Source organism: Sorex araneus, chromosome 9 (genome assembly GCF_027595985.1).
Source record: "Sorex araneus isolate mSorAra2 chromosome 9, mSorAra2.pri, whole genome shotgun sequence".
Classification (NCBI taxonomy): Eukaryota; Metazoa; Chordata; class Mammalia; order Eulipotyphla; family Soricidae; genus Sorex; species Sorex araneus.
In genome coordinates, this window is record NC_073310.1 from 58,041,462 (window position 1) to 58,113,016 (window position 71,555).

Genomic DNA, 71,555 nt, shown 5'->3' on the forward strand with positions numbered 1-71,555 from the left:
TCTCTGAGGCAATGAATTATTCTTTTTCAAAATATAACTAGAAAATCATTTCAGGGGCAAGTAGGCTGCTTACCTTGCATGCATCTGCCCTGGGTTTGACCCCCGGCAGCCCGGTAAGATCCCTGAACTCCACAGGAGTGATCCCTGAGTGCAGAGCCAGGAGTAAGCCCTGGGCACCACCAGTGTGGCCCAGAAACAAAACAAAGAAAAGTAAAAATCATTCCATACTGGTTGTTCCACCTATATATTTTAAATTAAATCTCAAGAACTTTAAATTTTTATGGCAATAATTTGGATAATGAATTAATTCATCCATCTGGGACTATGATATTTAATCAATTGTTTATTAGTTAACAGTGTTAAATACACGACAAGTCTCTCAATCTTTGAAATTTTCAGTGTCAATTTTAGAAATAAAATATTTTTCTCCCCGAGAGAGTATTTCAGCCCATATGTACTGAAAGGGAATTTCTGGGAGGAAGGAAAGAGAAGCAGACAGGAGCGCCATGTGCTCCTCCCCGCACGTGCTGGGTGCAGTCCTGGCGGCTGACGGAAAAGGAGCACCCCTGCAGCTCCTGAGCATGGGACTGTCGGCCCGCACCTTGCGCTGAGCAGTCCAGGGAAGTGGACTGTAAAAATTTTTTTAAAAAATTAAAGTTTTTAAAATGAGTGGAAGCTTATTTGGGATAAAATAAAATAGTGGATGACAAATAAAAATGCTAAAGGAATCAATTCCTTATTGTTGACAATATTTTTCATCATTTTAATATAAGTGACTCATTAATCAATACTTTGTATTGTGATAAAACATAAAAGTCTTTGGTCCCATAGATTGGGCCTCTTCTTACTATATATTTGGGAGTCTGGAATAAATTGTTCATTTATTTGTTCATTCACCATTAAGGAAATATATATTTAGATCATATAGTGATGTATCATGGTACATTTAGAGTTGGAAGCCTGAACTGTAAATCAAAAACTATTAACAAAGTATCTAAATAAATTAATTTCTTAAGAAGTATAGGGGCTGAAAAGATAGTAGAGCAGGGAGGACACGTGCCATAACACAGCTGACCCAGATTCAATCCCTGGCGCCCCATGTGGTCCTCCAGGCCCCACCAGGAGTGACCCCTGAGCCCAGAACCAGAAGTAATCCCTAGGTACTGCTGGGTTTGGCCCAAACCAAAAAATATAAAAGAATATATAGTGTTTAAAAACACAACAATTGTTCATTCATCACAGAACTTCTACAGATATGAGATAAGCAAATGTACTACATTATGTGTGCAACTCACAGAGAAGTAGTGGTACTCTACAAGCATCTAATAGAGCATCGAACCAGGCTTCAGGGACACAGGGACAATTATGTCTCAGGGAAGTGACATCTAAGTTCAGATTTGAACCAGGCAGATTTGCGTGCTAAAAGTGAAGTGGTTATTCCAACCAGACAAAACTATATAAGTGAAATCCTGAACCAAAATAGTTTTACAGGTTGAAAACTGAAAATGGAATACAAAGAGAGCAGAGTACTGGTGGGTGAGAGGAGGTTGGACGAGGGAAGGAAAGAGCTTGAGAGAAAAAAAGTCCTGAGGGGCCAAATAAATTATTGTTGTGTATTTTTAATTTAATATGAGCATTATATCATCACAGTGACAGGATCAAATTTGCACTTTGTGAAGGCAAAAGGGAAAGGAGAAAAGTGAAAACATCGCCAGGAGAGACTCCCAAGCACAGAGCCAGGAGTAACCCCCTCAGCACCGCTGGGTGTGGGTCCCTCCCCCCCCCACACACACACAATCCCTGGCAAAAAGCAATTACACACACACAGGGATTTTGTGATATTATTCTAGGAAAAAATGGAAAGGCATATTATAATATCTTCTGGTTAATTTTTTGTGAAATGTCTTATCTCCTCAATAACAAATATATCTAAAATAAAGGTGTTTTTAATATTTCTTCTCTAATTCTCAAATTATTTAGCACAGCTCTAAATATATAGTTAGATCTTATTTAAACACTTGTAATCTTGGTTTCTAGAAACCACCATTCACTTTGCTTTTTAAGCTATTCTACCTTCTCCCATCACAGAATAACAGCAACCACACATTTAATATATTTCTTAAGTGTTATATTTTTTGTTCTGGGGCCACACCTGACAGTGCTCAAGATTACTTCTAGCAGGCTTGGGGCATTCTGAGTGCCAGAGATTTTACCTGGGTCTGCCACATGTAAGGCAAGCACCTTCCTGCTATACTATCTCTCTGCCCCCAATTATAAACACAGTACTATATTTACATAACTGCTCTTACTGAAGCAAGTTTCTGGATACTGGTGAATTTTCCTTTATTGAAAATAAAGGGTTTATTTAAAAATAGTCCTCCACTATTTTTCCTTTTGGTTTTTGAGTCGTACCCAGGTGTTTTCAGGGCTTACTCCTGGCTCTGTATTCACAGATCACTTGTGGCAGGGCCTGTAGAACTTTCTGCAGATCCAGGGATCAAACCCAATTCAGTCACAGGCAAGGCAAGTGCCTTATACACTGTACTATCTCTCAGGCCGATATATAAATGTGTGTGTATGTATATATACATATATATGTATATCACTGTCACTGTCATCCCATTGCTCATCGATTTTGTTCGAGCAGGCACCAGTAACGTCTCTCATTGTGAGACTTGTTACTGTTTTTGGCATATCCAATACGCCATGGGTAGCTTGCCAGGCTCTCCAAGAGGGGCGGAGGAATCGAACATGGGTCGGCCACGTGAAAGGCGAACACCCTACTGCTGTGCTATTGCTCTCTCTCTCTCTCTCTCTCTATATATATATATATATATACACACACATGTATGTATGTGTATACACACACAGACACACACACATATATATAGCAAGCTATCTGTGGTGTATTTGATATGCCAAAAACAGTAATAACAAGTCTCACAATTACTGGTGCCTGCTTGAGCAAATCAATGAACAACGGGATAACGGGATGACAGTGCTACAGTGTATATATATATATATATATATATATATATATATATATATATATACACACACACACACATACACACACATATATAGTATTCTAAGGTATGTATATATATTTATATTCTATAATTTCAAACCCTGAGCTTTCTCTTACCCACTATATTTACCTCTGTATATTTTATCACTGCCATAATTGTAAAGTCAAATACTATGGGCATATATCCCTTATAATACATGAGGCCCTATCATTTATTTAAATGGTTAAAATTAATCACAAACTATCTCGTTATTTTATACACATTGTTATGGTAAGCACAGCAGGTAGGGTGTTTGCCTTGCAAGCAGCTGACCTGGGTTCAATTCCTCCGTCCCTCTCAGAGAGCCCAGCAAGCTACCATGAGTATCTTGCCGGCAAGGCAGAGCCTGACAAGCTACCCGTGGCATATTCGATATTCCAAAAACAGTAACAAGTCTCACAATGGAGACATTACTGGTGCCTGCTTGAGCAAATTGATGAACAACAGGATGACAGAGCTACAGTACTATAGTGTTATGGTAAAGAATATAAAAATATCATGATCAAGAATAACTTATTTTCTTTAAAGATATTCTTACTATCTGGGTTTGAGAAACAGTACAGGAATTAAGAGAATAGCCTTGCACACAGCTGACCCTGACTTAATGCCCAGCACTGCATATGCTCCCCCGACAACTACCACCAGTAGTGATTCCTGAGCACACAGCCCTGGAATAATCCTTGAGCATCATGAGTGTGACCCAAAAACAAAACACAGCAACAAAAACCATGGGGAAATGTTAAGTATACAATTGTACCTGTCAACCAATAACTATCAAGTGCTTCCCCATTAATTATGCAGTCATTCATTATACTTACTCAGGAGGCAGCTGATTGCCCTGAGCTATGAGGATGTCAAATGAGAACTCTGGATTCACATCTTCCAGTGGATTTTTCCCTTTTCTCTGGGTTCTTTGAGATTTTTGGATTTGAAAATGCCAGGGCAAGCTCAAAAATCATAGACCTCTACTACTTAAACCATTTAAGCCCTAATTGTAACTTCCATTCCTTCAAACCTCCTGGATATTTGTCAATTAAATTAATCTCTACATCTATCCTCTTCCTAAGAATCCATAATAGTCCTTGATACCCCAAAAGTCAACTACAGGACCAGAGATGATGCTTTGCATTAATAAATGATGCTTTGCATTAACAGGCCCAGGTTTGATCCCCAGTACCGCACCATCTCCTGCATACTGCTGACAGTGACACCTGAGTAGAGTTAGGTATAGCCCCAGAATATCAGCCAGGTGTGGCCTAAAAACAGAAGGAAAGGAAAAGTAACACATATAATTATAGGATAGTCATTGGTACACAGGGCCTAAAGAGATGACTTCATTTAACAGTTAACAGTGAAGCTTATTAGAAACTCATAGAACCATCAAGAAATAGTTTATTAATACCTAATTGATACAGAAAGTGCACATGGACAGAGAGAATTTAAGAAGTAGATTCTAGTCCCACTTTGGCCACTCACTCATTTTGTGATGTGGGAAGCTGCCCAGTATTCACACTGAAGAAGGTACTTTTCCACCTGCCTTAGCTGTTACAAGAAGCAAATTTTTTAAGAAATGTGAAAACACTCAAAAAACTCATTATTCCTTCCTTAATTCCATTTAAACACGCTGAATATCTGTACTATGGAATGAAGAGAAATGAAAACATTACAAAAAGTATTATGAAAGAGGAAAACCTAGGTGTGAAGAAAGCACTAATTAAGACACATAGACTATTGTGAAGACTCAAGGAAGATGTCTCTGAGGAATTAACACTTAAACAGAGCCGTAAAGGATAAGTATAAATTTATTATCAAAGGAAATGTAGAGGAAAAAAATATAGAAAAAATTCTAGCAGAGGGCCCAAAGCGAGAATACAGTGGGTACACCACTTGCCTTGAATGTGACTGACCCAAGTTCAATCCCTGGCATCCTTTATGGTCCCCTGAGCCCAGCCAGGATTAATTCCTGAGTGCAGAGTCAAGAAATAGACCCTTGAATATCACCAGGTGCGGTGCAAAGACAAAAACAAACCAAAATATTTTCTGACAGAGAGCAAAGTCATAAAAAACTAATATCCAAATATGAAATGAATTTCAAGGACATGTCATCTTAACATTAAGCTTTAATCTATGAATTCTCCCTTTTCTTAAAAAAAAAAAATAAACCCACTCACATAAGCTTTTCTAGAACTTGGGTTTTTTCTAATGTGTAGTTTTTCCTAAGGAAACAATGAAGACCCTAATCTAAAATATATATGTACACATATAATTATATATATATATGCATACTTAAATGTACTAATGTTCAGATAACATAATATAACACCTAATGTAGGAACTATGGTTTGAATACAATAGAATTATGAATGTTCATTATGTAGAACATTTTAAAATACAGTTTCAAAAATTTTGGTTTCAGGGACTATTTTGCACTTGAGCTATATAATACAACCTAATATATTTAATAAAAATTTTTAAAAGGCAGTGGTTTAAGCTTATTTTCTTGCATTCATAACTCTAGGATTCCTATCTTGATTAAAAACACATCAAATTTAAATAGTATAATTAATTTTTAATAACTATAAATTTTCTTTTTTGGTTGAAATATCCTCTGGAAAAGTTTTGGCAACTGGATTATGGTATATGTACTTAACACAGTATGTTTTAAATACATTCTTATAAAAGAGAACTAGAGGTTTTTTTCCTTGTCATAACAAAATGAGATGCTAGACAATTCATCTGAAGATTTTCCTGTTTCCCTAAAACACATGAGATTTAAAATCATTTTACGTCAACATACATCACTTATTTTCTTGAATTATGAACTCACTAAATTGCCTTAATTTGCACAGTACCTTTATATAGATGTGTCAAGTACTAAACAAACTTCATTATTCCTAGTCTGCTGAAAATTCCTCTGCTTTACTAATTTGCTGTTTACTGTTTTACTATAGGTTTCATATATATATATATTGCAAGACATTATTTCCATTTTTATCCCCACATTTCTATGTACATAATTTAATGTCTGCTACAAGTAGTTAAAAATAATTTTCTGGGAGCTTTTATTAGCTTACTTCAGAAGATTTCCTAAACAATCTAAGAGTGGCCTGGTAATCCATTGTGTCACAAAACCTGTTCTTATGTATTACAGTTAACAGCTAGCTAGTTCTAGTTACTGAAATTCTAAAATCAGTAGGAGTAATAATATATCTACCATTAGTCATATATTACTGATTGTTCAAAAAGGGTAATATCACAGTGCATTTTCAGATAGTTGCAAGATGCATTTTTAAATAGTTCATGATGGTTTAAGGATACATGAAGAGATCTTATAACAAACTAAACTTTTTCTCATCCCCAACCCTCCATGACAAACTAAACTTTTTAATATTTCTATTTATGTTCTTTTGATTTAGAAGACATAAAATATCTGAGGAAAAATAATTTTAAGTTATAAGCACATTTTTCAGTTCTTTATGAATTGATAATTATTTTAATAAGGAAAATTCTCTTAACACATCATAATTTTCAAATTCAAGAATAATATGTGAAAGTCAGGATCAACACACACTAGCATCTTATGCCACAAAATAAAGTCTCTTGGTTGGGGGGGAAAGTCTTAATCATAATATGTAATTAATACATATACATCATGACTCAATTGAAATCATTTTTAAATCTATGGGGCTTATTGAATATTGAGAAAAGTTTATGGCAAAACCAAAGGGTTATTTTAGTAAAAGAATATACTAGAATATTCTAAATTTGAAACTACTCAGAGTATTTCAATCTAGATAAACATGAAATATGTTCAAAGAAGTTTTTCAGGAAAGAAAAAAATATCTTAGTTCATGGGTAGAGATAATGCTCCTATTATACTAAAATATATTTTACCCTAAGTGCTATCTATATTTTAGTATCAAAATTTTAATGTCTTCTTTAGAAAAATTGGTTTAAATCTATCTGTATAATTATTATCCAGAAATTAAAGTTGTCAAAGCAAACATCCCGAGTAGGAGAAGCAAAGTACTCTTTTAAAAGTGTACTTCTCAAATATAGTATGTTTTGGTAAACTTAATCCATATACATGAAACAATGTTTCCAACATTATTCCTGTTATTGAGAGAATACATGTATGCACACAGACCCTTGCAGAAGAAAATTAAGCCACATGAAACAATTTTAGAACAAAATATAATCTTGAAAGTATTCTTAAAAGACAGTTTCCCAATGGAGATTAATAGTTTCCCAGGAATTACAAGAGTAAGGAGTATGTGGTTAGAAAAGGGCAACCAGCATGCTTGGGTTGAAAATGTTCTAGATCTTGACTATTGTGATGGATACACAAGAGATAAAACTGTACAGAAGTACACATAAAGTACAAACAAAAACTGCAGAAATCAAAGATTTTTGTCACTTTCAACATTCTAGTTGTAAGATCATACTATAGCATTAATGTACATGGGATTTCTATTACTTCTTGCAAGTACTATAACTATCTTACAAATGCTTCAATTATAGGATATACTTTCTCTATTCTCAATGCACCCCCTGCACCCTCAAAAAGATATCAAAGAAATTGCATTGTAGGTGCAGCGATAATTCCTTTAGACAGTAAATCACTGTTTAAATATTCTTGCCCTGTTAATGTCTTAAGTATTTTTTAAATGTCTTAATTTAAGTGAGATTTAAAAATCACATACTATAAATCAATTTCTCATGCCACCGTAGTGATAACTTTGACTCCAAATAATGGACCCATCCTTAATCAGTCTCCCTGTCCCTTCCCTCCCTCCCTCCCTCTCGGTCCTTCTTTTCCTAGATGAGGTGAGGAATGAGAGCACCCAGCGCCCCAAGTCTACCAAAGATATGTCTTCACCTACTCTCATTGGGGGGGAGGATCAAGCACGTCACTGCTCTTTTAGTGACACGCAAAGAAACCCTGATTTTTCTTTTTAATGAGTCAGATTAGGATTCCTGGGCAACAAATGACTTTCAGGTTCTTCCAGTGGCCTTGATCGTCAACCTGGCACTTGCCTGGTTGTAACAGAGATGGGAACAGAGACCGCGGGGCCCCTGGACGTCAGTCTGAAATCTCCGGACCTCCCCTCACCCGCAAAGACCGGTGGAGTTTGGGGGTGACCGCTGTCCTCCCTTCCCCGCTGGTCCCCACAAAGCTCGGCCCGATGGGTCGCGGGGCGCCTGGGCAGCGGGGATAAGGTAGGGGAGGCGGCGGGAAATCGGGGACCCGGAGAGAGGCAAAGCCAGGGACGCGGCACGACCAAAGAAGGGACACGAGGTGAGGGGCGAGGCAGGGCTGGAAAACGGGGACTCGCGACTCCAGGTGCAGCCGGAGGCAGGATAAGGGGGTGAGCTGAGTGGCACGGACTCGGGGTGAGGACTCACCTGCGGGCTGCAGCCACTCGACGTTGCTGTTCGGGGGTCTGGTCTCCAGCTCGGCAGGCTCCCCACGACCTGGATCCCGGCTCACGACGGAGGGGCCCGCGGCGGAGGCGGCCCATCGGGTCCCACGCGGCTCGGCCCCGCTCGCGCCCAGCGGGGTCCGTCGGGGCGCCCGTCCCGCCCGCCGCCGTCGCTTCTGCGTCCCCGACGGCGCCCGCATGCGCGAGGCCGTCGTCGAGGCGCCCAGGCTGGTCCGCGCGCAGCCGGCTAAGCCGCCGAGGGACGACCCAACGACGACTCGACCACCTAGTGCTAGTGGTCCTCTGCTGACCCGCGTCTTCCTTGGCAACCGGCCGGAACCGGAACTCGACCAACGCCAACCGCCAGGACCGCCTGTGACGTCACGGCTTCAGGGCCGACGCCCGGCTAAGCGGGTCGGTCCTGGGGGGACTCGGCGGGCAGGGCCTCCCCGGGACGTGCCCGAGCAGTTCCCCATCCCTGCCAGTAGTCCAGGACCACAGATTCATTATCAAACCTCCCAAACGGGGGTTCCTGACCATAAGGGATGGGGGAACCCAGGGGAGAAAAAGTGCGCACAGGGCCCGTCGAAGCGCGGACGGTTCGGTAGAACGCATCCACGACTGCTCTCGTGAGAGGCCAAGGGAACTCTCACGAGGGACGTGACGGTTGTTCCCAATCTCTCCCTCTTTGTTTAACACTTATTTACCTGGCATTTTGGTTTCAAGATTCCTGGAAGGTCAAGATAACCACTTTCATACACATAATTATACTGTACTGAAAGCAGTTAATAAGCACTCCTAGAGAGTCAAAAGTCAAAGAGAAAAAGCCGAGGAAACAATAAGACAAATGTTTTCCTTGGATTTCTCTTAATTACTGCTTACCTTGCTGTTTCCTCACTTGGGTGATTTTTAAAACACTCTGCCTTTGTCTTGTAAATTTAGGCTTCGTACTGTTACTGAATGGCTATTTCCAAAAGAGAGGGGGAGAGACGTTGAACTCAGCTGATCTTCACCAGGCTTCCCTAGCTTCCAAATGTACCTTCTCTACTCAGCCTCTCTAAAGATTACTCACCTAGTTTCTCCGTGGTTTCTATCTTGTCTGAAAACTATGCCAAATGTCTCAATGGCAGATGTCGAGCTTAAATGCTTCTCCATCAGAAACTACAATTTCACCAGGTGTCCACGGGGTACATAGCCACAGCTGCCGTGGAGTGGTGCTAAGACAGGAAACTTCTTGATATCTCTTCCGCAGTAGAAGGGAACATGCAAACTTAGCTGGGGCTCATATTTCGGGGTAGCCTTGTATTAAGAGCCTTTGAGGTATCCCTCTGACTTTAAACACTCTGCCTTTGTCTGACTTAACCCCTCTGATGGGGTCTGGTATTTTATGGATTCCCACCCACCGCAAGTAGCTAATGAACAAGCAGTGAGTAAATCTGGTATATTTGGTATATAATATATAATGTATATTTGCTCAGATTTATGCTACAGCCAAAGGAGTTGCCTGTCTTTTGCTCCAGAGTTTAGAAGCCAATGATAATAACCACAACCCCTAACACAATTTCCCACATTTCCCTAAAGAAACGGGTTCTTTAAAAATGACTCTATGTTCTCACTTAGAGATGTAAGGGAAAACAACCTCAAGAAGGTCATTAAAACTGCAAACAAACCATTTTAATTTTGTTTTCAGTTCCTCCTTGCATTATTTTAAGTCCCCTTAAAACTAAGAGGTTCCATATTTGGTTTCAGACCTTAAACAATTCAAACTCCTGCCGGTGCCATTTGGGTATTTGTTGAGATAAGAACTCAGTAGTTAGAAGGTGTCTAACTCTGTAAACTTAAGAGCACACTTAAGGAACAATACAAAGTGAAAACTTGAGTTCAAATTGTATGTAAATTATTTTAACCAGATTCTGAGAATCAGTCATTAATAGTGTCTACAGGTTACATTGTATCTTTCCTGCTAAAACACAAATTAGTGTTCCTACTTTGTATCTGAAATTGGACATACTAAAGAGCTAAATCATTACTCTTTAATCATAAAGCTTATTTATATACTAAATGTAACAATCATAACATACATTTATATGATTTAGTAATCCACATATAAAGATATTTTTATTGACAAAATTGCCACTTATTTTCTGACCCACTTTTCAACTTAAAATAAATTCAAATTAAAAAGTTTTACAAAGTTAATTGGATGCCCCATGGTCACACACATACCACTAGTATTTAAGCAGTAAGAAAGAAAACTTCAAAGGAATAGTTCAGTTTTTTAAAGGTGTGCTATTTAAGATTACTCTTCTTAAAATACCAGCTGACTTTAAATGCAATATACAATGGACTTGACACATTAAAATGTACATTGATCAGAATGAAACATTATCTAAATAGCTTAGAAAGCAATTCTATAAAAGACTTATTTGAAAGTCCTTAGCTCTTTTTGTGAAAAACTAATCACACAAAACTTCCAAATAACTTTTGCATTTAATTTCTCTCATGAAATGAGACCGGAAAAGACAATAGTATAAAGCCAGATTTAAAATGTTTTTGTATTACCTGTTTAAAATCTTTGGAAATTCAGAAAATCTCATTATCATGGAACTATAATCTGCACATACCTAAGGAAATTCTGCTAATTTCACACCTGTATTTTCCAACTCCCACCTGAATTTTAAAAGTCAAAGCTTTATATGTGCTTACTTTATATGTGCTTACTGTAGATGATTAACACCTACATTTTAAAAATTGCTTTTGAAGGAATCGCTTGTATATATGTATGTGTGTGTTTAAATATCAATGTGTACTATCCAATTTGCACATGACAGGATGTGCCTATATTCTAGGACATGAAGTTTAGAAGGAGATATGTATGTAAACAAAGTATTAATTCATTCCAGAAGCACATACTGCAGGCTGTAATCACTGTTTTAAGAGGTCTAATAACTCTAAGCACTTGTAAGTGTTTGGGGACAAAGATTAACTTAGATAAATCTAGATAAAGAGTTGACAATATCTAGAATATCACTTAAATAATAAAGAACTCCTTATTCTTTAAAAAAAGTTGTTTAGATAGGAAATCCCCTTCTTCTCCCCAAAGAATCAAAAACATAGTGATAGAATTTAGACACTCACTTAGTAATTGAATGTAATTATTCAAGTTGGGAAACTACAATAATCATTTGCCACTACCAACTCTAAAATTTCTGAAATACCCCCATGCTCACACAGTTGGATTAAAAATAGAGGTGTTACTCCATAACCAAGTTATGAACTCAAGATCCCTATAATGAGGGAGGAACCATAGGGTATCTGAAATGCTGTGCTGCCTCACTTTGGAAAATAACTCTAGGATTTCGGGTTAGGTGGGAGCAGGGCATCTGTGCCGTCAAGTCTGTCAAGGAGGAGAGAAGAAACTTCCACCCACAAGGGTAGACAGGTATTTCCTTGCTTGTGCTTGTCTTGCTTCCTAGCCTTTCATTCTCTGTTCAAGTCTTTACATTTTAAATGTTTTACTTGGTGTGTGGGTGTGGGTGTGGGGAGGGGCTGGATGATTGTGCTGGGCATCTAACCCAGCAAATGTTTCACACATACAAGTGTTCTACCTCTGAGCTACATCTCCAGCTCCTAAAGTTTTCCGTGTTTAAACTGTAAAGCCTTTACATTTCTTTTTGTTAAGATGAATAAAATATTAAGATGAGCGTGCTGTTTGCCCCCCATCTATATGCTTGTTTTTCCATTAATTCAGTGAATGCAGAGATTGGAGGCATCGTTTCCATTCCCAAAGAAAACTGGGATTAAGAGATTCCACACACGAATGTTTTAAGGAGCCATGATTAATATAATTAATACTTTCAGTGTAGAGGTTTGCGACACAGCACATTTTCTAAGTCAGAGGACATGCCTAAGAGCCAAATTATTGCTGCTTATTGTTTTACAACTATCTTATTTCTACAGACGTGACTTTTACTTCCAACTTGTCTCCAAACCCCACTGCACCAGGGCGATCCCTCTGGGTGCCTCGCCAAGCAACCTGTCCACCACACCCCTTCCACACCTGCGTGTGCCCAGCCCTCGGAAGCCCTGGCGCTGGCTATTAGACTTGTCCCGCACAAAGTAGGTTCTATTCCTTCCCCGTCCTTTTTCTTTTAGAGACTGAGCGACAAGGCGGGATAGTGCCCTACAGGGACGATTCTCAGTACCCAGCGAGCCCCCCCCCCCCGCCGCCCCCGGGCCAAGCTGCAGGACTGGGCCCGCAAAACTCTCTGGAGCCCGTCCCGACGGGGCGGGTGGAGCGCCGTCGCGAGGCGGGGGGCACCCGCGGGACCAGCTGTGGGTGGGCGCTGGCCGGGCAGGCCGGGCGTCGGCCCGGGTGTCGGGGCCCGCTGCGCCCTGAGGTCCTTCGCTCCCCCAGTCTCTCCACCGCCAGCCCACACCGCTGCGGTCGGTCTCGGCGGTTTCTGATCGGGCGGGGGAGGTGGCGGGAATCGGCTGGAACTTCGAATTTGAAAACCGCGAGGCCCCGGCCCCGAAATCGAAACTTGCCGGCGGGGCCCAAACGGGGCGCGCGAGGCGCGGCGGGGCGGAAGCGCGGGCTCGGGGCCTGCTCGCCGCCTCCCCGGGCCCGGGCCGGGGCCAGCGCCCGCCCGCCCCACTCGCCGCGTCCTCCCGGGCGCCGCAGGAGGCCTCGGTCCTCTAGCTCGGCCGCCCCGGGCCCGGCCTCCGGCACGCGCTCCCCCGGGGCCCCGGCGGAGCTCCCGGCGCGGGGGGCGGCCGCCCCGCCGCCACCGGCCACCCGCGGCCGGACCGACGTTCCGCAGGGCCCAGCGGCCGCCTCGCGCTCCGGGACGCTTCCCGAGAGCGCCCCGAAGGTGGGGGAGGGGCGGCAGGCCCCGGACTCCCCCGGCCCGGAAGACGACGTGGGAGCGTGCCCCGCGGCCCACCCGCCGCCGCCCCCGGCCCTTAGGGCGCGGGCCGGCCCCTAGAGGGGGGCTGAGGACTCGGGGCTTATTTGCAAAGAGAAAAAGAAACAGCTGCACCTCATTGCGCATGTGCAACCTCAATTTTTTTTTTTTACGTCATTTGGCTCTATCAAGTCCCTAGCCGAAAGTTCTCGCTCCTTGAGCACTCTGCAGAATAACTGAACGTACACTCCGACACCTAGCAAACGCTGCCAGAGCAGAGAGGCTGTCAAGGGTCTTTACAAAAGTGGCTGGTGTCCCGCATAATTTAAAAAAAAAAAAAAAAACCTCGGCACCAAAGCTGAACTCCGCTAAAACGTAGCGACGCAATGGCTCGCAATCTCAGTCTTTAAAAATTGCGCTGCAACTTTGCATCCTTTTTACCTTAGAAAGTTATAAACACAACTTCTTCTTATTCTTTAAAATTTCAAAGGAAATGTCTGGATTTAGCTAAACCTATATTTTAAAATATTGCTAAATTGCCTCCCAGTCCAACATTCCCCCATATTTATTTTCTCTAAAATAAGATTTTTTATATGAACCACGTTAAAAAAATAGGACTACCCATTCTAATATTCGCATTAGTTAGACAGATTTACTCAAAGGAATGAATTCTGAGAAATGCTTAGTCTAGCATTTTAGTCCATGAGTACTTTTTTTTCTAATAAAATATTGTCATTGTTTATCACTTTGTGAGACAAGAATAAAGGTCTTTGAAGTTTAGGAATAAACTTGGAAGTATACAAACATATTATGACAAAATCTCCCAAATAGATACAAACATGCCAACTTTTGGCTTAAAGGACAACAAATGGGGACAGTGAAGATAGAGACTTCTTGCAGCAAAACAGGACTAATTTTTTTTGTTTTTTAAAAATCTGGTGTTTATGTGTAATGTTTTAAGTGTGTGACAGGAATTAGAGTGACATCAAGTAACTGATATAAGTTGTCTTTCTGGAAAAGGTTATTTCCAGAACCCACTGCAGACTATGAGAATATATCACAGATTTCTCCTGCACTGAAGTCTTTGAGAGAGCCTATATGAATTGTGTATGTTAAGTATATTATGAAAATGCATTTCCTTAAGTATTTAAAGGTTGCCTATATTAGTACTGTAAATTTACTTATAGTAGTGAGTTTTCTTAGACGTTCTCCAAAGTGATAAGATTTTTAAGTGAATAAGTTAAGCATAGTGATTATTTGGGAAAAGTGAGTAGTGTTCCCTGTATCTCATAAACTCTCAGAAAATGATGGGATAGTGTGAAGAGAACCCAAGTGAAATACTTTAAGAAAATGGTCATGAAGCATATTTAGAAAGAAACAGCTGGTAAACACATTTTCCCAAGCTTATTCTGACTTGAGCTCTTCAGTTACACTAGGAAACAAACTGTAATGTGCCCTGTTCAAAGCAAAAACACTATCCCAACTTAATTACTGATAACACTAATTCTGTGATTCATGAATAGCTTAGATGCTTCCTAAACATCACTCTATCTTCCTAGAACAATTTATACTCAAGTATTTTAGAATTGACTCAGGAGCTCTGCACAAAAGGTTGGATAAGAGTCAAAAATATGTGGTAAGATTGTAAAGAAATGTAACTAATTCCAGTAAAGAGTCCTCTCTACGGAAATACATTATGGAAATGACGTGGCTGTCAGACCTAATTGCTTGGCTTTGAGTCCTCATAGAAGAAATTCTACAGCCTTAGGGTTGTAGACTCAAAAGCTGCAGCGTTTCTGGTTTCAGTTTAAATAAAACAATGAAATCCATCATTATTCAAGTCAATAGCGATAATTCACATGAATATGAATGCACTTTGATCTTATCCTTCAATTCATTGAAAGACACAGTCGTAATGAAAAAGGGAGATAATCTCTTTAACTTGGTCCAAAGCAAGTTGTTGGAGCTTTTCTTTTTTGAAAGACCATAGAAAGGAACTTTTTACTAAAGCCTTACTTTCCTATTTTTTAAGGTGGATGTGGGGGTGTTTGGGCAAGCTACAGGTCATTATGTTGCCTTCAAGAACCAAGTAGTGCTAACTTTCTTCTTTGAAGTAAACTCTCATTTCATGAACTTGACGTTTTGTGAAAATTAATAGTGAGCCTTTTTCTTAACATCATACCAAAGAGTCATTTTAGAAGGCATTGAGTTTACCTCGCAATACAATCAACCCTACTAACAACTTTCATTATACTCTAAAGCTTATTTAAATTACATAGGATGGTCCAAGATGCATTTAGACATGCAACATGCAGGACAATTATTAATTCCCATTTAACTGGGAAAAGTGTTAATACCTGTGCTATATGAAAGTATGCAGGTCACCCAATAATCTCATTTTACTCACAGATACTTAACCAATTTTAGATACTTTGTGAAGGAAAATAGCTAGGATATAACTTCTAGTCTATAGCTTGTCATTCTTATAATCCTGGAAACATCTACCATTTTTAAAGTACAATTTATAACTTCTGCAATATAGTTTAAAAACACATAAATGAGGATATTTGATTGTCATTAGCAAGTTTAACTTTTAAGTTTATTAAAGATATTACACCTTGTGGTAATGATTAGTATTATTTTAAATTTTAATTGGGATTGTTGAACTTCTACAATCCCGTTGAAATTTAAGAAACATTGCTATGGTGAGAGGACTCCGGGTATACAACGATGAACGAGAGTGATGCTGGTCCTCAAGGAGCTCTAAACTTTAAAGCTTATTCAGCACATCTGTGATTTCCATGAAATTCCAATCCAGGAAGAATACTCAGGTAACTAAATGTCTATTGAAGTCGGGATGCTTCTCTATAGGGAATTTCGCGGTTCATCCTACTTCTTAAATAAGACTTCCCTGAATAGTGTGAAGATGTATCTTCAATGAGACCTGTTTAAAGCGCTCGAGTCCTGGTTAAGGAAAAAAAAAATCAGAACCGCGTCCTAGAACTTGACAAGGCAGAATGATTGATTCCTAGTGTCAGTCATTTTCTTTATGCATCAGACCATCCGGTCCACACTGCCAAGGGCTGCTGAGACTCATCACAGGCTATGGAAGAAAGTGCTCTCTGCACTTTGAAGAATCCGTATCTTGATGTAATGTTTCAGCTAATGCGAATGATTGTACAATGAATTTCATGCAAAAATATTCGTGGGAGACAAAGAACGGGGAAGCTGGTCGCGTCTGCCCGTGGCGCTAACCCAGCGGGGAAACCACGCGTGCCAGGGATGAGACAACTCCATAAGCTCTTCTTTGTGTCCACGCCCTTAGAAAGGGAGTGGACGTCGTGACTGCTTGCTTCACCCCGGTCCTTATTTCTGTCACGGGAAGCTTTCCAAGGGACTGGCCTTTGACAAAGAATTTCAGCTCAAGTTGGGGACGCGGGCAGCCGGGCCGGGAATGAGCCGAGCGGCCCGCGCCCGAGGCTCAGGTGTCGGTTCCGCTCGGGAGGCGCGCACAGCCCAGTGCGCCGCGAGCCGCCCTATTGTCTGCGTGGGGGCAGGGCCCAGCCGGGGGATCCGGCTCCGGGGCGCGGCCGCGGGGGTGGGGGAGTGAGGACTCGGGGGAGGGGGCGAGAGATGCCCACCGGTAACGCTTCGCACCCCCCCCCCCGCCGGTCCACCAGCCCGCCCCAGTTTCCATCCCGACCCCGAGGTGTCAGAGGAGGCAGAGGGACCGGCGGCGGCGGCGGCGGCCCAGGCTGCAAATCGCCGTCGTGTGGTTGCTACTGGCAACCGAGCCTCCGCCGAGCGCGCAGCCCCGCAGCCCCGGGAAGGTGGCGGCGAGGGGGAGCGGCCGCGGCCTGGGCCGCCCACACGCCTCCCGTTCGGGCCGGGCCGAGGGGCTCCCGCGGGCTCCGGCCCGCCTGGGTGGCACCGAGGCCGCGGGGCCGGCTGGGCATCGCCTCGGAAGCGTCAAAAATTGGCGCCCGCCGTGAAAGAAACATGGCAGCGCGGGCTCGAAGGCCGGCCTCGTTCGTTGCGTGGGGGCCGCGGCCTGGCCAGGGCGTCCCCCGCTCCTTTCCCGCGCCCCCGCACCCCGACTCCGCGTCCCGCGCGGCGGCACGCGCTCCCTCGCCTCCCGTTCCCCCGTCCAGCCCTTTGTTCTCCACTCGGTGGGCGCCTCCCGTTTCCAGGGCGGGTCGCGGCGACGCTCGAGGACGCCGCGAGCCGGGACGCGAACCCCGGGCCCCGGCCGAGCCGCCCGCCTCCCGTCGGCCGCTCCCGATTGGCCGCGCCGCGGCTGCCCTTTCCCGCCTTGGCGGCCGAGAGGTGCGAAGCGCCGCCGGGAAACGGATTCCGGCCTCAAGGGGAGAAAGGCGGCCGCGTCTCCTGTGGCGCCGCCCAAGGGGAGCCAGACGCCCCCTGGCCCCACGCGGGCTCCGTCGCCCCGGGGCCTCGGTCCGGCGGGGGAGCCGGCGCGCGAGCCGGTCCTGGGGCGCGGGGAGCCGGCCGGAAACCTGTACTGGAAACGCCCAGCGACGCCCCGCGCCCGCGGTTCCTTCAGCAGCCAGTTGTGACGCCGGGCGCACCGTGCCGCGGGCAGCCCGGAGCCCGCCACCAAATGGCGGCTCCTGCAGGCGCGGCCGCGATCGAGGCGACTCGCCCGGCGGCGCCCATGTCAGGCCGCTTTCAGTCCTCGGCGACTCGCTCCTCGCCTGGCCTCCCCACGTCTTTCCTTTTCCCTTCGGCCCCGGCGTCGCCAGGGTGCGGGTGCCCGGGGGCAGTGGGTCCGGCGCGGGCTCTGCGGGGAGGAGGCCGCGTCCCGCCCGCTCCCGCCGCCCCTTCCCCGGGCGCAGCCCCGCGGGCGCGGCCTGCCGGGCTCGTCGCGCCGGGGCGCCCCCGAAGGCGTCGCCTCTCGGGCCCCAGACGCGGCCCTCGCTCGGGGCTGCGGCGTGCGGGCCGGCACCCACCCGCTGCTGACGGGGTCCCGCGGGCGCGGCTGCTTTCCGGGCGCTGGGTCTGCTCTTCGCACCCAAGAAGCTCGCCTGCAAGTCGGCCTTCGCCAGCGCCATCCACCCGAGGCCGACTGCGGGAACCCTCGAGTGGGGGAGCTCCATGTCGTCATCATTTATTCAGCCGTCTCGCCACTCCAAAGCTAAATACCCCCGAGACACCCCCGCGGCCTCCCCAACGCCGTGAGTGCAGGCGGGCCACGCTGAGCGGTCCCCTGGAAGACGGCCCCGCACGACGCCTTTTCCTGCCTCCCCGCAGCGAGCTGCGTGTCCCGCGGCCCCGGAGCTCGCGGCCCCGGTCGTCGCTGCCGCCTGGGCCCGACGACGCCGTTTCCCGGCGGCCGCGCCCGCGGGGTCTGCGACTCCGGCTTTCAAATTTGGCGGGAGCCGGAGCCGCCGAGCCGAGAGCCGCGCGCGAGGCGAGCGGCGCACGCGCAAAATGGCCTCCCAGTGCCCGGCGGCCTGGCTCCCGCGCCGCGCCGCCCAATCCCCGCCCGGCGAGCGCGCCCCGGCCCCGGCCGCCGCGCCTGCCCGGCCCCGAGAGCGGCCGCCCGAGCGGAGGGGCCGCGGGCGGCCGCGTTTCCTCCCTAGCGCGGCCCCCTGCGTCCAGGCGTCCCGGCCGGCGGGAGGCCGAGCGGCAGGCGGTCATCTTCTCAGGGCTGGCGTCCCGCGCCCGGCCCGTCAGGCACCGGCACCCGGGACCGTCGGCCTTGCTCCCTTCGGGAACCGCTCTCGCCCCCACCCCCGCCGCGCCCCCGGGCCAGGCTTGATCTTCCCCGCCACGCCGTGCGCTCCCCTCCCTTGCTCGACCCGGCTGTCGACGAATTCGCGGGGGTCGAGCCTTGGCACCGCGGCGCCTCCACGGACCTTTGGGGGCTTCGTCATCTCTCACCGGCTCTCGCACGCCGGAATTTTTGGACGCGTTTTCCGAGGACGTTCCCCCAAATTTCGCCCAACTTGGGCTCTAGCCGACCTGGGAGATGAGAGTTCAGAGGGTGGAATCTTCAATGAACTTGAAATCACGTTCGCTGCTGTCTGGATTTCAGGAGAACCCAACAATCAGAGCCAGAAAGTAGTATTTTTACTGCAATGTAGATAACTCGGAGGGCACCCAACCTGCTATTTAAGAGAATTTCTTCTGAGTCTCTTGCAAAGGATGCTCGCAAGATTGAGTTTCCAGATTCTAGAAATGGGAGGATGAAACTCATTCTTTGGTTTTTTTAATTGAATGCTTATTATTTTTGGAGGATTAAATGAAATAGGGATGAGATTTCCATAGGCACTTTAACTTTAAAAAACTCACAAAAGATTCTAGAGTAGCTTTTCCAGTGATAAATGCCTTTTGAGGTCGTCGACTTGATGAAGCCAGAAGTTGATATTCAAGTTTCATGTGAGCCTTCTAGAAATTGCTCACTAAGAAACTGGTGCAAATAAAGGAAATCCGTTTCAAGAACCAAAGGAAGGAAAAAAAAAAACACGTTACAAAAAATTAGCTGCGGAAACAGGAAACACTCAACTGTGTAAACATTTTCAGAGACTTTCATAATCAAAACAGCGATCTTGAGATTTCCGAGGAGATCCACAGGCTCAAGGTCTATCGCGGGAGTATTTGCCAAGTTTGGTTTACTGGGATGCTTTCTGGCTATCTGTAATTCTGATGATCCCACTTTATTTCAAAGTTCATTATGAAAGCGTCGGATTTTATTTTATTTTATTTTTTTTAAGAAAAACCTTAGATTATGACCTGTTGGGTTCATTATACAAGAGGGAAAAGATCAAGTGAAATGGTCTGTCTAGCCCAAAAGTCTTCTGCTAGGAACTGCTGCTCTTAGCACCATGCTTGAAGTTATAGACTCATTTAGAACCCTTCAAAGACTCATTTAAATATATCTTTATAAAGACTACGTCTTTTTAACTGCAGGAAGACTGGATCACAGCATTTCAGAACCTGGTCTAGTTTTTCATTTATAGCAGCACTAAACTAAATCAAAATTTCCAACTGTTACTCCAGAACAATGTGAAGAGATTTACCAAACTTTTAAAACAAAGAGCACTGAAAGAAACTGACACTCTTTACGGGAGAATTCTTAGACACAAGGATCCATGAGCAGATTGTCTAAAGATTCTCATCCCCTGGAAAATTATAAGCTACTTTTTAAAAAAATCCTGATTTCTTGCTGGTCAGTGTATGCAGTATTTCACATCGGTAGTTATTAAGTTCCTACTCCATTTCCTATCAGAACTATTTTGATAGGCCTATGGAAAGAGTGAACCAAAAGACTTCACAAATAAATGAACCACAACTCCAAATGCTGGGGAAAGGGTGAAAGGAAGAAGGAAAGCTGTCTTTTCACTGCTCAGTAAGCCTTGTACCTCCAGAGATCATAGTTTGCACATGTAGATATGGGAACTGAGCCTTATGGTTGGTAGTTTAAGTCAACTGAAGGGCAACTTTTTTTTTTTAATTAGTGCAATTAACGGCCGGCAATTTTGAAAGCAAAAAGTACTTGTAAAGTTCTATGCATGTGTAAAGCAAGATAGATCACTATTTATACAGCAGAAAGCAGCCTCATTCTCCTTTTGCATTTAAGCTAAAACCTGTGAAATCAATTTAGGAATTTTCTGTAGACTATTTTGCCAACACTAACTTTGTGGTATAGAATTGTAGGATCGTTTCCAAAAGCAAAAGTCAAACTTGAAGCTAATTTTTTACATAACCTGCTTTGACTTACAAAGTTAGTCTCACGTAGATTTTTCTAAGTATACAAACATTTTAAATAGTAGTTTAAAACCTTAATCGTCAAAACCGTGATGCCTGGTTATGAGAGAATGCAAAACAAAATTACACTAATATTTAAAACCCTAGCTGAAATACTCCTTAAAATGTAAGCCATTTTTAAATTAAGAAAAAATCCTCTTTCAAATACATGGACTTTTCTTCAAGCATGGTAGGAGAAGCTTAAATATCTGATATGCAGTATCTGATATTAATTTCAACTGTAGGTCTATTATAAAAGGGTTGAGATGTAAAGTCCTTTAAGTTTCATGTTGACCTTTTAACTTGATTTTTGTAAGTCAAAGGACAGCCCACTAGTATTTCACACTAGCATTTCACGGTTTCCTTTGAAATTTTTTTTCTCATCTTTTATGTAAGATTATAAAATTACTGGAAACTTACATGAACTATTGTCTTAGGGTAACATCAGGAAAAACTTGAGAAAAGCCTACAAAAATGAGTTAAATTCACCAAAGTTGGCAAACATGGGTAACTTTTACTTCAAAGATTGTAGAGTAAATAAACAAATACATCTTCCATTGGGTTTTCAAGCAATTACAAACAAAGCATGTATTTCTTACCAACATCACTAAAACAACAATGGATTCTCATTAGCTTTTACCTGTCATAATCCACTGTAGGGTTCCAAAACTTCTGCACATTGTGCTTTTCATAACAAATTTTTATTAAAGTCTTAGCTATTTTCTAAATGAATATCCTTTTATTGGACTTTTTCCAATTACAAATGAAATTTAATTTTACATCTATAATTAGAAACAACACTTACAATGGGACTGTACAAATCCAGGTCAAAATAAAAATATATGTATTTTGTGGTTTTCATAAAACTTCATTTACTGTATCGTTAAAGAAAGCAGAAGTAACAGCAATATATGTAAAAGTAATGATTTAATGACTAAGCAAGACAAAGCAATAGAATTGTGCTTCTTTTGCAGACTGGGACAATGAAATGTTAAGCTACAATTTTCCCATACAAACATGAAACAATATTCATATAGAATAAACACTCTCATAAATAACTGATGAGTGATGAACACACACCAAGTTCGACCAAAGCAAAACATATATTGAAAATGTTGGGGTTATTCATATATTAGATTCAACATGCTCACTCTATTTAAAAATGACCCATAGAAGCTTATAATAAATTGCTTCTATTTCCAAACATTACAGAGGACATTTTCCATTGTAGACCATTGGAAAAGCAACTCTTATGATTTGAAATAACTGTCACATCACATATTAAAATCATTTCAGATAAAATGCCATCTTCCAGCAATTTGCTGTTTTATTTAAAAATTGGTTTTAGAGTTACAGTGATCAATAAGCATTCTAAAAACAGAATTCCATCATAAACAATGGGAAACAAAGACACTATTTCCAAATTCCTTAGTTAAAAAGTTCTTTTTTACTGCAACAATTACTTTAAAAAGTAAACATGTATTCCTAGGGAAAGGTCAGTAATAAGGATTTGCCAATTGCTTCCATGGAACAGAATTTAAAATTTGATATCCAGTGAAAAATATTCTATGCTGATAAGGCTTAAACATTGGGTATCTGCAAAGGTCGAACCAGTTGGGAGAATTTTAACAACCATTTCTGAATGCATGAAACACAATATTTTCTTTATAGTATTTATAAATATATCATACAATACTGTTTCCTGTTATGTCATATACCAATATGGCATTGTACACAAGCATAATGCCATCAGATTCTTACAAAAGCGAATCATTTAAACAAGTCAGTAAAATAAACGGCAGTACCCGCTTTTAGGCATACAGATTGTAAAACTGAAGTTTACTTTTCTTTGATCGGTTTTGTGTTATCAACAGAGAAGTAAAAATCAAACAGGAATCAAAATGGCTAAATATGCAAGAAATTGTTATTCACAGTGACATGGCTACATAGAATGCAATCTTCTATGCATATTCTTTCTGTTTGTTGAATTTCAAGATAAAAAGCACTTGTTTCCTACAGATTCACAAAACAGCATAATAACAAGAACAATCAAGGAGAATGTAATAATGTAGGCATTAGTTGAGATTAACAAACTATGGCCCAAAGTTTATATCCACCGCAGAATATTTTCAAATCCAAACAATGGTCACAGAAACCATTTCACATCTTTTCTAACACACAGAAAAAAATCTTCTTTCTTAGAAACCAACCCTTTATAGGAACAATGTTCTCTATTAACGTCCATATGAGTATCACATCTGAGTTCATCTTTTATAGCCAAATTCAATGTCACTACAAAAGAAAGCAAATTGGACGATAGTCACATGTATTAGCATCTATAAAGCTGTAATGGCATGAAGATATCTATATAAATCAGGAGTTTAAAATTTTTCCTTAATTGTCTCAGATATCAGCCAGATGATGTTGCTGACGACCCATTTACTGATGATTTCCGAGGTCTATTGGCAAAGGAAGATTGGTGGTTACCGCTGGGGCTGTTGCCGGTTCCATTCATAGTACTGGAAATATGAGGAAACTGTGGATGAGGAGACTGCACTGGAGTACTGGGACTAGGCAAACAAGAAGAGGTGGAGGGCAGCCCTCCTGCTGGGCTGTTGGCCTTATCACTCCCAGAGTCACTTTCCAATTCTCCAGCATTTGTCAGTCCATCTCTCTGGTGACTGATCTTCATTCGCTTACAAGTAGGTCGAACTCGGTATTTCAAAGGAAGTGGACCATTCTGCAAGGTCAAAAGGAAAAAACCGTTATCAGCCTTAACTCTTTAAGTGCAGTTCACCACAGTAATCTGCTAATATTAGATACGCTACTTACTCTTCTCCAGGTATAAATGTAGGCAATATCCATTAGTGTGTAGTAATCCTTTAAGGGTTCCTCTTCATACATGACATCAATCTATTGAGATACAATTTCTCAATTAAGTACAGCAAAGATAGATCTGTTATTTTTGTCACTATTCATAATCCAAAAACAGTTCAAAAACCACTTTCTCCCAACATTTGGACAAAGGACTTCCTTTTGGAACTTTCCATGAGGAAAAACATTTCTTGAAATTAAGGGATATAAGCATAAAATCAAATTCATATCAAACATTAAAAAATTATTTCCAATTTAAGTGCTAATTTAAAAATAAGCTTACTTGAAATCAGAATCCAAAAAAGGAAAAACGTGGTTAAAATTATAAAGCTCATGAAGACTACCAAGTAGCTACCTGGAAAGTATTAGGTATATCCATTTTACTTCTCAGAAACTTTCGTAGGTGCATCACGGTCATTGCTGCTGGGCATCGTAAATATCTTTTATCATTCACCTACGAGCACATACCAGAAAACAATTCTTTATCAATTCTTTTTAGGTAATGAAAAGTTTCAATCATATTGCCTGACTATGATAAAAGGTACAATATCATAAAATACTACCAATTTTCAACAATAATTTTAATTTACTCTTTTATTAAACTACTAAATGAACAGAATCATGCATTCGGGAAACTAAGTCTATCAGATCATGAAACAAAAAATATTTTAGATACTTTGTAAGAATAGTAATCCTATCAAAATAAATTCGAGCTACAAACTATTGGATACATATCACTCTTGATTATCAAACACAATTTTCTCCTATTTCACAGCCTCATATGACAGTCTAAATGACATAAACCCCCATAAGACCTAGCATCCAAAAAATGTTTCTTCTGTGTCTTTGTAACAACCAACATACCTCCTCCTTAGATTTCTCTTTGTCTTTGTTTACTTTCCGATCCAATCTAAGAGAAAGATAATTTGTAAGCGTTATAATGTATCCCATAAAGAAAACAGAATAAAGCACATTTCCCAAAACTTATACCTGTTTTGGTCAAAGAATTCAATGGATAAGCTTATTATCTCATCATCAGTTATAATTCTCTTATCTTCATCTGCAACTTCTCCTCTATCTTCATTGGAGCCATTGGCAGCTAGAAAGACATTTTTGAATTAAATTTTTCAAAACTGAGTAATTATTACACACAGAGTAGGATGAAAATAATACTATATATGAACAAATAAGTTCTCCCTCCAAATAAAATGGATTCCTCCTTCCAAAGAATTTACCATCAGCTGAAGGATGAGCTGCATAAAAATCTCTTCTTCTCTTCATCTCATCTGAAGGGAGAAAGGTAAGATACATTTGGTAAAACAGGTAAAACTTATTTAGAATTTCTGATTCATTTTAAAGCGAGTTACTTACTTTTGAAAAGCCCTGGAACTAATTTGTATACAATATCTTGAAGAGTTTTATCAGACCTAAAAAAGAACAAATTAGAAAGGTAAATTCAGTTCATATGACAAAAAAACTAAAACCGTTCACATGCTATTATATAGGCTTTGTTTTGTTTTTATTGTATTTTACTTGGCTGACAATATCTAACTTGCTCTATAATTACGAGACTAGACATATTTAGTTGCACTTTAAAGGCAGTAGAAAATATTTTATATTCACTAATAAATTCCTCACTTTCATTGACTCAGTAAGTATGTATGCCTTTCAAGTTACTAAACTGCTAATGTGAATACAGAAGAGAGGTGAGAATGGAAGCACTTGAAATGCATTCATCCTGACAAGAAGTCAAGAAAGAATGCAAAAATAGAGAATTCAATTCTTCCTGATTTTCTTTAAAAAATTCTAAAAATCATTTAAACAGCACTGAACTTTGTATAAAGTCAGTCACTATTAAAATGGCAAGAAATTAAGAGGTACCCTACACAAAGCACATGAGCTGGCTAGGGATTCAACAGTAAACTGGCCTGTAAAAATAAATAGGATAGCATTCACTAAATTATGCAACTCCAATAACAATTACAAACAATAATTTTAAACATTTCTCTACCTTATATTCAGAAGTGGTCTGGTTTTGTGAACTTGGACATCACAGATAGGACAATATTTGCTGGTCTCCAGGTAACGCACAATACATGTTTTACAGACTAGAAGTGTAAAACAAAGTTCTTGTGAGTGAAAAAATATTTGATTGCTAAGCATTAGTGTCTGAAACAGAATTAGCAGCAGCCAAAGATACTTCAAATTCAATTAAATAATTCAATGATCCTTAAGAACTTAGATAATATTTTGTAAAATATGCATTTTAAAAAAATCACCGTATGTGTCAAAAGAAAATGACTCCATCCCTTTGTACCCATATTCCTAAGGGCGACAGGAATTTATATTTCAGAATTTATGTTCTGATTTAAATTTCAGAATGGAAAGTGAAATAAAGGGGGCACAAAAGAAGTCCAAATCTCTGTACTTACAGGAATGTAGACATTCTATTATCGTTGTGGCGTCAATGAAGTACCCTCCACAAAGTACACACATTAGGTGGGGATTAAGCTCAGTGATCTTGATTCTGGTTGTTCGATGCATTTCTGCTTGATAACAGATCCTGCAAGACATAAATATATTGGCCATAATTCAAAGAGAATCGAGATTATCTCCAACCTCCAGTAACTGTACACTCTGAAATACTGAAGACTTCATAAAACTCTCTTAACACTGTACAGCTGGACTGTCCCACTGTTTTCCACGGGAGGAATTTACTAATCAGATCTAAATTAAATCCACTGAAACGGTGGGAAAGGATCCAACTGAAGTAACTTCTGGTCCCTCAGGTCATTCCAGAAGAGAGAAGAAAAGGTCGCGGTGGGGGCTGGGAGCTGAGAGCATTGGATCTTTCTTCCATTTGTCCTCCAGTCTCGCAGTCCCACCGGCTGCAGGAGACGCCACAGGGTCCCCGCAGATATTTACCAAGCCACCAGGGCTGGCTCCAGGTCTCCACACTGAAGGTGAAACTTCCTTAGGAATCTCCAGTGGAAAATCCGGGAGCATGCCCTGGCTCCCCAGAGGTTCTTGTTGTTTTAGGCGGTGCCGGCAACCAGAACCTGGCCCGTTTCGCCTCGATACAAAGGGAGAGCCAGTTCTGCCCTATCTGCATCCCTGGCATTTCCGGAGCGGGGTGCCGAGGCCGCGAGCGGGGCACCTCGCGCCGGCCTGGGGCTGGGGCCTGAGCGCGGCCGCTGGGGCCGGGATGCGAGGGGCGGATCCGGCGGCGCCCCGGGCTCCGTCGCGCTCCAGATTCGGAACTCCTCTCAGTCGGGGTTTCCATAGCAACTTACACTTAGACTTGGCATCCGGCCACCTCTGCAACTCCGCGCGGAGCCCGGCCGAGCCCGGAGCTCCGGGCGGGCGTGCGGGGCGGACGGGCGGCGGCGGGCGCGGGGGAGGGGCCGGCGCGGCGCGGGGGCGGGGCCGGCGCGGGGGCGGGGTGGGGTGCGGGCGCTGCGGCACGGGGGTGGGGCCGCCCCGCCAGGCCAGCGGGGCTGGAGGGCAGGAGCCTGCCCAGTGGGGACCCGGCTCGCAGCCTGGGGTACCCCGGGGCTAGGGAATGGTAAAGGAAAATGCAAAAGGCGCTCCAGCCATTCCGGAGACTCTTTGGGGGGGCCTCTTTCCACGTCCAGACGTGGTGCGAAGAGTTTCTTTCAAATCTGGAGTCCTTTGGTCTCTCCTGGTTGTAATCACTAGGTCAAAAACTCCACGGAGGGATCTTTTGAAAACTGCCAACTGTGCACTTAGCCTGAAACCGGGAGGGCTCAATTTGCAGAAATGTTTATTGAGCTGAACTTCTTTAAAGCTGCTTTCTCTAATACAAAGTTCTCCTGTGCATCAGATGAGCGATAAAAAGTTGGGGAAAGGCTGAAACTGAAGTTTGTTTTACAAGGAGGCGAGGGAGAAAGCCCTGTTTCATCTGAACTAAACTGGAGGTAAGAAAAACTACTTCAATCGGTGTGACAGTGGTAATATATAAAGAACCATGTGACCAGATCCTTCCCAACGCTAGATCAACACCTGGTTAACCCAGAGCAACGATGGGAGAGAAAAACAAATGTCATCTCCTCAGCCTAACCTCTCTAACAACCCCAACACGACAGGATGGTATTCCCAACAGATAACACACATTACAGAAAAGTCACGGTGGGGGTCTGTCAGTCACAGCACACCAGCGGGCAATCAGGGCAGTCAATTACTGCATGTAATTTTCCTGAAAAACACATTTCTTGCTTCCATTTCTTTCATTTCAGAACTTGAAATAAGACTGAGCTTCCAGACCTCTCTGAAGCACATTCTAAAGCTGCACTGAATAGAAATCAGAGAACCTGTGAAACTTGAAGATGCATCTGAGGTTTAAATTCTTAGTGAATTTAAATGCAGAAGAGAGAAATGCCAATCAACACACGTCAATGGCTGAGACCAAAAGCTTTAAAAAAAGTTAAAAAACAAAAACACAAAGCCTCTTTTATGAATGTGGAAATACTGGCAAACCAGCGACTTCAACCAGAAAACGTCAAGTGGGACTCCTCGGTTATCTTTAGTTTACTTGCTCAGAAGAATGTTGTCAAGGTATTGTTAATAGAACTCTAAGTGGGACTGCAGAGGAGCTGTAGGTGGAGCAAAGAGTCACAACTTTAAACACATTGTACTGGATGATTAAAGACAAGCCCTGGTTTTTAAGAGAAACAAAAAACCCAACAAAAACCTCACCTTGTGAAGCCAGCGGCCCATTCCTAGAAAGAAAGTTGGCAAAGTGAAGCTTCTGTCTGCCTGTGAAAGCACAGTACACAAAGGTCTCCCATCACCAAGTATAAAAAAAGGGGCGTCAGTGGAAAGAGTTGGCTTTATTTCTTCTCTACTTTTCAGAAAACCAACACCAAACACAAATACTAATGCAAAGAACAATCAAATGTCAGTGAAGGGTTATCTACTGGTGGCTTTGAAAAGTTAAGTCACATGTACTTAACCAAAACCCTTTCAAATTCATCTGAGTCTGAATTAACACAACTCCTCTATCTCCAGTTCAGAAGAACTTCGCCACAGTCCTATTACCATTTATAACGCTAGTAAATATAACTTTGTTACTTATATAAAAGTCAGCTACATAATTAAGACTTCCAAAACGCTTTACATGCCTGGTAAGGGCTAAGAAACAATCTCTTGACCCTTTGAAATGAAAACTTTCTAAGTCCCAACACAGAATCTGCCAATTAAGCAGCAAAAGTGCACCAAAGACAATGGCACAAATATTCAATAGTCAGAACTTGCCATGTAACACTCATTTGGGGCTGTCAGTTTAGTTGGAGGCCTAACACCAGTTATGTCAAAATGAAGAAAAACAGAAGCAAATTCTTATGTTAACAATCAGCCAGACTACTGAAATCTAAGAAATGCAAATGAACCTCATAATCCCAGTTGGGGATCACAGCCCAGTACAAGCATGGGCAAAGTTGGGGCTGAGTTCTAGGGAGAATTTTGCCTATCTGAGCACTTAAAGTATATCCAAGAACAACTTGATGGTAGAGGATTAGGAGATTTATCAAGTGCAATTAAATGCTCAATTTTCTTCACAAAGGCTTGTGCATATGTGTCTATGCTCCCATTCATTCATAGTGACTTCTGAATGGCTTTAAAGATACCCTTAGGAAGTGTATTATCTGGGCAGGTATGTTATTTCATACACCTTCACTCTTTGGGGCAAAAGTATAGCAATGAACTAAAACATTCAATATTTTATCAATTTACTGCTAAAACAAGTCTCTAAGGAATTCTTCATCAGTCTACTGAAAATAAAATTCAAGAGCTAGTAAGTTAGCATGACTGTAACAATTTGTATCCCCTAAGCATCAAGTCCTGAGTGTAGCTTTATCACGTGCTTCCAGAACTTGGGGGTTAAATTCCTATAAAATACAGGTTGAACTATTCATCACATTCCAGGTACCACCAACTGACACCTGGATTTGGATAAATATGTCTAGAATTTTGCCTAGTTTAAGGAAAGGGTTAATGCATGCTTCTCTTTCAAATATTGAACCGTGACCACTAAGCCCACTAAATCCTTTTATTGCAATTGGGAATGATCAAAGCCTCTTTACTTGTTTACTTCCAATTATTAATTGTAATTCTCTGGGGGAAAGAGCTATGCCGTATCGCTGTCAAACCCCAATGACTGCATAAACACACGCACTCAACTTTTTGATGCTCCTGTGCCAAAGCATCTTTACCACATGACCTATGCTCACATGAACCAAAACCTAGAAAACGTTAGCCGTGGTTCTAAGTGCATCCTACCGTCGAGGTTCAGAGAGAAATTGTAGGGTGGGGGGGTGGGGAGGAGAAGAAAAGAGGGAAAAGAAGGAAAGAAAAGGAAACCTCCAGCAAGACCTTAACGTCCAGTTGCCACCATCACTTCCCAAAAAGCTCCAAATTTCAAATGCCCGCTGCCCACTGAGCACGTCCCAAGGAACGCTCGGGGAACTCATCCAAGGCTCTTAACAAATCACACCTTGAAAACTTTACCCTTTTCAATACAAATGCAGGAGACCTCGGAAACAACTGGGGACCGCCATCTTACAAGCCATCCACTTTCACACAAGTGTCCCTCCAACTTAAGTTAATAACATTTTCGTGGGGGCTCCCTCCCGTCTAACAACCACCTAGGCGGGACCGCCGGCCCCCACGCAACCCGTCCCTATAAAATGGGCGCGTTCTCTGGCGGTTTCGGGCCCCCGGGAGCCCCTTCTTCTGGAGAGGAGGGAAGCCACTTGACCCAAGCAGCTCCCGATTTCAGGCACCCGTCCCCGTTCCATCCAAATCTACCTCTCAACAAAGGGCGCCGTGGCCGGGCGAGCCGCGGAGGCTGCAAATACAAGTGTTCTTCTCGGGGGCCATGTGCGTCGCGAGGGTGGAGAGGGGCGCTCGGGGGAGAAAGGAACTAAAACGTGGGGCCGCGCGCGGCGCGTCCGGGGCCGGAGCGGGCGGCGGCGGCTGGAGCGGCGCCGAGCCCGGCTGGCGGCGGCGGCGCGGCGCGGGCTGCGGGTCGGTCCCGGCGCCGCGGGAGTCGGCGGGCGGCGGCGGGCGCGCGCTCGCGGGCGCGGGCGGCGCGCGGGGCCGGGCGGCGCGCGGGGCGGGCGGGCGGCGGCGGCGGCGCGGGGCTCGGCGCCCACGCTGTCAGCGCCCTCCCGGCCGGCGCGGGCGAGGCGCGGGGGGTGGGGGGGGCCGCTCCCCGCGCCCCCGCGGCCGGCCCCGGCCCCGCGCGGCCCCCGCCGGCCCCCGGCCCCGTCCCGGAGGCGCCTCGCCTCCTACGTACCCGGAAAAAGCAGCCGGCGAGAGGCGATCGAAGCGGGCGGAAAAGACAATGAAAGTTAAAAGTCGTTCAGCAGAAAATGAATGTGAGCCAAGCGGCCATCTTGAAGCGAGCTGCAGACGCCGCTGTCAATGGGCAACGAGCGCAGCCGAGACGAGCGGCGGCCGCCGCGCTCGGCTCATGCCGCCTCCCGAGCCCGGCCTCCTCCTCCTCCTCCTCCTCCTGCGCCTCGGCCTCCTCCTCCTCCTCGGCCTCCTCCTCCTCGGCCTCCAACGCCTCCTCCTCCTCCTCCTCCTCCTCCTCGGCCTCCTCCTCCTCCTCCTCCACCTCCTCCTCCTCCTCCTCCTCCTCCTCGGCCGCCGCCGCCTCCTCCCGCTCCGCACTCGGGGGAGGGAGCGCGCGGAGGGGGCGCGATCAGTATTATTCTGCGGGGCTGGGAGGTGTTTCTGATCCGGATCGGGGCTCCCTCGTCCACATGCCCATTGTCTCGCCCCGGTCTCTGCCTTTAATACTACGATTATTATTTCATAGTTGCTGGGGGGGGTGAAGGCGGGCGGGTGGGGGGCGCCGTGTGTGCGTGCGGAGCGGCGGGGGGAGGGGAGAGAGGATGAGGAGGGGGAGGGGAGGGTGGAAAAAAAAATGCACCGCTGAAGGCAGAGTGGAAACTGACACCGGCTCCAAAATGGCTCGGAGTCCGCCCGCCCCCTCCCCCCGCCGCCCCCCCGGCGGGTCACGTGCTCCCCCTCATTCCTTAAGGGCGGCCTGGGAATTAGTGTCGGTGTAGTCGGGCCCGCGGTCGCCCCCTTCCCTCGGAGCCGCGCGACCCGGCCCCCTCCCTCCCCCCGCTCTGCGCGGCGGCGGCGGCAGACATTTCTACACAGCGCCACACGCGCCGCCCCGCTCGGGGCCCGCACGCCGCCCGCGCCCCCCAGCCCCCGTTATTTCTTTCTTCCCTCCGCCCGGCCCCACGGGCCCGAGTCGGGCGCCGCGGCGCGGAACCCGCGCCCGCCCCTGTGTTCCCGCGGCCCCGCCCGCCCGCGGCCGGCCCCGGCGGAGCGCGCGTGGGCAGCGGCTCCCGGCCCGGCACCCCCGCCCCCCCGCCGGGCGCAGGTAACGGGACGGGTCGGCCCGAGCCCCGAAGCCGCGACCTTCCCACCCACCGCCCGCAGGATCGCAGTCTGGCCCCGCCGCTTCCCCGCAGTCCCGAGCGAAGGCGACGATCGCTACAAGTTAACGCGAATCGTATCCGTGGCTTCAGAGGAGTCGTTACCACGCACAATGGAACCCACACAAACTCTCCGCACTCATATTGTGGAAACAAAGTATTTATTTGGAGTATAATACTGCCTAGTTCCTTTGGTGTGACGCGCCAAAAGATCAGTATACAGTTAATACTAAAGATGAGCCAAATACTTAATTTCCCTCTTCACCCTTCAACAAGTGTAAAAAAAAAATGTGTCAAAAGTGATGAGTGGAATAGATTGAACAGGGACATTTTTCTTTTCAACTGAAAAGGACGAGGTTCAGCTCGCAGGAGAGGCGGCTCGGCAGACGGGATAGCTGCTCTTCGAGACCCGGTAGATCGCTGGTCCCCAGGTTACATCTGAGATGCTCTTTCCAGGCTTTTCGAAGCATCTTTAAGTTTTCCCACTAAGTCCTTTAAAAAAAATTTTTTTAAAGGTGTAGAATACCACTATTTTTGAAAGGCTAAGAAACAGAGACAAGTATCCACTTTTGAACGAGAGGCACGAAAAAAGTCGGAGTCACTTTCTAAAGTTTAAATTTCATCAGGATTTTAACCTTTGACAAGTCATTATCTGTCACAAGATACTCTAAAACACTTCTTTAAGTCCGCTACTTGCCCTCGAGTTTGAAGAATTTGAAATACTACTTCTTAACCCAATCTTTCTAATGGAAAAGGTCCATCTAAATTCAGTTTCTCAAGTTAGTTGACAAGGATCGCTATATTCATTTTATCTCTTTCTTGAAAGTTTTAAATGTCACTAATGGTTACATGAAAACTACTTGGCCGAAGGTACCTTTTGAAAACTTCCTAATTCCAAGTAATGATCTACATTTTTTAAATGATGGTAAGAAGCAAATTCGTTGTCATGACCATTTAATCAATGCAGGTTTTGAATTTCCCCAGTCTTAAATTGAAAAGTTTTTGAATTTTACACACACTTCTCTCTATAAAAGCTCACTTAAAAACTGTTTTAAAATACTGTTTAGAAAGTTTAAGTCAGTTTCTTAGAGCAAGTAAGTTATCTTCAAAAGCATACCTTAATACTGCTTAGTCTTATTGGATCAAACTCAACAAAACAGAAGGAATCTACACTCAACAGTACACTTCAGAAGTTTATTGTAATTGGGAGACACCGACAAATAGGGACTAATTCTCTACTAGTAAGATCTTAATTTCAAAAATGAAGGCTATCTTAAATATTGCTTTTGAAACCCCCCTCCCCCATTAAATCCTTAACAGCCTTCATTAACTACTGAGAGATGGTTAGATTAATTTCCTTTTTAACGGGCCATAAGCATTGTTCCCAATTAAACATCTATAAAAAGACAGGCATAGTCACAGATCCTAATACTGTACCTGTAATTGTTCCATGCTGCAACTAAAACTAATCTCTGGGTGGGATCGGGAATCAGTGTTCTAAGGAAGGAAAAACAAAGTTGTCTGTTTCAATCAAGATTTGAAATTTCATTGCACATTTGAGTTTTTAGACAGGACAAATGTGTGAGTACCTTTAGATCGAAGGTCACCAAATATGCAGGTCTGTACATCTTATGAAGTTGATTGGTCTAAAACAACACAAAACATTTCAGCTTGTAACTTGTACTGGAAAAGTTCTCCCAAGTCCCCTCAGAGAACAGTTTGTTAAACTTTACCTTTATCTGATATTCCAAACTCCAAGAAACATCGGTTATACGAGGGAGAGATTTCCCTATACTGAAAAATACAAGGATAATTTTGTACATCCTACCTTCAAAAAAAGTGATCAATATTTAACTTCAAAAAACGTGTAGACCTCCACCACCACTACCACCATCACCTTATTAATTCCATTCATCCATTCTTAATTTAAAACAAAATCAAACATAATTTCAACTAAAAGAGTTTTTTAAAGTTATACCAAACTTCACCTTAAAACACATTAGTTTAACTTTCTTTTATTTACCCTTGGCACTTTTTCTTTAGGCGGAGCGCCCTGATATTTTGCCCCAATTTATTTTACACAAGCAACTCTGCATTCATACCTGCAAGTGAAAAGTGGCTCAGCTTGACACCTTATATAGTACCTACCTTCCCAGTACGGTTTCTAGAGAATTCTTATTATTCTGGAGTGGGGAAATAAGAAGAAAAAGAAAACCCACATTTTTGCAAATAAAGCAACAGAAGAAAAATAGCATAGTAATTAAAAAAAAATTAAGTAACCTGGAATTCCATGCAAAACAGCTCTATGCGCTCTCTATCAAATTTATAATCTTCTAGGAAAGTGCTAGAAGTGGGGGGAAGAAAGCCAAAGTTCAGTCTCTTATTTTAAAAACTAAAATTGGAAGCATAAAGCTACTATTTAAAAACAAATGGGTATTTACATAAATTTTGTACCTTAGTGTTGACTTGTCAGCTCTATGCTTTCCTGCCTCCAGAATGAAAATCGCAGCAGCTGCATGACAATGCTTTAAAACCACTGGGTCGATATGTTTCAAGTGAGGGTGATCTAAAATAAATTAATTGCCATTGATGCCTGGAATAGTAAATTCTAAATAGTCATCTTTCTGAACAGGTTATTTTAAGTTGGAGAAAAATCCTTTAACAAGGTAACTAAAATAATTAAACTATATGGACTGGTAATTTTAGGTAAATGAGATGAACAAGGTCAAAGGCACACAATCAGTAATTCTACTGCTACCTCGTCTCAACTGCCTTCTTTTATATTCTGCCTTCATCTTTTTAGTATTTTATTAACCTGTAATATTTCTAACACTGGCTGAAGTGAGTTAAAAGGAAAATGGGAACGTAAAACTTTTACAAGGTGTGAACTCAAGAATGAATGAACAAACTTTCCCTCTAAAGACTGATTCGCTTTAGGGTGGCTCCTTAGACATTATTAATACATCAAGGAGAAGCGAGGGGATGGCATGAGTCCGGAATAAAAATACGCTTTTCATAACACTTGCAAGCTTTGACAGCTTTTTTTTTTTTTTTTTTAGCTGAACCCAGGTGGTGCTTACCATTTTCGTTTCAAGAACTTCCACTTTCATACTTTTTGGACACAAGTGTTTAGTTCCTAAAACTGTCAAAATACATACAATTTGAATTGCTGGGCTATTTATATTTAAGAAATATCTAAAAGCGATTTGTTTTTTCAAACATGCCTTTAATCCATCCTGCCACCGCACTCCGCAATCACCGAGGGGGCCACTCACGAAGAGCAGCCTCCGGGCAACTGGTGCGGAACCAAACATTATGCACCAGATTTTAAGGCTCTGGGCTTGGACCTGTGCAAAACTTACTGAACAAGAATGTGGCATTCATCAAGAGAGGCGGCGGTATTCTCTAAGCTGGGAAATGTCAACACTCTTTGACCTCGTAATTAATTTGAAAACAGACCTTTTCAATTGTTTGCCGGCCTACCACTGAAAGCCGGGATGGCAGGGAGCTCCCCTGATGAAGTCAAGTGTCAAAGAGCCTTTGCTTCAGCCCCGGCCGAACATCGGAGATGTTTAGGCCACAAACAAGACTAGAACACGAGCTGTACAAAAGAACAAAGAGCCTGGGGAGGGGGCCCAGGCCAGGAACGTGAAGCTGGCAGCGTGCAGGTGCCCACAGGGGCCAGAACAATGCTCGGGGTCCACTCGGGCTGCTGGCAGCGCCGCCGCCGCACACTCCGTCCGGAGCGAAGGGCAGAGCCCGCAGACTTCCTCTTCCCGGGGCTTTCCCCGCCGCTCGGCTCGCCGGCGTCTCCGAGCGCCCCTCCACCCAGGCCACGCAGCTCGGGGCCGAGCGGCTTACCTAACACGGCCTCGTCCGCCTGGGCGTCCAGCAGGCTCTGGAAAGCCGCCCGGACGAGAAGCGCGAAAGCCCTGGAGTCGAAGGTGCCGGGATCGGCCAGCGCCAGGAAGCCTTTCTGCACATAGCCCGAGAACTCCATTGTGAGCGCGCCGTGACCTTCGACACGCGCACCACGTGACACGCGCCGCGCGCTCAGCTGATGCGGCCGCGCGCGCACGCGGCTGGGGGCGGCGGCGCGGGCTGCCGGCCTCCCCGCCCCGCGGCCTCCCCGCCGGCCTCGCGCCTCCCGCGCCCGGCCCGGGGCCCGCGCCCCCCGCCGCCCGGCCCGGCCGCCGTTTCCGTCCGGCCCTTCCGCGTGAGCCCGCCGCGCCCGCCGCGGCGCCTCGGCCAGGGACCCGCCCCCCGGCGCTTTGTGTCCGCGCGCGGCGCCGGGGCTGCCGCCCGGGGCTCCCCGGGCACCGGGACAGCCCTCAGGGGCTTCGCGCTCGCGGCCCCCCGAAAGGCCCCCCGGAGGCTCCGGGAGGTGTGGGCATCGCGGCCCCCCACCGTCGCCCAGGCCACGCCTCCTTCCTCTGGGGCTCCGCGCGAAAGCCCTTCGGGAAGCTGCGATTTCAGGCGGCTCCTGGTTTCTTTCTTCTTTGAAACGCGCAGCAGTCGGCCCCCACCGCTCTGGGGAGGCGGCTGTAGACACCCAACGACAGATTTCTTGTTTATTTTCCCATTTTCATTGTCGTTTCTGGACTACGTCGATTGATTCCTTCCTGCGAGGCGTGTGTGTGTGTGTGTGTGTGTCTGTGTGTGTGTGCGCGCGCGCGTGTCCATGCGTGTGTGTGTCTGTGTGTGTGTGCGCGCGCGCACACATATGTAGGGACAGGGTGTGCGTGTGGCTGTCCTGTACGTCAACAAATTGAGAAATGAATAAATTATTCACGGTCACACTTGACAGATTTGTTCGACTTTTTAATGTGCCACTGCAAGTAAATACTTTTCCAAAGCAAGCATACATTTGGCGCTACTGTATTCATTGCATCTGTGTTTTTAATTACTCCACTCCATAGAAGGTTTATATATTTACAGCAGACAGCTACGTAAGATAGTCTTGTGAATGGCAAGATCTTTGTTAAGAAGTAAATTACTCTTTTGGCTACCCAAGACTTAAAATATTCAAACAGTAAACTGCAACTGCTTTTATGACTCGACGAAGTTGGAAGACAGTATGATTTTACAAAATTGCGAAGAAAAAATAGAACACGCACTTTGAATTAAAGAATATTTAAAGAAAAGTTGAAATGGATGGATGTTCTTGGGGGGAGGGGATAAGGAATAAGAGGTTTTAGTCTTGAGGGGTGATTCTTTGAATCAGACTCGACTTGAAACACTCTGGTGCCTAATTTAGATGTTTTTGTTTGTTTGAATGGTTCTACTGAATGTAGGCAACATTTAGCCTTGACCCACTCTACATGAGGAACACCAGATTTCCCAACAACAAAACGCCTTGGAATAACAGCATCAGTAACAGATCCAGAAACTACTCAGTTCTTTGAAGATTTTGAGAGCCATACATTGAGGGATTTAAAGGAATCACCCTAGTATCTTTAGGAAATCACCGCTTTCTGTTCATCTTTTCTTATCATTTGTTATTTTCGTTCTAAATTCCTTCTTTCTCATCAGTGGTAAAATGTCACTTGAAAAATTTCCAGGTATTTTAATTATTTAGGGATTCTTTTATTTACATTGAACAAAGTACCATAAATATTGACCAATCATAACAACACCCAAGTTGATTATGTTTATTATATATTTTAAGACCTTACAGAATAATTGGTTAATTTCTAATAGAATTTGAGTTGGCAATTCTAATCACAATCTAGTGTTGAAAAAGAAAGCACTGATGCATGAGCATGGATTTTTAATTTTTTATTTTAAGAATAAATGAGATTGGTGACAAATTCTCAAGGATTGTTTTAATAATAACTTATCTCACTCTTTTACATTTAAAGTACTTTTTCTTATCAGGCATTTATCCTCTTTTGCCTAAATATGTTTATGAGTTAGGCCCAAGTGATAGATAAATACATATTCAGCTCACACAAATTTTTTTTTTTTTTGGTCACACCTGGCGATGCACAGGGGTCAGTCCTGGCTCTGCACTCAGGATTTACCCCTGGCGGTGCTCAGGGGACCATATGAGATGCTGGGAATCGAACCCAGTTCGGCCGCGTTCAAGGCAAACGCCCTACTTGCTGTCCTATTGCTCTAGCCCCAGCTCACACAAATTTTAACCATAATGTCTTTTGGTACTAGAAAGTTGAATTTACTACTTTCCTACTATAGATATATTTTCAACTTCTTCAGAGGATGTGAGGTTATTTTAAATGTAGTTAGAACTGTAACTTTGACAAGTCATTAAAATATACTAAATTAGGAGGATTAATTGTGCAGATATGGACTCCTGATTGCTGTAAAAGAATTAATAAATAAATCTATATAAAAAAAAAACCTTGTGTGAATACACTCTGAAAGTGTAAAAAGTGCTTCAGATGCTTCTATCACTGAAAACAGCATTGGCAAGTCTACTATCCTTTAAAAAGAAATTGTAGCCTCCAGGGGCTGGAGCAATAGCCCAGGGGGGGATGGCGTTTGCCTTGCATGCGGCTGACCTGGGTTCTATTCCCAGCATCCCATATGGTCCCCTGAGCACTGCCAGGGGTGATTCCTGAGTGCAGAGCCAGGAATAACCCCTGTGTGTTGCCGGGTGTGACCCAAAAAGAAAAAAAAAAAAGAAATTGTAGCCTCCATGCCAAAAAACTAACTTTGGCTATAAAGAAACTTTTTAAAGAACAATTATTATGTGCAATTGAAAATTTCAAATTTTTCAAACATCTTGTGAATAGTTTTTCCCTTCTAAACTGCAAGTACTAAGATAATATTAATAAATTTATTCTATTTGAGAATCTAGGAATTATTTTAAGGATTAGAAAGTATAATCTTATACAGCATTTTTGAATGTTTTAAATTGCATTGAATTCTCTGGTTCAATGCAATTTAAAACATTTTAATTACTTTGTTTTTCATCACCATTGACCTTTTTACTAAGAATACTCTTAAAATGGCTTTGGACCTTTACTGAATCCCTGAGGTTGGTCTATCCCAAAGACCTCATTGGTACATTTGTTAGATTTATAAAATATTTGGTTTACACTTACTTATTATTTCTTTGTTTTGAGAGGCCACATTCAGTGGTGTTCAGGAATCATTTCTGATGGTGCTCAGGATACTATATGGGATACCAGGGATTGGCCACGTGCAAGGCAAGAGCTCTACTTGCTATACTATTGCTCTGACCCCTTACAATTATTTTTTGTTGTGATTTTTTTTGGGGGGGCTACACCCAGTGGTGCTCAGGGAATACTCAGGAAATACTCCTGCAAGGACTCAGAGGATCATATGGGATGCCAGAGATTGAACCTGGGTCGGCTACATATAAGGCAACTTCCCTACCCACTGTATTATCTCTCCGGCCCCTCTACATAAATTGTTTTTAAGATTATACAAATATTGTTTCTTTAGTGCAAATAAAGCTGAAGTATTTATTTAAAAGTTCTTTGAACATCTGTAGGGAGAAAAATAAATGCCAAAATGCTGAAGTTCTCATGAGCAATCCAAAAGTTCTAACTGACATGCATTTTATGTGTTTTGTTTAGATTCTTTGTTCTTTCTTTTTTTCTAGATGGGGGTCACACCTGGAAATGCTTAGGGGTTTTCCCTGGCTCTGCACTCAGGAATCACTCCTGACAGTGCTTGGGGGACCATATGGGATGCTAGGGTTGAACCCTGGTTGGCTGCATGCAAGGCAAATGTCCTGCCGGCTATACTATCACCCTGGTCCAGGATTCTATTTTATATTTGCTCATTTTTCATAAGAGAAAAAATGTTTTTTCACTTTTTTTATTAAAGCACTGTGATTTACAAAATAATTCATAGTTGAGTTTTAGATATACAATATTGTGGCACCAATTCCACCGCCAGTGTCAATTTCCCTCCACCTATGTTCCCAGGTTCTCTCCTATCACCCCTCCCCCAGCCCCCCTATACCCCCCAACCCACCCTCTTGACAAGTACCTTTCTAAGTTTGGTTGTTAATGTTTGGGTTTCCTGATTTCAGTGCTGTTGACTCTGTGGTTTGAATATTTGACACTGTCATTTCTTTTCTTTTTTTTTTGCCTTTTTGGGGTTACTCCCTGCGATTCACAGGGGTTACTCCTGGCACATGCACTCAGGAATTACTCCTGGGGACCAAATGGGATGCTGGGAATCGAACCTGGGTCGGCCGTATGCAAGGCCAACGCCCTACCCGCTGTGCTATTGCTCCAGTCCCGACTCTGTCATTTCTTAACACCACTTTTGTACCTGGCTTCCCCGTCCTGGCCCCTGTGCTTCTCATCTCACCTTCTCCCTCTCTCTTCCACTCTTTCTTTTCTTCTCCTCCCTATACTCTATAGCCAATATAAGAGAAAATTATTTAAAATACTTGGAAATTATCTACGCACAAGAAACCATTAAAGTATCTAACCATCTGACCTCTAAAACATCATTTGATATGTTAAAGATCTTAAAGCTTTGAGTAAATATTAATGATAATATGATTTATTACCTTAATGCCATTTTAACTACATGTGGACAATTGCATGGACTATTTAACTAGAGTTATATACTCCATATAAGAATCACTGTCACTGTCATCCCGTTGCTCATCGATTTGTTTGAGCGGGCACCAGTAACGTCTCTCATTGAGAGACTTATTGTTACTGTTTTTGGCATATCCAATACGCACGGATAGCTTGCCAGGCTCTGCCTTGTGGGTGGGATACTCTCGGTAGCTTGCCAGGCTCTTTGAGAGGGGCAGAGAAATCAAATATGGGTCAGCCGCATGAAAGGCGAACGCCCAACCGCTGTGCTATCGTTCCAGCCCTCATATAAGAATATAGGTCAAAATTATTTCAGTGACACTTATAGTAACTGTATCTGGAAGGGAAAAAATCTATATTTGTTGAATATCTTAGCCAGGAAAGATTGAGATTTGGAATTTTAATGGTCACAGTTTTTTTTTCACATTTATGATTAGAGTTCAATGGTCTCAAATCATTTTTATGTTGTCAGAGAGATAGTGTTGAGTTTTCAGAGGGGACAAGAAAATGCTGGCTTTCAAATTAAACTCAAATTTAATTCTATCCCTAATTATTTGCAAATGGTCATTGCTATAATAGTTAATGCATGCAAATGTAATTTACCCCTCCCCTCACATAATATAGCTATATTTCATATGTTGACTTATAGGTAAAACTCAAAATCATTTCAGTGGAATTTGTGCCTTCATATTTGAAGGAGATTGAAATTCTACCATCTTGAAGAAACCAGAACTCATAAAAATGAAGGGCAATGAAGTCTTAAACTAGAAAGAAAAGAAAAGAAAGTGTAGTTTGGCAAGGAATAAAGACAAATTTCAATTTAAAGGTAAGAAAATTAGGAAGAAAATACAAAGTGATCATACCATGTGTAACATTTAATAAGATAAGAATAAGGTGAAATACGTCTTGGAATTTCTCTGCGTAGGAAAATACTAAGATACTTTAAAGTTAATAAGTGATTTAATGATTAAATTTATTTATACATGGATTATAAAAGTGAAATTTACACCTTAAATTGTATAATTTATATCTACTTCTTTGCCAGTGAAGTGATAGTAAAATTAGGAGTGGCCAATCATCTCATCAATCCTATCAAGTGTGAAATAGACAGTTTAGATAGTAACAGTTCCCCAGCCCCAATATTATGAGTTGAGTGGGTTGATTCCCACTACCCTACATCATAAAGGTCACCCTAGTTGGAGTTCCTACGTCAATGATTCCAAATGAGCCAGAATGTAGCCTAACATAGCTGAAAGAAAGCAAAAGGGAAGCAAGCACATTCAACAAGTTCTCTCTAAACGTGGCTAATTCTTCCATAGAGAAACAGAATATCCTTTGGGCTGTTAGTATGTTTTAAAAGATAGAGACTGAATGCTTTTTGTTTTGTTTTGTTCAGAGGTCTCACCAGTCTGTGTTCAGAACTTTCTCCTGGCTTGTCACTCAGGGAATCACTCCAGACAGGACCTTGGGGGACCATTTGGCACGTCAGGGATTGAACCAGAGTCGGTTTCATGCAAGACAGACACACAGTATTATCTCTCAGACCCAAGAGATTGATTTGTTTTTGCAAAGAAGGAAGGAAATAAGAAAAACAAAAACAGAGCAAGTGAGTAAGAGACAGATCGACAAAGACTTTAGCTGAGGCTATGGTAAGACTATTCACTATTTCCTCTAATAGTCCATTACAGCAAAAGTCTGTAAGCTACATTGAATTCCATGAGCCTTACGGTATTGCTCAAAATGAACTGAATGTTCATCTGTCATGTCCAAACTTAACCCTGTTCCAAATGCCCTGCCTTTACACAACAACAGTAGAGACTGTTGAGACTCTTTCTTTTTGGTTTATTTTTTTCTGATATTTTATTTTCTTAAATCTCAGAAATTGGAGTTTTGATCAGATTCATGAATTGCAGCAAAAGTAAAACACCTGGACCTATTAAATAGATGAAATGTTATTGCTTAAAATCAATACTTTTAAAAAATATTAATTGCATCATTTTAATATATACAACTTTAAAATGTAATTAATGTGCAAGCATTCACATTATTTCATTTAAAGGAATATAATTTCTAAAATAAAATATGAAAAATAAGTATGTATATATAGACTAGCACTTAGGTTATATATATATTTTTTTTTCTTAGGTTATATTTATAAAATGAAAGATTTGACCATATTTATCAATAACTTTCAAAATAGAAGTTATATGTGTTAAAAAAATTGACCATATACACTTATCAATGAACAACTTCAGAATGGAAGTTGTGTGTATGAAAATTTATAATCTGGGTCTGGAGAGATAGTACAGTGGTTAGGATGTTTGCCTTGCAAGCTGCTGACCCCGGTTGGATCACATGGTCCCCCAAGCACTGCCAAGAGTAATTCCTGGGTAAGGAGGCAAGAGTAACCCCTGAGCATTGTTGGGGCTGCAAACACAAAACAAAACAGAAAAGCAAAATCTGGGGCCAAAAAGATAGTTCAGGAGTTAAAATGCTTGCTTTGCACATGCTTGGCCTTACCCCTGTTGGAATACTGGTATCACACATTGTCCTCTGAGCACCACCAGGCGTGATCCCTGGGAACAGAGCCAGGAGTAAGTCCTGAGCACCATTGGGGGTGATCCACCCTCTACCAAAAACAAACAAACAAATGTAAGATTAAATACAAATACTAAACAGACTAGACTAAATTATTAATTGTGCTTTTAATTCATTTAAAGTAATAATTTAGGGGCTGGAGCGATAGCACAGCGGGTAGGGCGTTTGCCTTGCACGTGGTTGACCCGGGTTCGATTCCCAGCATCCCATATGGTCCCCTGAGCACCACCAGGGGTAATTCCTGAGTGCAGAGCCAGGAGTGATCCCTGAGCATCGCGCTGGGTGTGACCCAAAAAGCAAAAAAAAAAAAAAATAATAATTTAAATAAAAATTAATATTTTATAAGATTGCCTATCAAAGAAAGGCCTACATGTTTTAATATTTTTAAATGTGCTTGATATTGAGAAAATACTGCTGAAGAACTAAACATTTTAATCATGATTATCTTGAACTAATTTTCAGGAGAGTACATAATTTAATTTCCCTTGTTGAAGTAAAGCAGGTTTAAACAATCTTATGCAAAATTCAGTTCAAAATTCAGTATTATTTCAAAAGGCCTGAGTAGAAATTATAGGTATGACAATTATACCTAAATTTCACAGCTTTTTATCAATAGAACTACCAAAAAATACCTTAATTGTTTGTGCATAACTGGTTTTCACATCATGGTAAATGTTCAGAATATAATTTTATAACCTTTGTGAAAACAAGAATTTCTGAAATAGATAAACAGTTTCCATTGACCCCCATCATAGGCTCAATTCTTCCTTTCTAAGTTACTGTGATTGTTCTATTCAAGCTAAAGCATAAAAGCAGTTCTAAATTTAAAAAATACAATTCTTTTAAATTATACTTTAAATTATACTTCTTTGATGTCACCATTTTAATATGTATTTCATGAAAAGACTTTGGAAGCAGGTTTTATGAAAAATCATTTTAAGGTCATAAAATACCTAGAAAATAGTTACTAACAACAGGATGATCGGGAGAATTTTTATTTTTCCTTTTTGAGGCCGCTCCAGCAGTAATAAGGGGTTGCTTCTGGCTGTGCGTTCAGAAATCAGTCCTGGAGGTTTTGAGGGATGCCAGGGTTCGAATCTGGTTGGCCGCATGCAAGGCCAGTGCCCTACACGCTGTACTATCTCTCTAGCCCTGAGCAGGAGAATTATTAAAATAATCAATTTAGTCCCAATATTAATATAGCTGATTTATTCCATGTCATTAGAAACTTGGGTTGGATTTAGTTATATTTGGATAACTTCAATTTTTAAAAATATTTTGTGCTATAGGAAAAGGCTTTGGAGAAAGCACTGTAAATCAAAGTTAATCAGGAAACTGGCAACTTTTATTTGAATTGCAGGGCTCTCTAAAGCGGTGATCTTCAACCACTGATCAATGGACTGGTGCTGGTCCACTGGTTTGCTACCTTGGTTCTAACTGCTGGTTGGTGGTCCAGTATGCAGGCAGGTGCTGCTCTGAAATTGTGAAAAAGGCTGATGAACATTGCTGTAAAGTAGGTAGCAAGAAATGAAGAGAAATGTAAAGAATAACAATAAATATGAAACAACATGGGAATATGAGGTCTAGGAAAATTAAATTTTCTATGTTTTGGGGGGATAAAATTAAATTTTCTGTTCTTTTGGCAATTCTCAGGGGTTACTCCTGGATCTGCATTCAAGAATCACTTTTTTTTTTGCTTTTTGGGTCAAACCTGGCAATACTCAGGGTTTACTTCTGGCTTTGCACTCAAGAATTACTCCTGGTGATGCTTAGGTGACCATATGGGATGTGGGAATCAAACCCGGGTTTGCCACATGCGAGGCAAATGCCCTACCCACTGTGCTATAGCTCCAGCCCCAAGAATCACTTCTGATGGTGTTCAGGGAACCATATGGGAAGCCGGGAATCAAATCTGGGTTGACTGCTTACAGGCAACCCCCTACCTGCTGTGCTTTCTCTCTGGTGGGGACCGGAGCCATAGCACAGCGGGTAGGGCGTTTGCCTTGCACGTGGCCAAAGCAGGGTTCCTTTGCTGGGTCCCTCTCGGAAAGCCCGGCAACCGAGAGTATCCCACCCGTAGGGCAGAGCCTGGAAAGCTACCCATGGCATATTTATTCGATATACCAAAAACAGTAATAACAAGTCTCACCATGGAGATATTACTGGTGCCCGCTCCAGCAAATGGATGAACAAAGGGATGACAGTGCTACAGTGCTAATCAAAAGTTGAAAGTGACAGAAAATTTTAAAGAAGTCTCAAGTGCAATATTTACATGAGTTGTTGAGAGTTTAAGATGTACTGTGAAAATAGGCATTTAATGCAAATGTTTATGAATCGAAATGAGTCATTTTCTAAGACCAACAGTATCAAAAGATAATACATGTTTTATTTTATAAATTTCTGAGGACATTTTAAAAGATTTATGCTTTTTAAAATTAGTTTACTTGTTGTTTGGGCCTACCTGCAGTTGCTCAGGGCTTATCCCTGCATCTGTACTCAGAAATCACTCCTGGCAGGCTCAAGAGACCACACGTGGTGCTGAGGACTGGCCCCAAGTTGTTTGCACCCAAGACAAGCACCCTACGTGCTGTTATTATTCTCTGGCCTGCATTATGCATTTTTTAAAAAAGATTTTTAATGGCATGTACTGGGATTAGAAAAATATTTTAACAGAAATGTTGCAGTCTTGGACTTTGTTTTAAATTATTTTTTGTAACAAGGTAGACAGAAATTAAGATAAAAACATGTTTGTGAGATATTTTAATTAAGGATTAAAGTGTTTCTGAACTACTGTGAACTGCTTTACGAAAATAAAATGTATATAAATCGTAAAATAAAAAATTTAAAGGATTAAAGCGTTTTTAGAAACCTAAAGCCATTTTTAGATGAATAAAAATCATTTCAAAATTTTAAATAAAAGATTTTTAAATTAAGGGGCTGGAGCGGTAGCACAGAGGGGAGGATGTTTGCCTTGCATGTGGCTAACCCGGGTTTGATTCCCAGCATCCCATATGGTCCCCCATGCACCACCAGGAGTAATTCCTGAGTGCAGAGTCAGGAGTGACCCCGGTGCATGGCCAGGTGTGACTCAAAAAGAAAAAAAAAGATTTTAAAATTAAAGTTTTGCTTTTATTCTGTCTTGATAATTAATTCTGGTCAATATTGCACAGGCAACATTCAATGACAAATAGTTTTCATATTGAGTCATAGTGAGAACCTGTTACATTAAAATCAAGAGTAACTATAGGAAAGTAGTCATTTTCCAAGCAAACATCCTGTCAAATAATGGGGTTGTGTGAAGGGGGTTGTGGGTGAGTTGTACTGTATGTCATAGAATAACAAACATACTGTTTAATTAAACCTTAAGAACTTGCCCATGGAGATAAATGGTATAAAGACAAGTCTAACAGTATTTGTCTTACATGTTTTCTCTCAGTTTCTTTTTATTTGATTAACATTTTAGATAATAGTTTAAGGATCAAGATGTGATTAGGTGTGAACATGACATGATTTCTACGATGATTTTAAAAAACATTTACATTGAAATATCAGGATTACGGGCCTTTGTACAAAAAATTTTAAGTGATCATCCCACTAAATATACGTAAAAAGAAATAATGCAGGGGCTGAGGACTGAGCACAGTGGGTATGGTGCTTGCCTTGTACCTGGCTGACCTAGGTTTGACCCCCAATACCACTAGGAGTGATCCCCATGCATAGAGAGATCCAGGAGTAAGCTCTGAGTACCAAAAAACAAATCAAACTAAACAGATAATGCTTATATATATATATATATATATGTGTGTGTGTGTGTGTGTGTGTGTGTGTGTATGTGTGTATATATAATATATGTATATATACATATATTATATATATACATATATATATATAGTTGTTTGTTTGGAACACACCTAGTGATGCTCAAGGGTTAGTCCAAGAGGTGCTCAGGGAACTATATGTGGTACTATATGTGTGTACTATATGTGGTACCCAGGATCAAACCCAGGCTAGCGCATGCAAGGCAAGCAACCTCCCCACTGTACTATCTCTCCAGCCCCAACAGTGCTGTCTTTTGTTTTGAAAAATACCGCATCATTCTTTGGATGAAAATAGCTGTTAGGATTAGAAGACTAATTGAAAAGCAACGTTCAAAAACATTTTAGAGGGGGCTGGAGTGATAGCATAGCGGGTAGGGCGTTTGCCTTGCACGCGGCCCACCCAGGTTCAAATCCCAGCATCCCATATGGTCCCCTGAGCACCGCCAGGAGTAATTCCTGAGTGCAGAGCCAGGAGTAACCCCTGTGCATCACCAGGTGTGACCCAAAAACCAAAAAAAAAAACCACAAAAACATTTTAGAGTTTTATTCAGAGAAAAACATATTTTAAATTTTTGAGGCACACCAGGTAGTGCTGGGGGCAACCCCGGCTCCTGGGAATGCATAGGGACCTTGTGGTGTTAGGATTGAACCTGAGCCTCTTGAATGCAGAGCTTACATTCAACCCATCAAGCCCCCTCACAGGTCCCTGAAGCAATATTTTTGAATAGGAAGGTTGTTTTTTCCCACTATTTTGCTCTAGATGTTTATTTTTGCTTAATCACTATAAAGTTATGTAAGTTACACTGCCTTATTAAAGTATACTAACGATCATCAGATTACAAACTTTATGGTTATTACTTGATTTTTCTTTCCTTATATAGTGTTTGTTTATTAGACAGATAACTAATATAAACAATTAAGACTATTTTTTTAATTAATTGGGTAGCCTAGAGTATGGAGTTGGAGAAAATTGGGTCCAAATCCCTAATCAGTTCAATTTTAGTTCTACTCTAGTTTATGAAATTGGACTTAGTTTCTCCGAGTCTTATTTTCCTCAACTGGACAATGGAAATGGTTCAAGCATCGCTTTCATGTGATGTTATAAAGAGCATTCAGAACCCATCCTTATCGTATTCCACGCACACAATTATAACCAAGCAATATAATTTTGTCTTTCTGAATTTTATTTTTATTGGCACAGACTTTTAAAACATTCTAATTGACAGCTGCTGTGCACATGATACAACCACTTGAGGACCCTAAGCACATGAACTCCTATTTTGAAAAATCAAATAAAAACCTTCTGGACTGCCTAAACCTTTGCTCTCAGGGACTCCAAAGTGAATCTTACAGAGCTCCTTAAAATGATAGTAGTAGTCAGATACCCTCAAAAAACTTAGTGACACAAATTATCTCACCCCTCATTCACATCCTCACCCACAAGGAATCCAAGACATGGGTCAGTACCCAATATGATAAGGGTTACTACCTATATTCCTCTACTCACTTTGCCCCCCACTTTTGGCTGGGGAAGCCAGAGTGAGCCACATCCCTAGTCCCTATGTCCTTCCTTCTTAAGAAAATCTAGTGGTTCATTCCCTCTCTTCCAACTGTTTTTCTTAAATCATTTCCTTTGGTTAGCAGCACCATAGAAAATCTCCAGGAGCAAAATTGGTATGTCTTCACATTTCCTTCTGGAATGTCTCTGGTCTAATTTCAGGGAATGGCAGTCTCATACTCTACTTAGTGCACATTCCAATTGTCTTCTATAGTAAAGAGCATGGATGTAAAACTCTCCAACTGCAGAACAATGAATAGTTCATTGAGTTTGGGCAAAGGTATGCAGTTTTGTAACCATGACACACTGGAGACAGAGAGCACTGCCATATTCCCAACAATTTCTCCTCTTCCCCTTTGCACATATTTTATCTATCCTACCCCTGATCTTGGCAACCACTGATCCATCTATTTTGTCTCGCTATCATCTTGTCTTTTCAGGAACATCATATCTATATGGAATCAATTATTCTGTTTGTAGATTTTGTGGCTGAGTTCTCTTACCAAGAATAAATACCTCACATTTTGAAAATTCATTTTAAACCAGTTAGCTTTTTAAAAGACCAACAACACTGATAATTTTTTCTTTAACAATAAAAACCAAAGAGGATTTTTGCTTTTAGGATACAAATCCATAAAGCAAAAATAGCATTCATCATTTGTTTTACAGCAGTCTTTGAGAAGCAGCTGCACCCTGAGCAGAATATCACTGCCTACTTCTTCCCTGGAATTGTCTGTACAGGCTGTGTAAGTAACAGAAATCCTACTTGCTCGGGGGCTACACTCACCAGTGCTCAAGGCTACTCCTGTCTCAGTGCTCAGGCTTCACTTCTAGTGGTGCTTGGGGGATCAGGGATTAAGCCCAGGTTAGCCACATGCAAGGCAACTTTCCTGCCCGCTATATTGTTGCTCTGGCTTTGGAGTTACCACTTGGATGTTAGTATTTTTGATCTTCTGTGTTTTACTTATGCTGATATGTATATCAGTAATATATTCATTCTTATTGATAAATTCTTACATTGTAAGGTTATACCAGAGTTTAGTCATTTGATATAGTAAAGCACCATGATTGACAAAGTAATTCCTAGTTGAATTTTAGAGACACTATGTGTTAGCACCAATCCCACCACAGTTTCAACTTCTCTCACTAGATTCTCAGGTTCCCTCCTATGCACCTCTTCATTCTCAGCCTGCCACCTTGACAGGCACATTTTAAAGTTTGGTGGTTGAAGTTCAGATCTCTTATTTTCAGTTTTATTGACCCTATGGTTGAATATTTTGCTATACCACTCCTTCACACCACTAATGTACTTGGATATCCTTGGCCCCTATTTCCCATTGCTCCTCATATATCTTCTTTCCTCCTTAATTTATTTCCATCTCTGCCCTTTTCCAGCCAATATTCTGGGACCAAGGGTGACCTAGGGGCATCCAAACCTTCAAACATTGCATTCTCTCATTTAATTATTCTTTCTTAAAATCTTGGGTCACATTTAATGATATGTAGGTCTTAGTCCTGGCTCTGTGCTTAGGAATCATTCTTGGCAGTACTCAAGGACTATATGGGGTGTTGGGGATGGAATCTGGGTTGGCTCATGCAAGGCAAATGCTCTACTGGCTGTACTAACACTCTACCCCTCATTTAATTATTCTATGTATCTCATGTAAGTGACATCATCCTGTGCTTGTCATTTGATTTATAATTAGATTGTTTCTAGTTTTTAGAGATTCTGGTTGAAGCTTCAACATTTGCATCCTGGTTTTGTATAGATACACAATCTTCTTTCTTTTGGGGGAGGAAGGGAGAAACTTGGCCACACTCAATGGTGTTACAGGGTCATTCCTGGCAGTGCTTGGGGAACCATATCCGGTGCTAGGGATTGAATCAAGGTTAACTGCATGCAAGACAAACCCTCAATTCTGTGCTCAAGGATCACTCCTGCTCGAATCAAGGAACCATATAGGATGGCAGGACTCAACCTAGGTTGGATGCATGCAAGGCGAGTGACTTACCTATTGTACTATCACTCACGCTCCAGAATTTAAATTTTTTACTTAATTTAAATACCATGGTTTGTAGAGTGGTACATAATACAGTTGTTATAGACTTTGAATGTTCTAACACCAATCCCACCATCCAAGTGACCTCTCCACCATTGTCCTGTTTTCCTAGCCAACCTCTATGCCTGTGCCCCCAGCAGGCACATGATAATTTGTTTCATTTTTTAAAATTTTAATTTTATGACACATTTATTTTATAAAAATTTTCCCCTTGACTTTTCATATTTATTTATTTATTTATTTATTTATTTATTTATTTATTTATTTTTGCTTAGTTTTGGGTCTCACCCAGCGATGCTCAGGGGTTACTCCTGGCTCTGCACTCAGGAATTACTCCTGGCCATGTTCAGGGGACCATATGGGAATCGAACCCAGGTTGGCCGCATGCAAGGCAAGCACCCTACCTGCTGTGCTATTGCTCCAGCTCCTTTTTTTATTTTTTATTGAATCACAGGGAGATACACAATTACAAAGTTGTTCATGATTGGGTTTCAGTCATACAATGTTCCAACACCCATTCCTTCACCAGTATACATTTCGCATCAGCAATGTCCCAGTCAATGATCATTTTGGACAGGAACTGAGTGTTAAAAGTAGATAAAGAAATATACTTGATAACCTTTCATTCGTATCTGAATTGCAAACCATAAGGCACTCCAAAAAAAGAGAGTGAGAGAAAATGAGAAAGAGAATGAGAGAGAGAGAGCGAGAGAGCATGAGAGAAGGAAGAAAAGTGCCTGCTATAGAGGCAGGCAGTGGAGGGTGAGAGGGAAGCACAATAATTTGTTTTATATTGCTTGTTACAACCAAGTGAATAACGGAATTATCAAAAATACTCCAATAAAAGAAAATTTATGAAAATTGTTTTATCTTATCACAGGTTTGTTAAGTCTTTGAGGATTTGCTAAGCTATTCATTGCTAGTTGAGCCTTCTGTGATACAGTTTTTGTTGTTGAGTTTAGTTAACTTTTCAGTTACTTCCCCATATAATTTGGCGTGCTTCTATGAAATTTCAGTACTGTGGAATTTAGAGGTAGGCAGCTGCAAGATTCAGAAACTTCAGGATGTAATGTTGCTTTATCCAAACCCTTAAGTCAAATTACTCCTCTAAATTTGTGATCAAATTTCATTTATATCTCCTGACGACTTTCTCATTATGGTTGAACATGTGGATTCTGTACTTATTTTGTGAGACTTATGCTTAAATATTTAAACTTTTGGTGTTACATTCATTTTTGTAATTCTTTAAATACTCATTGTAAGTTTATAAAAATATAGTTGATTTATATTTATTGACTTTATGTCCTATGATCATGTAAAGTCACTTATTCCTCGAGTAGCTTTTTCAAAAACAGATTTCGTTTGGAATTTTTCTAAGTAGATAATCATGACCTTTGTAAGTAGAAATGTTATTTCTTCTTTTCAAATCTGTACATCTTTATTGCTTGTCTATAATGGTGATTAAGACCTCTACAGGATGTTGGAAAAGGAATGGCAAAAATGGACATTTTTGTCTTGCTCATAACATTCAGAAAATCATTTGATCGGGGCCGGAGCGATAGCACAGCGGGTAGGGCGTTTGCCTTGCACGCGGCAGACCCGGGTTCGATCCCCTGCATCCCATATGGTCCCCCAAGCACCGCCAGGAGTAATTCCTGAGTGCAAAGCCAGGAGTAACCCCTGAGCATCGCTGGGTGTGACCCAAAAAGCAAAAAAAAAAATCATTTGATCTATTGGTATTAATTGTGATATTAGTTTAAAGTTTCTCAGAGCTATCTTTCCTAGGGTATGGAACATTGAGACATTCCTTACCTTATATTCCTAGTTCTGGGAAGTTTTGTTTTTATTTTAATCATGAATGCATATTGAACTTTTTCAAAACTTTTCTCTGTATATTGAGATGATCATACCATTTTCCTTTTTTAGTTTTTTGATTTGGCTGATGAATTACATTGACAGATTTTCAATTTTTTTTATTGGTCAAGTCCAGTTTATTTTATTTTTTCTTCCTTTTGTCTGCCAAATTTTATTTATTAAAGCACTGTGAGTTATAAAGTTATTCATAGTTGTTTTTTGACATACCATGTTTCATCAACAATCCTACAACCACTATCAACTTCCCTCCACCAGTATTCTAAGATTTTTTAAAAACAAACATGTGTTCATTGGATAAAGTCCACTTTTTCATGTAGTGTTAAGAATCTCACACAAACACACACACACACACACACACACACAGGCACACAGAGTTTTGAGCTACACCCAGCAGTGCTCAGGGCTTTTGTCTGTATAGAATTAGCACTATTTTTCCATAAAAGTTCAGGGGTTGGAAACATCGTACAGTGGTAAGGCACTTATCTTGCACATTGTGGAACTAGGTTCGGTCTGAGTGCCACCAAGAGTGATTCTTGAACTCAGAGACACAAGTAAGCTCTGAACAAAGCCAGGTATGGACACCCAAACAAAAAATAAAATAAAATAAATTATCTAGAATTCACAATGGAAGTTATTTGTTCCTGAAGTTTCCTTTGGTTTCAGTTCTTGCTTATGAATTTCAAATGAATATAGTATTATTTAAGTTTGACTATTCTCTTTTCTTTTTGTTCCTGGGGCCACAGCCAGTGGTACTCAGGGCTTATTCCTGGTTCTGTGCTCAGAGATCATTCTTGGCAGTGCTCAGGAAACCATGTGTGGTATTGGGGAACAAACCAAAATCAGTGACATGCAAGGCAAGTTCCACCTACTATGCTATTTTTTTGACCCCTGACTATATGTTTCCCTCAAAGAAATTTTACTTACTTTACTTTTTAATTGCCTTAATGTTGTCATTTATTTAAAATGTCAAAAACATTTTACATTTTACACTCTTTAGACATTTAATAAACAGAGACAGTAACAAGCCATTGTAAGATCTTGAATAGCACATTAGTGTAAAACAGTAGTGCTTTGTATTTTTTCCAAATCTGTAGGATTTGAGTCAAATTGTGAAACTATAATTGCTAACAAAGCACCAATGCAACAAATGTCTATTTGTCACTTGTTGTTATAGAATGCAAATTAAAATAATAAATTCACAGTATACTAGTTGTTATATAATACAATATTTTTGCAAATAAAAATATACCCTGGGGGTCCAAAAACACACAGCAGAACACCATCTGCACTTCTATGTTCATTGCAGCACTATTCACAAGTCAGAATCTGGAAACAACCTGAGTGCCCGAGAACCAATGAATGGATAAGGAAACTATGGCACATCTACACAGTGGAATACTATGCGGCTCTTAGGAAAAATTAAGTCATGAAATTTGTCTATAAATGGATCGACATGGAGAATATCATGCTGATTGAAATGAGTCAGAGGAGAGGAACAGATACAGAATGACTGCATTCATTTTGTGGCATATATCACTATATATGCATATACATATATGTGTGTGTGTACACACACACACAGAGGCATCAAAAATCAGATGGGCCTGACACATAATGCGATTTAGAGATGATTGCTGGACTAGAGCTGTTACTGACTAGATTCCACAGGATGTCAAAAGACTGCGTGGCTGCCCACCTAGGAGATGGTCAGACTTCTTCATCAAAACCCTGAATGAAAGGGGGGAGGTATATCGTGATTCTTGGTGGTGGAACATGTGCACTGGTGAAGGGATGGGTGTTTGAGCATTGTATAACTGAGACTTATTTAAAAAAAAAATTTTTATTGAGTCACCATGTGGAAAGTTACAAAGTTTTCAGGTTTAAATCTCAGTTATACAATGCTCGAATACCCATCCCTTCACCAGTGCACATATTCCACCACCAAGAATCCCAGTATAGCTCCACCCTGCACCCCCACATCCCTAACCCCCCCACACCCCTAGCCTCCCCACCCTTAGCCCCCCACCGCCTGTGTAACTAATAAATTTCACTTTACTTTCACTTTGATTGCATACAATATTTCAACAAAACTCACTATTATTGTTTGGAGAGTCTCTCCCCTAAAGTCAGACCTGCTGAAAAGGAAGCATTAGATAATTTGTTTTCCATTGCTGAGGATGAAGAGGTATGAGGTCGAGTGACCACACTTAGCGGCCTCTCGTTTTTGGGTTTCTGTATTTTAGTATTTTAGTAACTAAGTCCAGAGAGAGATCTGCCAGAAGTTACATCGTTGCCAACTTGTACTTCTCAGTATAACTGAGACTTAAACCTGAAAGCTTTGTAACTTTCCACATGGTGAATCAATAAGAGAATTAAAAAAAAAAACCCTGAATGAACGGTTTGAAGCTCTTCGTGCTCCTGGAGCAAGCAAATACCATTGGGCTACACTAGCACACGACAGGAACGAATGGAGACTTACTGGCGCCCGCCTGAGCAAATAAAAAATCAATGGGATGACAAATGATACAAGTGATACACACACGGAGACACACACAGACACACAGACACACAGGCACACAGACACACAGACACACACACAGACTAATATCCACGGCCAGGAAACACGGGGTTAGGAGGACTGGTCAATAATTGGAATCAACCACAAGTGTTTGTGGGCAGAGAGTCGGTAAGATAGAGAAAGGAACAGTATGACAATAATAGCTGGAAATGATTATGGTGGACAAGATCTGAGTGTTAAAAGTAGGTAAAGGGATATTCCTGATAATCTTTCAGTATCTGTGTTACAAACCACAATGGAAGAGTGAGGAGAGAGAGAGAGAGAGAGAGAGAGAGAGAGAGAGAGAGAGAGAGAGGAAAAGAAAGAGAAAGAAGGAAAGAAAGAAAGGAAGGAAGGAAGGAAGGAAGGAAGGTACATAGAAAGAAAGAAAGAAAGAAAGAAAGAAAGAAAGAAAGAAAGAAAGAAAGAAAGAAAGAAAGAAAGAAAGAAAGAAAGAAAGAAAGAAAGAAAGAAAGAAAGAAAGAAAGAAAGAAAGAAAGAAAGAAAGAAAGAAGGAAAGAAAGAAGGAAAGAAGGAAAGAAAGAAGGAAAGAAAGAAAGAAAGAAGGAAAGAAAGAAAGAAAGAAAGAAAGAAAGAAAGAAAGAAAGAAAGAAAGAAAGAAGGAAGGAAGGAAGGAAGGAAAGAAAGAAAGAAAGGAAGAAAGAAAGAGAAGAAGAAAAGTGCCTGCCATAGAGGCAGGCTGGGAGGTGGGAGGTTGTGGGGAGGGAATCTGGGGACACTGGTGCTGGGCAATGTCCATTGAGGGAGGGATCAGGGATTGGTGTTGGCATACTGTATGACTGAAACCTAATTATGGACAGTTTTGTAAGAGTCTATCTCACAGTGATTCAATTAAAAAATTTTTTTTTAATTTAAAAATTTGGAAAAGAAAGAAACAGTAGTGCTTTATAAAGGTGACTAGGAGTGAGGCAGAATCAAAGAAGATTGGAGTTCAAGATATTATCTAGTACATGGAAGTCATCAGAGAGGGCCTGGAGGTTAAGATAAAGAGAAAAAGAAACAACTGGAAGTCACTTATCTAAAGAAGGAATTGACCCAAGCCTGAGTTTAGCTCAAATGGTAGAATCCCTGCCCAGTATTTGTAAGGCCTTGAAGTTTGGTTCCCAAGCACCACTACAGTAAGCTCCAGGCCCTCTGCACATTTGAGTGTGACCCATACGTAAAAGAAATTAACAGAATTTAATACTGTCTGGAAGCAGAGAGACATTAACGGTGCGGTACCGTGATTTAATGAAACCAGTAGCCTGGGTTTTTTGTTTTGTTTTGTTTTTTGCTATTGTTATGGGGACCACACCCAGTGGTGCTGAGAGCGAGGGTAGGAGGCGGGGGACATGCAGTGCCTGAGGTCCAACCCAGGACTGGGTGTTGACCAAAAGTTCTAAAAAAGATAAAGAAAAGAAAACTTGAATTATCAAAATTCTATGCTTACTTTTATATAGGGTCATTAATACAAGTGTCAACTGCATTATGAATTTTTCCTTTTAATAATTTTTTTTGGCTTTTTGGGTCGCACCAGGTGGTGCACAGGGGTTACTCCTGGCTTTTCACTCAGGAATTACTCCTGGCAGTGCTTGGGGGACCATATGGGATTCTGGAAATTCAACCCAGGCTGGCCGTGTGCAAGGCAAATGCCCTACCCGCTGGGCTATCACTCATAGAATAAGTACTTTTTAATTTTTATTTTATTTATTTATTTATTTATTTATTGCATTTTGGGTTACACCTGGAGATGCACAGGGTTACTCCTGGATCATGCACTCAGGAATTACTTCTGGCGGTGCTCAAGGGATCGTATGGGATGCTGGGAATCAAACCCAGGTTGGCCTCATGCAAGGCAAACACCCTATCTGCTGTGCTATCACTCCAGTCCCCAGAATAAGTAATTTTAAAGACAATATCTTGTAGTCTGAGCAATAAGATATGCAGACTCTCAACAAATCCCCCAGTTAAATACTATTATACTCTCTTCACAAGTAAAGCAAATGAGACTTAGGTGGGGACTGTCTTAATCCCTAACTCCAGGTCATAAACTATAGTGGCTTTGCATTTTGCCTGTTTAGCTAAACTGAAATTGTGCTTCCTCAAATTCCTGCTTTGTTTAGTGTTCACCATAAATGAAATCTGTGCAGGGGAGCCAGAGAGAGAGAGAGAGCACCAGGGCTAAGATGCTTGCCTTGCATCCTTCCCACCCAGATTTGAATCCTCAACATTATATATGAGCATCACCATTATATACTTCTGACCACAGAGCCAGGAGTAGCTTCTGAGCCCAGGAGTGGTTCAACCCCCTCAAGTCTCCCCTAGCCCCCCTCCCCACCTGCCAAATCTGTAAAACCTATAGCATAGAAGCCAAACAATAACCATTACACTGCAGACATGCTCTTGCTAATCTCTGGCTCAGTTTATTAGCTGGGGATACTCTCACTCTGTGTCTGCCAATCTCCTCAGCTGCTCTCAATCCTGAGCCATTAGACACAGCGACAGGCAGTATAAAGGCTCCATCCTTTGTCACATGAGCTGGTTGGCTTTCTCTCCTCTAGTTCATGTCTAGCTTTCTTCACTAACTGCCTGTTCTGCTGATCTGCAGTGACTTCAAAACCTTTTTCACAGAGCTCTTACTGGGCTCCCATTTATGATTCCAGGCTGGTGACTTCCAGTCTTCCTCTGCTTTTCTCCCTTTACTCTTCCCCAACATGACCCATGGCACTGTCCACGGAAGACAGTTCTGTACAAGGAACAACTGATTGCATGGGAGAGACTTAGGCATTGGAAGTTATGACAGCTAGAACTGTCCTCTGCTCATTCAGGAAACACCCACAGGTTGTGGCAGCTGTCATAGAAACACATGACCTTGGTGTCTTTGTGTTGATATCTTTCAAGAGTGGTTTGATTCATGTAATAATCTGTTCTTACTTAGGTACAAGGAATCCAGAAAAAATAAGAGAGATGCATTTCATATGTCCAGCCTAGCAGGTGTCTGGGTCTGCCTTATAAAGTGAGGGGTTTCCCAAATACAGAAAAGAAGTCCAGATATTGGGTAAGTTAAAGAACAATGTATATCTCCCCACTTCTTTTATCTGACTGCAGAACAGCAGTACACAATCTTCTTCTCACACTTAAATTTCCAGAAATTAAAAAAAGAAAAGAAAAGGAGGTGGAGAGAGAAGAATTAAGCATAAAATAATAACTTGACTAATATTATAAGCAATCCCCCAGTGTAATGGAAATGTGTTCATCTTCAAGATTCATTGGTAACTAAATCCAGTTGCTGATGAGCTAAGGCAGGATCTCAGGAGGATGTGCATTGTCTTCTACCTTCCTCACCATCTTCTCAATATTTTCTGTGTGATAGACTAAGTTGTAAGAGAGATATGAGGTTAATTAGACACCTCACAAAAGAGTTGGGGAAAGACAGCTGGAGATAAAATGGAACTTAGTTGAAGTATACAACTGAGTAAGAAAGCAAGAAAAGAGTTTGCATTTAGATAATGAATATTTTGACCAGGGTAGATGTTGTAATTTTCCTTTACCTTCGGCTGGTCCAGATTTTTAACTCAAAGTGATAACTCAAACCAACATTTTTGAGATATCTGAACGATTAATGGTCCTGTATGTTAAGACTTTCCATAATCTTTATCATTGCAATATTAGGTGGTGAATCATCTGTTTTCTTCCTTGCCATTTCTCTGGTAACATTTTTCCTTTATAGTTAGGACTACTCATCCCAGAAGACAATGTAAAACATCCTTGAACTGTTATCCACTGACATGCGAACCAATTTGTAATCCAAAAAACACCTGGTTTGTCTTGTAGCAGCTTTCTTTCCTTGGTTCTAAGACCTCTATGCTAGAACCCAGTGTCACTGGAAGAGGAAGCAAACATTTAGCATATGAATCACAGGGTATGATAATGAACAGTCAACAGTGGGGAACCTTACTTCTATTTCTTGGTTTTCAGATTCATCCCTACTAGCTGTTGGAGAGACATTTGCTGCATCCCCTAAGAGTATTTCCAACCAAGGACCTGTATCATAATTCCACCAACGTGTCAGACTGACTATTTCTGAGTGATGGTATGTGATAGATGAACCTTATGGCTACTCACCTGTTTTGCACTTTTAGTTTCCTTTTATAGTTGTTGTGGCAGTTGTTTTTATTTGCTTTTTTTCTGCTTTGCCTTGGGCCACACCCAGCAGTCCTCAGGGCCTATTCCTGGCTCTCTGTTCTAGGAGTGACCTGCTGCAATGCTTAGGGGACCATCATATATGGTACTGGATATTTAAACCAGGGTCCAGTGCATGCAAGGCAAGTCCATTAACCTTGTATTGTTCATCTGGCCCTCACTGTATTTTCTTTTTCTCCTGCAATGGAAAGTAAAATTTTGATGACCCTGTCTTTTTTGAGATATCTGTCAACTTCACTGACTATCCAGGTTAATTAAACTACCATGTAAAAAGAATCAGTGTTCCTGAAGCTGTTAGGTCTGTTATGATGAATTTCATCCAGGTGACCCTTCAGGGATGGGGTATTTCTTCCTGGTAACTTGTTGATATATAGGGGGACCCAGGAGATGCTCCAAGGGTCTAAATGTGGCACTTCCTGTGGGGAGAGATCTTGCTCTAGCTAAGACAGAGGGTCAGTCTAAAGACTCAGTTTTAAACTCATCTATTCTTTTTTTTTTTTTTTGCTTTTTTTTGGATCACATCTGGTGATGCACAGGGGTTACTCCTGGCTTTGCACTCAGGAATTACTCCTGGTGGTGCTCAGGGGACCATATGGGATGCTGGGATTCAAACCCAGGTTGGCCGCGTGCAAGGCAAACGCCCTACCCGCTATGCTATCGCTCCAGCCCCTAAACTCATCTATTCTTTTATGCTATGGCATCAGAGTAACTAGATACAGTTACAGTAGTAACTGTAGTAACAGTAGTAACAGTAGTAACAGTAGGTGCTCAGGGTCCTATGGGCATATGTGAGACAAACTTATGAAAAAACATATGATTTATTATATATATGTATACACACACACACACACATATATATATATATATATGTATAGGGTCACACCCTGTGATGCACTCCTGGCTCTACACTCAGGAATTACCCCTGGTGGTGCTGAAGGGACCCTATGGGATGCTGGGAATTGAACCTGGGTTAGCCATGTGCAAGGCAAACATCCTCCCCGCTGTGCTATCGCTCCAGCCCCCAAATATATATTTATTAAGTGCCACCATATATACAAGCATTGATCCAATTACTTGGAGGTAGAACAATGAACAAAATAAATCAAACAAAAACCCCTGCCTTCATGGAGCATATGCTCAGGAATTAGTTCTGAACCAATTTCCAGTCATTCCCAAGAATCTCTGTTTGATTTTGCAATGTTCATTTACCAATAACATGTAGACGTCTTTAAGAAAGTAGAAGGAAGACTCAACGGATACACTTGACTTTCCTATACCTTTTTCTTACTGGTGGCCCAGCATCCACTGTGAGCCTCGTTTTCATTGCTGGAATTCTGTGGAGCAGGATATGTACAAACTTTAAAATGAGTTGAATCAAGTTTAAGAACACAATAGGGTGAGCGACTGAATCTCCACCTTTAAGACACATAGAGAGTTCCATTTATAACAACTTAGAAGTTGTTTATAGTGTTATTATTGTTGGGGGGAGCACCTTCCAAGTGGTACTCAGGGGATTCAGGTCACTCCTGCTGCTCATGCGTCTAAGTACTAGGGGTCAAAAGAGCTCCACCTGGAGTGCTCACAGCCTTGTGTGTAGCAGCCTTTTAAATTATCTTTCTGCCCAGAAGTTGTTGGTTATTTAGATCAAGTAAGTCCTTCGTGGACTGTCTGACTATTTTGGTTCGATGGATCACTCTATCACTGTCATCCCATTGTTCATCGATTTACTCAAATGGGTGCCAGTAACATCTCCATTCGTTCAGCACTGAGATTTTAGCAGCCTCTCTTTACTTGTCTTTCCTAACAATTGGAGGCTTCTTTCAGGGTCAGAGAAATCAGACATGTTATTGTTACTGTTTTTGGTTCGATGGATAGACAAATCAAATAACCTCTGACCAAAAACCTTGAAGTCCATATTCTGTGTAACACTCTCATTCTACTACCACACCTAGCTTACCCATGTGAGAAAACCCTGAGTCCCATTTCGAGTTCACTGAGAACACTAGAAATCCAGCACACCCCTAGGTCAGAGAGTTGCTAGAACAATTTTTATTCCTTCATTTTTCAATGTTGGTATTAGTCTTACTAAGGAGGATTTTCTGGACCTTAAGAGGGGATAGAGTTGAGAGTTGGGAGAGCAGCTGTGTGTGATAAATTCACTCCAATACACTGACCTTGTTGCCATTTGGATTTCTTACTTGACATACCATTGAGGTATTTTTATAGCTCATCTTTATTTAGCCAGGTTTTGGCCAATTTGATCTTTTTTCACCCTCTGCTTCTCCATTCTAATTTTATGACCAGTTTTTTAATTTCTACAAAGAAATAAGAAAGAACTAAGCAAAAGTTTGATTTGATTTGGGGAGGCAGGGATGTTTGTTGGGGATTTAGCCCAGATCTCATGCATGTAAGTCTGGATTTTAGCTGCATGCCAATTCTGGGCCCCCAGCTGGATTTTCGACTGGGTCTTTATTATCTTATTGTGTAGTAATTTGAAAACAGAAGAAAAAAATAGAAACACATTTAGAATTTGGTGCAAAACAAGAAGAAATATTACTTGTTTCAAAACTATGTGTTAGATCCTTGTTGGACATGTTCTCTATGACACACGGTAGTGAAGGGGAGGCAGTGGCGAGCAAGGCAGTGGTGGGTATCCAAGAAGCAGGCTGACAACTCTGACTTCCATGCTTGGACTTTCCATGGAGAGATGCACCTGATTGGTGCTTTTTAAGCAAGACAGTTTTATAATAGATGATATTAGATACCTGATGAAGCATCCTATGATCATTTATAAATGTCTTCCTGATGGAAATGGGTGTTTCTCAGAATCTCATGACATTTCACTTAAGAAATAGAAGCCCAGGGGCTGGAGTGATTCCCAGCATCCCATATGGTCCCCTGAGCACCGCCAGGGGTAATTCCTGAATGCATGAGCCAGGAATGACCCCTGTGCATTGCCGGGTGTGACCCAAAAAGAAAAAAAAAAGAAATAGAAGCCCAACACCAGGGATATGATTCATTGGTAAACGCTTGCCTTGCACTTGCTGGTCCAGAATGAAAAAGCTTGTATACAAGAAAAGGACAAAATAAAATAAGAAAATGGATAAAAGAAGAAACTTTCACAAAAGTTGATGCAACAATGACCAACATACCTATTAAAAACTGCTTGTCGGTACTGGAGCAATAGCACAGCAGGTAGGGCGTTTGCCTTGCATGCCGCCAACCCGGGTTCGATTCCCAGCATCCCATGTGGTCCCCTGAGCACCGCCAGGAGTAATTTCTGAGTGCAGAGCCAGGAGTACCCCTGTGCATCACAGGGTGTGACCCAAAAAGCAAAAAAGAAAAAAAACAACAAAAAACCCCTGTTTGTCTCCTACAAATTAAAATGACATTTATTCTACCAAATAGTCAAAGGACTATGAGTCAAGAATGTAGCCCATTGGAGATGTAGCATATATCTGAAGACTGGGTTGAGTCCCAACAACCCTTCCCCCAAAAAATGAGGAAAAGAAGCGGAAGAGGAGGAAGAGGCAGAGAGATAGCATAGCTTTGCATGTGTAGGATCCAGATTTAATTCCCAAATCACATACAGTCACCTTAGTCCCTCCAGAGTGCACAGTAAATCTTGAGCATCACCAGGTGTGACGCCACAGGTAGCTTGCCAGGCTCTGCTGTGCAGGTGGGATACTCTCGGTAGCTTGCCGAGCTCTCCAAGAGGGGCGAAGGAATCGAACCCGGGTCGGCTGCTTGCAAGGCAAATCCCCTACCCGTTGTGCTATCACTCCAGCCCTCCTATTTATCAATAAAATAATTTATTTTAGTATTTGAGGTTTAAAAGATTTTTAGAAAAAAAATTAAATCATCAATCCCATGCTTTCTTGAATGAGCCTTCCTACATTTGAAGCAAAGAATGGATCTTGGGCACTTAAAAAATTTAACAGCTGATTATATTAGGAGATTTGATTCCATTGATCTTTTAGAACAAAATTTCTTAAGATTTATAAGTGACATTCAGACAATAAATAGAGTTTATTGCACTAAGAATGTTTAAAGCAGATTAGAAGCCAACAAGACGACTCTATAAAAGGATCTCTTTCTATATTGCTTTAAGGGAAGTTTTAATAATCAGGAACTTTCTGCAGAACTAAAAACCTTGTCTCACAAAGTGCAGCCAAACCACTTGATGCAAGTGTCTAGGTTATTTATATGTTTGTAGTTTTTTTTAAGAATCAATGTGAGACTTTGTCAGAATATGTCAATTTTCCAAATCCCACTCCATTTGTATTAAACAAGTCATGAACTGGCAAGCTCTTAAGCATACTCTTGCGGCAGTCATTTTGATCATCTCAGCTGGAATTCCTGTTTTCAACACCTATACTCAATGCATGTACATAGTCCCCTGGCTGTCATCCCTGTGCCCATCTGTTGGCATGGCTCACTGCCCACTCACAAGTTTGGATTCCTGCCTTTAGTATGCAGGTGCCAGGGAATAACAGTTTATACCAACAGCCTGGTCAGCCGTGTAAATTTATTCTCTGCCCAATGTCTAGACATGGCATCCCCTAAACTCAAGCACTGTGTGCCGCCTTTTACTGAAACATATCTTCATTACATGTTCATGAATGAGGTGTTTTCTAACAATGGTGGAGATTGGGAGGAAGAGCTTGAGAGATGTGCACTTCCTCCTTTCTTGAGACTCCAGATGAATTTTCCTTGGCAGTTCCACTGGGGTGTTGGAGGGGTACCTGGATTATCCCGGGAGTGCCACTGCAGAAGCCATGCAGCTGCCTACCTAGACAGTGGTAGTTGGAAATGATCACTCTGCTCAAGAGCTGAGTGTTGAAAATAGGTAAAGGGACTCACGTGATAACCTGATTTCAGCATCTGTATTGCAAACCATAATGCCCCTAAGCATAATGTGAGAGAGACAAAGAGGGAGAGGGAGGGAGGGAGGGAGGGAGGGAGAGAGAGAGAGAGAGAGAGAGAGAGAGAGAGAGACAGAGACAGAGAGAGAGAGAGAGAGAGAGAGAGAGAGAGAGAGAGAAGAAAAGTGCCTGCCATTGAGGCAGGCTGTCGATGGGGGTGGGGTGGAGAGAGGGAAACGGGGGACGCTGGTGGTGGGAAATGTGCACTGATGAAAGTATGGGTGTTAGAACAGCAATATATGACTGAAACTCAATCACAAACAACTCTATAACTGTGTGTATTTCATAGTGATACAATTAAAAAAAGAAAAGGCCTCCATCGCTTTTGTTGAAAGCCATCACAGCAGACAACTGAAACACAAAACCACAAACAAAATAGATGGTCTTTTTTTTTAAATTACTCAAAAGACCAAAGTTTAAATTTTTTTCAAAGCATTTTTGTTTGTGATGCTTCTTTATCTCAGATTTAGGAAAACAGGAATTTTCCAAGTGTTTCTGATGATAATGTTGAAGGAACTACTATTTAGTTGATAAAAAGGAAATATAAAAAACTGATACATAGTATCTGTTAAATTTTTCTAAGGCTCTTTCCGGCCCTGCTCGAGATCGACCCCGGAGGCAACTGAACCGGCTCGAGATTCCACCAGCATCCTACTGTTCCATGTACATAATACTTTATTCCCTTGTATCCCATTCCCATGCCACCAGGTCCGTGTCAACTTAATGGACATCATAGTATGGTTAACGCCACGCCGCGTTTCTTCCCGAGAAAGAAGGATATTTCTCCTCAGCTGGCGTGGGGATATGGCTTAGTTCAATCTAGAGAGATGGCTACCATTTTGGTTGCCTTCAATATTTCAACAAAAAACTTACTATTCTTGTTAGGGTTTCCCACCAAAGTCCAACCCGTTAAAAGGGAACCATTTCATATTGCTGATGATTAGATGACATTAGGTTGTGCGGCCGCGGCAGCGGCTGCACGGTTTTGGGTTTCTGTATAAAGTCCAGGGAAAATTCTGCCTGAAATTCTATCGCTACAATCTTTTACCCTTTTATGGTGCTCATAAGATGGGAAAACCTAGAGAAATACCGGGCCCCCGCACGGGCGGAAGTGGGAAAGCTCCCTTGTCCTCCTCAGTCATACTGGAGCTGCGGGCGTGGCGAAGTGGGAAAGCCCAAGTGGCTGCACTCTCTTTAAGTGTCTGAGGTGGGCGGAGACCGGTACTTCCCCGCCCTCGATCTCCTGCCAGCCGCGCCGCGCATTTGGGTGCGTGTCTCCATTTTGTGCTCAGAGAAGTGGGGTGGAGGCTGTCTGCACCATGCAGTCTTATCCAAGGCAATTTGAAGGGGGTTGAGTGACTCTTTCCATCTGCCCCAACAGAGCCCCAGCAGCTGAAAACCTCTAGAACTCAATCGCCGTCATGCTCATGACTGATCTTCATGGCTCAGAGGAGTCTCACCCATAAGTGAATCTGCTGAAAAACTCAGGTATGTGAGTTTTGTGGCTGAAATCTCCAGGTTCACTCACAGTCTGGATTGGGAGACCTCCCCCATCTCCCTGTGCTTCTGGGAGCCTGGCAGTCATGCCCATGAACTGCCTCTGGTGTCATATAACTCATTAACATTCATGATCCAGAGACTCACAAATAAATCTTGGAATAGAGCAACAAGTTGCAGAGATGGCTCTGGACCCTCAACATCACCAGTTAAAAAATGAAGTTCAGTTGTATTATTCTATTTAAAATTTTAGAATTTCTGAAGCCCATGACCACCTGATATCTCATACTCTATGCCCCTGATGTACCAAGAGTAGCACACCATATTTTATGGGGAGTAAAGTAGAATGCAACCAATCTCAATTAGATACAAATAATATACATATATACATATATATCATATATACATATATATGTATAAACACACAAGACTCAACCTATAACAATATGTTAGTAACTTCTTATACAGGAACTTAATGGCTCCAGTGTGAGATACAACAATCTTCACACACTTTCCTCTAAGGAAAGTTTTTTGGATCATTTTTAGTGGATTATTCATAACAAGCAATAAAAAATAAATTATTTGGGTCCTGCTTTGGGGGCAATCTTGGGGGTGGAAAAATTTGAAATATGGTGGTGGGAAGGAATAATGGTGATGGGATTTGTGTTGAAATATTGAATTAATAAATTGTTGCGATCAACTTCATAAAAATAAAATAAAATTTAATCCAAAAAGGTAAAAGGATTTGATTTCACATGCTATATTCAAAAAAGACCTGAGATCTGGGTATTGGGGAAGAAGTTTGAAACAAGAAAACAGAAATTATGCAGAGAAGGTAGAGCACAGGTGATGGTAGTGTGCACTGTGACAGAGATAGTGAGTGGTAGTGTGCACTGTGACAGAGATAGTGAGAACAGCTCAAGTAAGGGTAAGTTACAAACATAAGATTTCCTCCCAGTTAGATGTACAAGAGAAGAATCAAGTATGACACCCAGGGGCCAGAGAAATAATACAGGGGTTTAGGTGCTTGCCTTATGTCCCACAGATCCTTGAGTCCCCGACACTACATATGGTCTCCCAAGTATCCCTAGAGGTCACTCCTAAGCACAGAGCCATGAGTTACTAGCCCTTGAGCACTGTCGGATATGATCTAAACACCCCCCAACCCCAACACACACACACACACACACACATACACACACACTGAAGTAGTTTGTTGCTTGGGGGCGGGGGAGTTTATCAGTACTCAGGGGACCATGTGGTGCTGGGGATCTAACCCAGGGCTCCCTGTGTCAGCATATGTAATTTTCCCAGGCTGACACCAAGGCTTTGCCATAAGGGTGAAAAAATAGTAAGACTAAAAGTTTTTTATTTGGGAGAGGTAGGGGGGGATCAGATGTTCTATTTGAAATACAGTAGGTTGGAAATGCCAGTTAGACATGCATGCAATGCCGTATAGGCAGGGCTTGGTCAAACAGAGGCCAGGGTGGAAGTCTGAGCTAGTGATAGAGCAGTGAGAGTTGGCAACACAGGTAGTTCTTAAGGTCTAGGGATTGTTTGCAGTCAAACCAGGACAAAGGACGTGGGATTGATTCAAAAGTGCCTTTCTGAGGTTAGATGTGAAGATGATGAGGGGAAGTGTAGGAGATTAAGAAGAACATCACCAGGAAAATCAGAGTGAAGTCACTGCCTTTGTTTAGGAGAGGCAGAGCTTGTTCCATTTGAAGTTCCAGTCATCCTTTTCCCAAACAATATTGTATTTGTTTATCCAAAACCTGACAGCAGTGTGTAAAGCGGCATTGTTTCTTTTTTCAAACAAATGGCCCATTTAGTGCCATTTAGTGTTTAAGTGCTATTAAATATTTAGGTAGTTAGTTGCAGAACTAATTGACCTGGGGGGATCTTTGTAGCCCACTCTAGAAGGTCAAGTGGTTTTGTTTTTTAAAAAATAAAAATTGTTACTTGAAAGCATGCAAATTAAATTCCCAGTCTAATTAATTAGATATTAAGGTTGGTTAATGATGCATATGGTGAGATTGTTGGATGGTCAGCTTTAGTGAGGAACCAACAGATATTTGGGGACCAGGCGAGTCTTTATTGCAGGAATAATGGAAATCAAGGGAAATGGCTGTGAATTATACCCTAAGAGTTGCCTTTTCACTTAGAATTGGAGTCTCCCAAGTAGTTGAGTTCGTAAGTTGTCACATAAAGGAATTTTTCAATACTATTGGTGGATATAGGAGATTTGGAGTAAAAGTATGGCCTAACTTGACATTTGAAGTTTGATTTCTAAAGAAGAAAATGTAATGACAACAGAACAAAGAGCACATGAGGGTTTCAGCATTCAGAAGTGAATAAGAGAAGATTGATAGACAAAAGGGCTACGCCAATAATGGAAATGATTGCAGTAAAACCACAAGCTACATCCTCCACTTCTTTGCTAGCTCAATTATTCTGCTCCTGTCTTCAATCTTGGTAACCTCATAGCTCACTCATCATCCTATCCCACTTATTTCATTAGCCAAGACATTCTTGCTCAGGAACTATCCCAAACCAGTTTTGGTAGCAGGACATACAAGTACACTGCATATGAGCCAGATGGAATCTTTCTATTAGTCTTTATACAAACCAGGTGTGACAGACACTGCTAGGGCCCCCAAATCCATTCTCCAATTCTCAGAAAACTTTTGTTTTTCAGCAGATACAGACCATCAGAATAAACATTGTCTTTCTGAGGCTTGCCCTTGCTTCTGTTTCTTGAGAACGTGCTCATTTAGTTTTAGGAAGAGCACTGCATCGTTTACGAATCCTCCCTGGATTGTGTCCCAGTAACTGACTTTAGTCTCTGTGAGTGCTCATGGGATTTCTCTGCACCTCTATAATGCCGTGTTTAGAAGGGTCTGGTTTGTACTCCTTAATATTTGAGTATTTTATAAATGCCTTGAACCCAGGCAATGGGTTTTATTTACATTTGATTGTGTCTCATCAAGTATTTCACAAGTTGCAGGCAATTGACATATTGTTTTGCATTAAATTGTCAGAGTAGTTTCTTTCATACTCTCCACTTTTTTGGGGTTTTTGTTTGTTTTGGTTTTACCAATAACAAAAAGAGGTGCTTGGGGGCTCCCTCAGCACTGTGCAGGGGATCAAACTAGGCTCCTGCATGCAGCCTTTCCTTTTGAGCCATCTTCCCATACCCCCCCCCCCCGCCCCCGCCACCCTGCGCACCACCACCACCACCACCTGTTTCGGGCCACATTCTACTTCTAGCATTATTTTCTTTTTAAGCCTTATTCTCTCTGGTGGAATAAACACGGTATAAGTGAACTTGAACTTCAACTTGAACTTTGACTTTGTGAGAGTTCTGCTTTCTCTTTGTCATTTTATTTATTTATTTATTTATTTTTGCTTTTTGGATCACACCTGGCGATGCACAGGGGTTACTCTTGGCTCTGCACTCAGAAATCACCCCTGGCAGTGCTCAGGGGACCATATGGGATGCTGGGAATCGAACTTGGGTCAGCCTCGTGCAAGGCAAATGCCCTGCCCTACCCGCTGTGCTATCCAGCCCCTGTCATTTTTTTTTAATGTTAACACTACAAAAGACTCAGAACTGTTGAATTCTATTTTTATTTAAACTATCGGTGAAAAACTTCCTGAAGAATATTCTCTCCTTGTTAATGTTGTCATTATTTTTTAAGGAACTTGTAATGGTCTTTTACTCTTCTCTGTCTCGAATCTGAATTCTTCTGCCTTGTTTTCAGGTGATGTCTTCGTTCAGCCCACCACCCCTGAAATGAACCTGCACTCCTATGAAGTTGTCTTCCTTCTCCCCTTGAGAGAAACCCCATGAACTTCCACCTCTATCATTTTGTTTATTCTTGTCTTCCAGCTGAGTTGTTCTAAATCCCTTGTTAAGATCCTATTTATCTCTTATTGCCTACCTAAAAGTTTAGTGTCTTTTAATTTTATATGCATACACCAGCATTTACTAATAGCTTTCTTTCCTCTGCTGCTATTGCATTGAAAATGTATAATTGAAAAACTTAATTCAATTTACAATGATTTCTGCTGTTTAGATCTTATATCTGCAATAAATTAGAAGCTCTTTGAATATAGGAATATATATGTATACTTATGCCTAATTATGGTTAGTTGTAATTATATAATCACCAAATCACCATCTAGCCCAGGGCTGGGACTATGGTGGATGTTAAATAATACTTATTGATTGATGGATTGATTGCACACAGAATTATATTCTATAATTTAATTCTATAACTTATTTTTAAAAGTGTATTCACCAAAAATTCATGTATCTAGTGCTACATGAATTTTAATTGTCTTACTTTCAAGTGTATGCTTAGTTATGAACACTCCATTTTATGGTGATTTGGGTTGGAATGCTCTTTTTGAAATGAAAACAAATATATACATTGATCGTTTAAAAAAATTCATCTGGCATACAAAATTAATTTGGAATTAAAATTTGGAGATAAATTAAAAAGCATACTTTTTTTACTATTTAGAAAAAAATCTAACAATCTGCTTTCATCTGGAATGGAACCCTTTTCAAATTTCAAAAGTTTATTGACCATACATTGTATTGAGTAATAATGTAGCCTCAAATTTTTGAAAAAATTACAAGAAGTGGAACAGATTAAGAACCCGAGAAATAAGTAAGAACACTAAGTTACAATGTAAAGACATGCATCTTTCTTAAGAGAAGTTTCTCAGTACTCCACAGATAAGTTCTGGCATAAAGTCATTCTCAGGGACTGTAGTAGTGTTCCAATCATACTGATTAACAAGAACTCCTGAGTAAAAGACTTTCAAAGTCCTATAAATTTTGCCACATATATTATTACATATCAAAACATTTTCTTGATGAATTTATATTTTAGTTAAGTTAACAAATGATTATCACAGAGTTTTTTAGGAGGCTTCACTCTTTTCAATGTGTTTAATGGTCTGGTGTGTTCAGTTATTTTGGCTAGAATTTATTGCTTAATTCTTTTTGTTTTTCAAAACATGCTAAACTTTGATTGCTTTTCTGTTAGATGATATAGAAGAGATAAAATGTAGAGAATATTTTCTTTTTTATTTTGAATCTAATTTCATATTCTAACTATAGAATATTATTATAAATATGGGAAATTTCTACTATTAGCCTGGAAAAGTATTAACTCAAGCTCGACCTTTTGAGTTCACATATCAAATATGAAAGCAATCAACACAGCTTATATGTATCTATGTGCTATTTTTGTATGCTTGTATTTTATGTGTATTCTGGATTTGCGAAGTATAGATAGATAGCATTTATTTATCAGTTAAGAAAGCTAGTGGGAAAAAATCAGAGTAGTGTATGAAGCAAATTTTCAGCAGCACAGAAGAAATTA

The 71,555-nt window shown here is 41.7% G+C and overlaps 3 protein-coding genes across 5 annotated transcripts; 1 reads left to right on the forward strand and 2 right to left on the reverse strand.

Annotated features, from left to right (window-relative positions):
• Positions 1-8,689: 8,689 nt before the first annotated feature.
• On the forward strand, positions 8,690-13,479 carry LOC129398799 (basic proline-rich protein-like). Its single transcript, XM_055117885.1, has 2 exons — positions 8,690-8,975; positions 12,647-13,479. The coding sequence occupies exons 1-2, from the start codon at positions 8,690-8,692 to the stop codon at positions 13,477-13,479; spliced, it is 1,119 nt and encodes a 372-aa protein (XP_054973860.1).
• An 8,179-nt stretch (positions 13,480-21,658) lies between these two features.
• Positions 21,659-31,613, reverse strand: BMI1 (BMI1 proto-oncogene, polycomb ring finger). 2 transcript variants are annotated; one of them, XM_055147176.1, is made up of 10 exons: positions 31,355-31,613; positions 26,472-26,602; positions 26,051-26,147; positions 25,411-25,466; positions 25,275-25,325; positions 25,030-25,138; positions 24,904-24,949; positions 24,395-24,493; positions 23,998-24,078; positions 21,659-23,905 (listed from the first exon to the last, which is right to left on the reverse strand). In XM_055147176.1, exons 2-10 carry the CDS (start codon positions 26,581-26,583, stop codon positions 23,576-23,578), a joined length of 981 nt encoding a protein of 326 aa, XP_055003151.1. In that variant the 5' UTR covers positions 26,584-26,602; positions 31,355-31,613; the 3' UTR covers positions 21,659-23,575. The 2 variants fall into 2 exon arrangements, with proteins under 2 accessions (XP_055003151.1, XP_055003152.1); XM_055147177.1 differs by lacking the exon at positions 31,355-31,613 and adding an exon at positions 30,865-31,013.
• Positions 31,614-32,660: 1,047 nt separating this feature from the next.
• On the reverse strand, positions 32,661-36,653 carry COMMD3 (COMM domain containing 3). Of its 2 annotated transcripts, XM_004605354.3 has the most exons (8): positions 36,378-36,651; positions 34,971-35,082; positions 34,797-34,860; positions 34,665-34,699; positions 34,250-34,310; positions 34,106-34,162; positions 33,954-34,013; positions 32,661-33,008 (listed from the first exon to the last, which is right to left on the reverse strand). In XM_004605354.3, exons 1-8 carry the CDS (start codon positions 36,514-36,516, stop codon positions 32,949-32,951), a joined length of 588 nt encoding a protein of 195 aa, XP_004605411.1. In that variant the 5' UTR covers positions 36,517-36,651; the 3' UTR covers positions 32,661-32,948. The 2 variants fall into 2 exon arrangements, with proteins under 2 accessions (XP_004605411.1, XP_055003153.1); XM_055147178.1 differs by lacking the exons at positions 34,665-34,699; positions 34,797-34,860 and having other exon boundaries at positions 36,378-36,653.
• Positions 36,654-71,555: the final 34,902 nt, after the last annotated feature.

What these genes read in the sequence shown, in the direction of transcription:
- BMI1 (XM_055147176.1), bottom strand. Translation starts at nt 26,583, where the DNA reads ATGCATCGAACAACCAGAATCAAGATCACTGAGCTTAATCCCCACCTA. An exon ending in AGTTCCAGGGCTTTTCAAAA is followed by an intron (nt 25,326 to 25,410) that starts GTAAGTAACTCG and finishes TTCTCCCTTCAG; the next exon opens with ATGAGATGAAGAGAAGAAGA. An exon ending in AGCTCATCCTTCAGCTGATG is followed by an intron (nt 25,139 to 25,274) that starts GTAAATTCTTTG and finishes ATGTCTTTCTAG; the next exon opens with CTGCCAATGGCTCCAATGAA.
- LOC129398799 (XM_055117885.1), top strand. Translation starts at nt 8,690, where the DNA reads ATGCGCGAGGCCGTCGTCGAGGCGCCCAGGCTGGTCCGCGCGCAGCCG. An exon ending in GCAGTTCCCCATCCCTGCCA is followed by an intron (nt 8,976 to 12,646) that starts GTAGTCCAGGAC and finishes TTTTTCTTTTAG; the next exon opens with AGACTGAGCGACAAGGCGGG.
- COMMD3 (XM_004605354.3), bottom strand. Translation starts at nt 36,516, where the DNA reads ATGGAGTTCTCGGGCTATGTGCAGAAAGGCTTCCTGGCGCTGGCCGAT. An exon ending in CTAGAAACCGTACTGGGAAG is followed by an intron (nt 34,311 to 34,664) that starts GTAGGTACTATA and finishes TGTATTTTTCAG; the next exon opens with TATAGGGAAATCTCTCCCTC. An exon ending in GTTTGGAATATCAGATAAAG is followed by an intron (nt 34,163 to 34,249) that starts GTAAAGTTTAAC and finishes GTGTTGTTTTAG; the next exon opens with ACCAATCAACTTCATAAGAT.